The 53,335-nt window shown below is 27.8% G+C and overlaps 4 protein-coding genes across 13 annotated transcripts; 2 read left to right on the top strand and 2 right to left on the bottom strand.

Moving 5' to 3' along the window:
• Window positions 1-11,040: 11,040 nt before the first annotated feature.
• On the bottom strand, window positions 11,041-19,900 carry LOC130672514 (cytosolic 10-formyltetrahydrofolate dehydrogenase). 8 transcript variants are annotated; one of them, XM_057477163.1, is made up of 8 exons: window positions 19,677-19,900; window positions 19,410-19,467; window positions 18,685-18,829; window positions 17,446-17,680; window positions 15,563-16,239; window positions 13,836-14,253; window positions 13,062-13,720; window positions 11,041-11,870 (listed from the first exon to the last, which is right to left on the bottom strand). In XM_057477163.1, the coding sequence occupies exons 3-8, from the start codon at window positions 18,818-18,820 to the stop codon at window positions 11,293-11,295; spliced, it is 2,703 nt and encodes a 900-aa protein (XP_057333146.1). In that variant the 5' UTR covers window positions 18,821-18,829; window positions 19,410-19,467; window positions 19,677-19,900; the 3' UTR covers window positions 11,041-11,292. The 8 variants fall into 8 exon arrangements, with proteins under 8 accessions (XP_057333146.1, XP_057333144.1, XP_057333145.1 ...); XM_057477161.1 differs by having other exon boundaries at window positions 18,685-18,826; window positions 19,409-19,467; XM_057477162.1 differs by having other exon boundaries at window positions 19,410-19,470.
• A 3,994-nt stretch (window positions 19,901-23,894) lies between these two features.
• LOC130672515 (vanin-like protein 1) lies at window positions 23,895-35,450 on the top strand. Of its 3 annotated transcripts, none has more exons than XM_057477167.1 (6): window positions 23,895-24,084; window positions 26,154-26,227; window positions 26,674-26,811; window positions 27,489-27,644; window positions 29,076-29,902; window positions 32,586-35,450. In XM_057477167.1, exons 2-6 carry the CDS (start codon window positions 26,162-26,164, stop codon window positions 33,079-33,081), a joined length of 1,683 nt encoding a protein of 560 aa, XP_057333150.1. In that variant the 5' UTR covers window positions 23,895-24,084; window positions 26,154-26,161; the 3' UTR covers window positions 33,082-35,450. The 3 variants fall into 3 exon arrangements, with proteins under 3 accessions (XP_057333150.1, XP_057333149.1, XP_057333148.1); XM_057477166.1 differs by lacking the exon at window positions 23,895-24,084 and adding an exon at window positions 25,603-25,760; XM_057477165.1 differs by lacking the exon at window positions 23,895-24,084 and adding an exon at window positions 25,875-26,014.
• Window positions 35,451-36,764: 1,314 nt separating this feature from the next.
• LOC130672517 (protein Red) lies at window positions 36,765-40,647 on the bottom strand. Its single transcript, XM_057477168.1, has 3 exons — window positions 40,393-40,647; window positions 39,711-40,232; window positions 36,765-37,984 (listed from the first exon to the last, which is right to left on the bottom strand). The coding sequence occupies exons 2-3, from the start codon at window positions 40,188-40,190 to the stop codon at window positions 36,905-36,907; spliced, it is 1,560 nt and encodes a 519-aa protein (XP_057333151.1). The 5' UTR covers window positions 40,191-40,232; window positions 40,393-40,647; the 3' UTR covers window positions 36,765-36,904.
• A 3,863-nt stretch (window positions 40,648-44,510) lies between these two features.
• Window positions 44,511-52,349, top strand: LOC130670943 (NADH dehydrogenase [ubiquinone] 1 alpha subcomplex subunit 10, mitochondrial). The gene is made up of 4 exons (XM_057474585.1): window positions 44,511-44,755; window positions 47,111-47,761; window positions 49,488-49,892; window positions 51,956-52,349. The coding sequence occupies exons 1-4, from the start codon at window positions 44,675-44,677 to the stop codon at window positions 52,043-52,045; spliced, it is 1,227 nt and encodes a 408-aa protein (XP_057330568.1). The 5' UTR covers window positions 44,511-44,674; the 3' UTR covers window positions 52,046-52,349.
• Window positions 52,350-53,335: the final 986 nt, after the last annotated feature.

Consider the following 53,335-nt stretch of genomic DNA (forward strand, 5'->3'; position numbering starts at 1 on the left):
TTTACAAAAGTGATTTCCATTTGTTTAAATGAGTGTGAGCGTAGCAGAAATTAGACAAATTTAAAAGTATAAATAGAGTAAATAATTAATAAAATAAAATTTTGAAAAAATGCGCATTTAAAAAATTTTGAAACTAATAAATGCATTTTTTATAAATACTATTTTTTAAATAATTTATAATTGTAAATCTGTCTGATATCTACTACATTTACACTCATTTGATTAAAAAACGTTTTCAAAAATAAAATTTTGGAGGTACCCCATTTTGCCCCCCCCCCCCCCCTCTCTGCTATATTTTCAATGTATAGATATACTATAACGATATACTAGCAATATTAATTTGAGCCCGGATAAAAATAATCCCGGTTTGAAAAACTGGTCCTAAGATTTTTATTACAAATTAGAATCCTTACCTATTGACGCGCGCACAATAAGACCAACAATAGAGGAAACTAAAGGATTTTATCACGTAATATTGTAGAATTGATAGGTATCGAGGTCATTGGGGTTTGCGGGAAAGTAATTTAACCGAAAAAAGTACTAACTAGTATGTGTGATAATCCCTATTTTGTATATTTATATCTTGAAATGAAATATCTCGAGGGGTGAACCCAGAATATTTATATTTTGAAAAATCAATAATCGTTAAATTTAATTGGTAATTAACTTCAATAAAAAAAAAATTAAACCTTTCCCACTTAGATATATTTATATATTAGTGTCAATTTCATTACTTAAATTAAATTATATTGCTATTGGATATTTTAAGAACCTTGATGACAATGTTATTGGGTATTTCCATTGATAAAATAACACTTGTAAGTTTTCAAATTGACACTGAAAAATTATTCATTTTAAATAAATTTAAAAAGACCGCCTGTAAATTTTGAAATATAATTTTTTTTTTCTAATATTTGTAACTTAAGTTACAATTTTACTGAGGAATATAATTCTCAAAATATTACTTACAGTTGTTACCAATTAGGAGCCAAACGAAATTAGGAAAATAAATTTAAAACAATAAAATCTGATATTGTGAATTATAATCTTGGCATGGAGAATTTTCTGAAATTTATCCAACAAATTTCGTGATCTTTAAGTCAGTAGGCAACTATCAATTTTTGAATTTTTTGTTTCACCAAGAAACGAAAAGAATACACATGTAGAAAATTAAATAAATTATAGGTGCAATTTTTTAAAATGTTTTTTTTTTTTTATAATTTATCGTTTTTAAAAAAATTATGTGACGTCGGCTAATTTCAGTATCATCAAATTTCTAATTAATAATAATTATACATAATTTTTTTTTCATGATACCAGCATCGAAATTTGAAGTTTCAGTATCTCTACAGCCACTCGAAAGAAAATAATTTCAGTCCAATGCCGCCAATTAATTTTAGCAAACGTGTAAATTGTGAATGCCTTCAGTCAGCGGGCAGAAACAAACTTGTTTCGTCCCTTGGGAACAAACAAATAATTTTTTCTGCCCTTTGACTGAAGGCTTTCGCAATTTAAACTCTGATACTCGATATTTGTTCAATAGTCATTTCAGTCCATTAATTTTATTTACGTAAATGACAGTTCGGACTGTGATTAAGTTTTATAAAAATTAGTGTTAATAATAAATGAATCGTTTATTTGAGAAACCTCATAAGTCATGTTTTTTTACGAAATTGGGTTTTTTGCATTTTTGGGTTCTTTGGATGTCCCTCCATAGAAATCAATCAAAATATGCATCAAATCAGCGTTTAAAAAAAAATTAACGGGGTGACAGCAATTTCATTTAATTGAGAAACCCCATAAGTCAATGACTCAAATAAACATATGCAGTTTTAGTTTTACATAAATAATTTTTTTTTTTTATTTAAAATTCGCGCTTTTTTGGGAAATTAATTTCAAATGGTGTTTTATTGTTGACTGTTATATGACTAATTAAAATGTTTAAATTAATTATAATTTTTTGTAATTTCTGAGTTTCAGAGTTCAAATACATATTTAATACTTCATTTTATCAGTGTAATAAATGATTTGAGTGGAAACATTTAAAAAAACAATGATTTTATAACTTTTTTTTCCGTTTCGTTGAGAAACCCCATAAGTCAATCAACTTTAAATAATTTTTTTAAGTAGTTTCAGTTAAAAAATTAAATTTTTCTTGTTGGAATCTTTTTCAGAGACGCTAACATTATTGTATTCAATTATTTATTTATTATTTTAATGTCAAGTTTTTCCAAAAAAATGTTTTTTGTGTTTCCTGAAAAATTTTGTTTTCTTGACTCATGGGGTTTCTCAAATAAACGATTCAAATAATATTTATAGTTTCTGCTTAATTATAAATTGCAAATGACAATTTAATAGTTAATGACATCATTGGTCTTAAATTAACTTGTTTCTGACCGGCTGCTGACACTGAAATTTTAAGTTCCAATGCAGTTAATCATGAAAAATATAGTGTGTAACTCAGAATGACACACGATTTCAAACTGCGGGTGATGTCAGCCAACTTCACTCTGGTTTGAAATCGTTTTGTTTCATCCCTTGTCACACAATATACTATTTAAATCTATATCTTGTCCTTTTGTGCCTTTATTAAACTAATTCTTAAAATTTGTTTTAATTAATTAATACAATTCTGACAATTTAAAGTTATTACACATTTTTGAAAAGTGGGTGGGGGTCAAAAATAAAAAATAAATAAACAAAGAAAAAGAAATTTTTTAAATTTAAAAATTGAATTTTTTATTTCTTACTTAAATAATTTTTTTAAAATTTGAATATTTTCAAAAACCTTAAAATACTGAAATTATAAAATGAGTATCGTTGATTTATCCAATCACAACCTTGCCCTTCAAAAGGCAGCTAGCATTTTAAAATAAAGCAAGATGCCCTATGATGAGCCGTAATGTAATTAGAACAATTAAAGTTTACGTCACTTAACATGGATGCACTTTGATAAATTTAAACAAAACAAACTTAGTTTAAAAATTAACAATAATATTTTTTTTCAACACTTAAAAATTATTTTACGTATGTCGTTATTAAAAAATGTATTTATATATAAGTATGTACTGTTCTAAATTATGTTAATACATTAATGTTCGATTCAATACTAAGAGTAGGAACATTATGAGGCAAAATTTATATTAATCTCAACGTCTCGCTATGACCACAGGATGCTGCGGTTTTGAGATTAAAAAAATAAGAAAAACGGAAACAGGAAGGGGCGGGTAATCACCATCAGCCGAGATATTAACATTTGGGTTAGCTAAATGAGGAAAATATAATGACAAAAAAAAAATTTTAAATAAACTTTTCACTATTTTTTATCAGTTGATAAAACGAAACAATGGATTATCATAAAACTTTTTCTTAAACTCCGAAAATTATCTTTTTTATGATAATTTATTTAACTTTTTAAAAACTTAAAATTTTATTTTTATAAGCGCGTTATTATTAACATATTTTTAGTTTAAAAAAAAAATCATAAATTGAAATTAACACTGGCTACACAGTTGAAAATTTTGTGTTCTTGTGTATAAAAATTAAATGGTTAATTATTTTGTGTCAATTATGTGACACCATCAAGTGTAAATTTAATTAAAGTTGAATGTGTTATCTGATCTCAACAAGTTTTAAACCTGTATTATTGTTTGTCACAAGTATTGTGTTAAATTAACACAAAAAATTGAGTGGACCATTTGGGACATATGGTTTGTGTTTAATTTAACACAAATTTTTCAACTGTGTAGATAAAAAATTAAACAAAAATAACAACACTTAGATTGGAACCGAATGCGTACACTAAAAAATTTTGATTCCGCGGCGTGGTGTGCATAATTTGGTGTTAAAATAGGCTGGTGTGAATTAGAACGCTCACACCATCAATGGTGTAAATGAATAAATTCTTTATTTAAAACTCTCGATTATTCCGACACTGCATTGTAAAAAATTTTGGTGTAAAAATTGCCCCCGAGAACTTTACACGGCTGGGTAGTGTGAAGTAACGGTGTAACAAATTATCGGTGTAAATTATCCATTCGTGTAATTTTAACACGGTGTAATCTACTTTTTTACACCATTCGGTGTTACTCGTTATAATTTTAATTAATGAGCAACAAATGGTCATTAAACATTTTTAATAATTTTAATTTTATCTAGATACACTGTAAAAAATTTGATGTCCGCGGTGTGATGTGAATGATTTGGTGTTGAAATTTTCAAAAATTTCGGTGCGAAAGTTACACGACGCACGGTGTTCAATTTTGGACCGTATGAATTAGAACTTCACACCACCAGTTTAACACGATATTTGGTGTAATTTTCACATCAAAATTTTTACACCGAGTCATTTACACTACACTTAGTCCAAAAAAGTTTTACAGTATATAACGTTATTTTTTCACACCGTTCGGTGTTATTAGCTCAAAGAATGTCGAGTAATATAATCGGTAATTAAAAATGAATAAATGATATATAGTTTGTAACACCAGTATATTATAATCATTATTGGAGCAGATTATTGTAAAATATAAATTAAATATCTAGTGTTGAATTAATCGAGTTATAAATTAAGAAATTATACTCTCTAAACATGAATAAGTGAAATAAGTGAATATTCACTAATTCTGAGTGCCAACCGAACCACTTTTTGAAATAAGTGGTTCGGTTTGCACTTCGAATTAGTGAATATTCACTTATTTTCACTAATTCATGTTTAGAGAGTACATTTACACAATAGGTAGTGTGAGCGTTCTAATTCACACGGTCCAAAATTTAACACCATGTGTCTTGTAACTTTCATACCGGCAGTGTTGAAAATTTAAACATTAAATCATTCACACCACACCGCGTACTTAAAATTTTTTACAGCGCATCAATAATAATAATATAGTAGTGCTGCAACTTATAGATTATCATTTTTTTTTTTAGTTCTAAGAAAGAAATGTAAAGAGAATTTTATTAATTTTCAACTACAGATTATATTATCGGACAATATGTAAACTACTAACACTAAACGGTGTAAAAGAAAAACCTCATACCGTGTTAAAAGTACACTGCGTGATATTTCACACCGAGCAGACCGTGTAGTCCTCGGGTACTATTTTTACATAAAAAATTTTTTACAGTGTCCCCGTCTGCAGTCAATTAAATCATAGTAATAATTATATATTTTTGGTGTTTGAGTATTAATGTAGGCTAGTTATCACGATTTTATTTCTAAAACAAACTCGAATTGTCATGTAAGCTTATGTAAGTCCACGTTTCAGACTTGGGAGTAAATTACATACTTTTAAAAATTGATAATTAGACTGTCAATATTTATGAGAGAGCAAGATTATATTTATCAGTCAAGGTCATTAAGTAGTTAATAAAAAAAAAATTTCAATACATATGTATATATAATAAATATCAATATTGTTACCAATTTTATCGGTATTATTATACTGTGAAAAGAGCGGTGTTAAAAATGGACTCAATTTGACATCGCGTGGTGTTAAAATGAAATAACACTGGTGTAAGTGGTGTAATTTGGCGGTGTTAAAATACCGGTGTTAAATCGGTGTAAAACAAAATTCCACGCATAGAAATTAGAAAAAAAAATGTGTTACATCCCTGATTAAAAACTCCGATTGAAACCGCTGAATTCCGATTGAATCCGATTGGTTCCGATTGAAATCCGATAGACTTTCAATCAGAATTAATCGGTTTCAATCGGAGTTTTTAACTAGGGATATAAAAATTTAATGAATTTTATCTGGAGGAAATTTCAATTTTATGTTACACGTAATTTATTTAAAAATTACACAATTTTACGCCCATTATTTTAATTACCAATAATTTAATTAATTAATAAAAACACTAATTAACTGTAGTGATTGAGTAAGCAAAAATATTCACAAAGTAAAATATTTTCAACACCGAAAAATATTTTAACACCGGGAAATTTTTTTAACACCGTTAAAGAATATTTACACCTTTGTTGGTGTTATTTTAACACCGCTTTCGTTGTTGAAATTTAATACCGAAAATTTTAACACCTACACCACCTGGACTTACCCCTTTTTTTACAGTGTAGCAAAATTCCAAAACTTGTGATCAATTAAAATATTAAATATATACAATGTTCAATATATACTAACTAAATTACTATTATTATTGAATTTATTTGTTATATATTTGTCAAACGATAGGGACAATAGTATTTTAAAAATAATAATTCTTTTCCTCCCTTTATGTTTCTTTCCCTCAGGGTTTTGCTCTTTTCTTGCTATGCCTGATTCATACGATCCTGGGGAGTTGTAACTTGACTGTGAAATAGTTAAATTGAAAACATCTGGAATGAGAATACAAATGTACATCTGGCCTTGAAAAAAATTTAGAAAAAAAATAACAAAAAAAAAAAAAATAATAAATAACCGTAATAACATTTAACTTAAATAAGAATAACATTTAACGTTTAAATCTTTTTTATAGATAACACGATTTTACCGATGATCAATATCGATACTAATACAACAATCAATTAAACTAAATTAAATATCAATTAAATTTTTTTTTTATACATTATTTCTAATACACGCCGTACTTTTAAGGCTTAATTGTCTGTATAACTGATAAAAAAACCCTGTTTCTAAAAATAAGTTATCGAAAATCCCTTATTAGTAATTATCGTTATCGAGGAAAAAAACGTTTAATTAAACAATTTAATTATTAAATTATTTTTAAATAAAATTTTTTAATTACTAATATTGTTTTACACTGGGGTCAGATTCGACGCCCCACTTTTAAAGAGTATAATAATATACTCTAATGTATATATTTTAATATAATATGTTTCACACGCATTACTATCATACATATATATATATATATACATATATATATAATATCTCAAATACTGCCTTATAATAAAACCGCATTCGAAATTATTTAATATCTTAATCTGTAGAATCCACTGACAATTAACTCGGATATTTAATCGGATTATTATATTTTTATTAATTAGAGAGATACACTAATGATTTGGAATTTTTTTAACAATATACGCATTACTTTTAAAAATATAAAGACAAATATAGATACTTGTATTTAAATTGTATTGATCTATTAAAATTTTATTAATTTTTGTCTTTTAAATATAAATGAAATTTTTTATTTTGAATATTCATAAAAAAGCGGGAAACTCATTATTTTAAATAAATAATTTTACCGGATTTTAATGAAGAAAAATCACTAGAAATATATAAATAAATATATCACTTATATTTTCACATGTTTGATTTGATTGCGTGCAAATAATATTAAGAAGAATGTATGATAAAAAAAGGCGCGAAAAAAATGATGTACGTCTTAAAAAATTAACAGCACTGGTATAAGTTTGACACCCGAAATGAAACTGAAGCCTTAATTCACTGGTAGCAGTATTTGAGCGTCGGATTGAATTGACGACAACGAAAACGAACATATATATATGTATGTATATGTATGTTCAGTATGATTCAATATGTTGGACCCATGCCGTAGGGTGTCCAAGGCGGAGTGTAAAATTTTTCGGGGGAAAGGGAAACTGAAACACGTGGTGATGCCTTACACCACATCCAGAGTTTAGCTTTCGTTTCATTTGCTGAGCTTATGTGCTATTCTTTACTTTTATTTCCCATATCTGTATACATGTATGTATATATATACAATCTAACCATCGATCATATAAAGAATCCTAGTAAAGAGATTGCAAGGGATTGTACCCTACAAATCTATCGGTAGCATATATTTTTCATATGAGTTACATATAATTCTTTCTTTTCAATTAAGTCATGCAAGTAAATATGCGGATTAAATCCAGAGTGAATGATTTCTTATTTATTTCAATTGAAATTCACTCCGAGAGGAGTTTATTTTAATTTGGACAAAAATTTTGGATCAGAGGGGATGCGGATTTAAATAAAATCCCCATCACTCCGAAATCACTCCACTGAAAAAAAACTCCCTATTTACTTCGTATACTGAGTGACTTTTTTTTTAAACTCCGAAATTCCAACATTTAAAAAAAACGGGGTAAGTCCAGGTTGTGTAGGTGTTGAAATATTCGTAAAAAATTTCCCAGTGTTAAACTATTTTTCGGTATTGAAAATATTTTACTTCATTTTGATACCGCGCGGTGTTAAATCGAGTCCATTTTTAACACCGCTCTTTTAACAGTGAAGTGACGGAGTGAATTCAGATTTAAATAAAATTTTTTACAGTCTACTGTATCATTTTTTTTCTAATAACTGATGATAAATATAACAATGAAAAAAAAAATCTCAAAAACTGTCGACCCTGTGGGCCAACTCCAAAACTTCCCGCTGTTTTTGAGCTCAGAGATATATTATTATAAGTAAACTTTGAGCTCTGTGAGGTCAAAAAGCGATTGGACTGAAAAAACATACATTTCCCGGAAAAAAGTCATTTTTGTCCGACGATATCTTTGGAACAAATCAACCGGTACACACACACATGCACACGCGGCTGGACGTCCATCTGGAAATACCCAGGATAGTTTCCTAGGACCTTAAAACGTCACGATCTAATGAAAACTCGATTTTCAAAAATCGGACCGGAACCTAAATCTTCTCTTTTTTTTTTTAAATTTAAAATTTTCTCAGCGGGAAATTTAAAAAAAAGGAAATAGAAAAGTGTAAGGTCAAAGAAATGGGATCGTTTGATTGGAGTACAATCGCATGCGGTGGGAAATTTGCATTTCCTGTTCATGATAAATATGTTAAGTAGTATATGTATGTTTATAGTCCCATAATGTATTAGATGGGCGCGTTTGAGACAGTCAACAGACGAATGAGGATTGAGGGGTCCAGAATATGGTAGATGAGAGTTGTAACTCTGTTCTTTACTTGTATTGGGATGATATCGTATGGTATTATGTAGTTTAGCTTCTGAACAGATTCGGTTGCCTGAAATATTATGAAATGAAAAAGGGGCGATGTTCAAAGGAAGCACCGAAGAAGAGAGAGAATATGTTTATGGGAACAGCTGAGACCTGCACAGTGTTGCTGTGTCATAAGAGCATTTGGTTCTCTTAAATAATACATACATACATATATATATGTATGTATGTGATACATTTGTATGCTATGTAGTTAAATAAATTATCATAAATTCCTTAATCATCGATAAAATATTAAAATATTTTACCACAAATTCAAATGATAAAAAAAACTTATAAATGAAAATCATCATTACCGTATGCTAAAATTGAATAAAACTTTTTTTTATATAAATAAATATATATATATATATATATATATATATATATATATATATATTTACAAATGTAATTTAAAAAAATATTTATAAGATGTTTTTTTGAAAGGAGTTTTCTTTTTCTCGAAATCGTAGTATTCAATAATTCGACCAGAATCTTGAATGACCTGAGGTCGAGGCGATGAATAGAAATAGGCCAAAGGTGATAGATATCACTAAGATCACCAGACGTTTTTTATTCATATATATATAAATTTTTCCACTAGAATCTTTATGCTTTTGGTTAAAAAAAGGCTGCCTGTTTCAACAGATGCTGCGATAAAACGAGGAGTAAAATATCGATGCTTTACACAGTAAAATATATTTGCTTTAGATGTTTAATCTCACCTGGTACTTTAAACCCTAAACCTTAGATCGGTAGTTAAGTTTCTTTGTGCTTGCATACCTATCATAAATCAAATTATTGTTGTAACGTTGTTCTCAGGTCATTCACTCTTTTTTTAATTTTAAATTACATACTTATTATATTCATTTAAACCTAGTTGATTATTGAACTATTAATATAATCTATATAAAAATAGAATGGAATACGGCATGAGCCGGATAATGCAACTGGTAGAGCACTCGGCGCTAAACCGACATGATCTGGGTTCGATTCCCAGCTCGGACTATCCGATTATTTTTCTATTTATCTATAAACTGTTTATTGAGAAGGATCCTTCCTTATCCTTCCTAATCCCCTCCTATACTTAATATGGGAAAGTTGGAACGATTCACGTATATATTCCCGTATGTGTGTGTGTGCATGGACACACACTTTCCTGCTTTACAACATTATTTTAATGTAATTTAAAAATGTGTGTGATGTTAACCCGGGTTAGAAAAAATTATATGTGAAAAATGGCCCAATATAGGGGACGGGAGGGGGGGGGTCCCCACAATTTTATAATAAAAAAAAAAATAATTTTTTTAAATGTTTTTCAAATATTCCAAACTTACTTTTGGAAATACAATTGAATTTTTTTGTTAAACTTTTTCAAAAATCGAGTGTCCGCTGAAAAATATTAAGGACTTTTGTTTTATGATGAAAAATATTAAAAATTTTTTTTTCTTTCTGTGTATCCAATAATTATGTAAAATGTGATTTTTTTTACGTAAATTACTTATGAAAAAATTTAATTTAATCAAATTTATTCAATATCCAGAAATTTTTTTTTTTTTAATGGCAACTGAATATTTTTTCTATTCACTTTAAATATCAATAAAAAAAAAGATTTTGCGTATTTGAGTCCTCAAAAACTTAGTATCTCCTTAAGTACCCTGTTTTGCTTCTCTACCCCTTCCTCCCCTAATTATATACAATATATTTACATTTTACACAGTTTTCAGAAATTAAAAAGAAATTAAAGGGACCTTTGAATTGCCTTTTATAATGCATCTATTTACAGCTCACTAAAATGGCATATGTTTATATACAATTTATATATGATTATACATAAAAAAACCATTATATATGTTTATATATAATTTTATATGATTACATTGAACCATTTTCTACATATAATTATATGTAATTTTTTTTACCCGGGAAATTGTGTAACTTTAAATTTATCCGAATATAAGTATAGTAAAAATTAATAATTTCATTCACAATTTGATTAAACTTTTAAAAAGTTCTTAGACATTTAAAAACGATTATTTTCAGTATTTATAAACTATAACTAATTTTAATAAAATTTATAAAATAAAATTTAAGGATTGAAAAAAAATTTCCACAATAAATTTCTTATAAAATTATGTAATATTTATTATATAAAAGCCGCCATCATTTACTTTAATTTCATATATTTCGTACGTAATATTAATTAATTTTTATTTAATTACAATTAACATTGCGAGCATTAAAAATGGTAAATATTTATAATATTTTATAAATATAAAGTATAAAAATATATCTGTGATAAGGCTATATATGAATAAATTAATATAGTGATCAATTAAACTTATATATATGTAGAGATATATAATAAGTTTTTAATATTCGATAGTAACAGTCTTCGTTTTGAGATATTCATTAAGTGCTTCTTGGCCCAAATCTTTGCCAAATCCAGATTGTTTAAATCCACCAAATGGTGCAGCTACATCTGTTTTATTATAAGTATTAATAAATACAGTACCGGCATCTATTTTTTCAGCAAAACGTAAAGCTCGAGTTATATCTTTAGTGAGAACACCCGACGCAAGCCCGAATTCCGTATTATTAGCACGTGCTATCAATTTATCCATGTCCTTGGAATTAAATTTCGAGATTACCATAATTGGACCAAATGATTCTTCCTTAGCAATATACATGTCATCTTTAACATCAGTAAAAATAGTTGGTTCAAAATACCAGCCCGGTCGATTTAATCGCTTCCCGCCATAAACCAATTTTGCACCTTCTTTTACACCCATCTCAACGAATTCAATTAATTTATCTAGATGATTCTTATGATTTTGTGGTCCATGAGATGTTTTTCTGTCCAACGGATTTCCAATAGCTATTTTTTTAACTTCTTCAATAGTTCGCCTCAAAAATTCATCATGAATTTTTTCTTCTACGAAAAGCCGACCTAAAAAAAAAACAATAATTAATTGTTAAATTTTCTAATACTAATAAAAAAAATTGAATTTTTTTTAAATTAATAGTGTATTTTGAAACAAGGGATGTGCCCCGCAGAGGTGGTCCCAGATAGCAAAATGACGTCTTGATGAGTTCTGAATAAGTTCCTATTTATGATTTGGACGTCTCATTCAACATCTTAAAGAAATCTTTAAGAAGCTCTCAAGATGTCAAATGAGCCACCTAGCAAACTCAGTAAGACGTGTTTAAAAAGAGTTCTTTCTTCTGACTTCGCAAATAAGACTTCAGTATGAATTTACCATGATGTCTTAAGGAGCTACTCATTTTGACTTCATAAAGAAGTTAAAAAAAAGAATACATTTAGACGTGACAAAACTGACGTCTTATTTATGGAGTCTTCAAGAACTCAATTAAGAGTTCTTTCAAATGACACCTTTAAGAAGTCATTATAAGACTTCTTGAGGACGCCTTCAAAAAGACGTCGTAAATCAGTCATTCCGGCTTGAATGCTGTCTGGAGTGGTTGTGGTTAGATACAAGCAATGAGGATTTTCGATCATGCTTCCAGTTAATGTTCACCCTTCAGTCACTTGATTATATTTTTCGATTAAAAGTGTCGTCTGGGAAGGAAGTAGGAGTACCCGCAGCGCGTGTATTCCTGAAATACGTAAGGAAACGGCCTCCCGTAAAACGGAGGTGGACTTCGATCCCATTACATTAATTAATTTGCTAATATTTTCTCAGAACAGATGGCAGGGGAAGAAACATCTCCTCTTGGCCAAGTATGTCGACCAATACATGGAATTGTTGCTATGGGCGAATTCTCTCCGGCATAAGAGGAATCGAATGCTTAGGATTCTATGGGTATAGACTAGTGGCTGTTGGTTCCGCCCAACACGCAAAAATATTCTTGATCTGATCATTGATCAAATCTTAGAGTTACGCCAATTACGAGCTTATGTTCAATATTTTATGATTATATTATGGTAGAAAAGACGGGGCACTCGCAGCACGTGAGGAAACGGTCTCCCATAAAACGGAGGGACGTTCGATCCCGTTACATTAATTGATTTGCTAATATTTGTCCGCTTCTGGACTGAAATCATCTTGTTTCGACTGACTGTATAAACACTAAAACTTTAAATTTCGATATTGGTATCATGAAAAGTATTTTTCCATACCTGCAGCAATACAATTTTCTCCTTTATTGAAGAAAACACTGCTCATTCCAACTCTGACAGCGTGCTGTATATCAGCATCTTCAAAAATAACAAGTGGACTTTTCCCACCTAATTCCAATGATACTTTTTTTAAATTACTTTCAGCACAAGTTTTCATAATTGTCTGACCGATTTCCGTTGAACCAGTAAATCCAAGTTTTCTAATTAATGGATGCTTGACAATAGCCATTCCTGTAACTGAACCATTACCAGGTACAATATTAATAACACCAGGTGGTATTCCTGCTTTAACTGAAAGCTCGGCAAACTTAAGAGCAGTAAGTGGTGATGCTTGAGCTGGTTTCATTACAACAGTATTTCCTGCAGCCAAACAGGCAGCCATTTTCCATGAGAGCATCATCAATGGATAATTCCACGGTGTAACTAAACCGCATACACCAATTGGTTCTTTTTTAGTGAAAGTTAAATTACGATTTGGCCGAGCGTGCGATATTGGAATTGTTGATCCTTGAATTTTATCACACCATCCAGCGAAATATCTCCAGGTTTCAATAGACATTCCTACGTGAGTTTTTAAAGCAAGAGTATAAACAGCGCCTGAATCAATGCTTTCAATTGTTGCCAATTCTTCTTTATGCTGTTCCATCAAATCTGCTAATCTATTTACACAAGAATAAATATGTTTTATGTATATATATAATACTTAAAGACAGCTTGAATTATTTTATTGGCATTCATAGAACGAGTATTTAAAAAAAGAAAAAATAAACTTACTTAAAAAGTAAAGCACCACGTTCACGGGCACTTATTTTACTCCATTCTCCCTCTTCAAATGCTTTCTTGGCAGCTTTAACTGCCAGATCAACGTCCTCGGAAGTTGCACTCTCAACTTGACATATAACATGCTCATCATGTGGATCAATGCTGGGTATCGGTTTACCGTGACCATTAACAAATTGACCGTTGATAAAAAGCTGACGTGGAAACTTCAAATCAAGATTATTTGCACGTACTTCTACGGCGTCATATTTAACGTCCTTGCCAGCTCCAGAGGCTCCTCTGCCTACTGCAATAACTGATGTAGCAAACTCAATGAAAACTGGTGCCATGAACACGTCTGTGTTTTGTATCGCCACGCCAACAAGGTCTTTGACTTCTTCGACCAGTCTTACTACGTCCATACTACCAGCACCTGTGGATCCAATTGTTTTTATTTAGTTTTTTGCTACCGAGTTCCGGTGCAATGTAACCCGGGTCGGAAAATTAGATCTGTTTCTAAATAAACGATGAATTCAAATATTTTTTATTTAATTTAAGTTTTTAAATCGTATTCATTTTATATGGGACTTTGTGTGTACTCGGCGCGATACCGACATGGTCTGGGTTCGATTCCCAGTTCGGGCTATCGATATTTTGCTCAATTTATCTATAAATTGTCTTATTGAGAAGGTTATTTGTAAGTTTAGGTTTCACTATATTTAAAAATTGGTTTTTGTCTGTACTATTCCCTATCCAGGCCAATATCAGACTTGTTTTCGTATTATGTTTAGTCTGTTTTTAAACGCTTTTAGATTCAAAAAAGACTTTTTTGTTATAATTATTAGTCTGTGTTCATTTGATTTTAAGACAAAAGCAGACTATTTTTTACTATGATTTTTAGTCCACTTTAAATCGCCTTGAGATCAAAACCAGGACTTTTTACAAATATGAATAATAATAATAACTTAGATTTGTAAATTTGTTTTAATTTTCTTAATATTTGAGACATACTAATGCGCTTCCGTAATAAGGTGTCACAAGAATTTTGATGGTTTCTAATGCCAAAATATTTATCGATTTTATCCAGTAAATAATAAAAATTTCTTGACATTTTAAGAGTAATTTTATTACTTTTATTCAATATCATAAGAAAACTAAAAAATAAAGTTGTCAAACTATCATTAACTGCCGACATTTTTGAATAAAAGACACCAAGTAAATAGTAAACAAAACAAAATAAATTCTGGAACTTAAAATATTTTTTATAAATAAAAATATTACAAGTTCATGATTTAGTCTAGTTTTGTCCTTGCAAATTTTTAGAACTAAAATTTTCCAAGTTCAAGAATTAATCTAGTGTTGTCTGCTCGTAACGCGATTTTTTTTAAAACAACAGATCAAAAGAGCTTAAAATTTGTATTATAACACGCGTTTTTTGTACCGTATTAAAATTTTTGAAAGTGTGTAAAAATAAAAAATGGGCAATTTTTGTTGAATCAGTCTAGTCTACATCGTAAAAAATTTTCGGAGTGAGCGCGAATTAATTCGGAGTGAATTCGGAGCCGATGATTTTTAATCACCTCGGAGTGAAATTTACTCCTTAAGATCAAAAACAGATCAACTAGTTCAAATACAGACCAATTAATCCAAATGCAGTCCAGTTGGACTAAAATCAGATCAAATTTTTCGACCCGAGTAAATATAAATCATTTATTAAATACACAAATATATACGATACTTACCACAAGCGAAGAAATCAGTATCATTGTCGACTTCTACATTGAGAATACTCTTCCAAATTAACCGAATAGATTCGACATGTATTTTCTCTTCTTCTGTAAAATCGATGCTGGCTGCTTCACTGACCTTGCCATACTTTGACGCAAGAATCGTTTTATTTCCAATCTTAAGTTTTTCAACGTTAACGTATTTTCCATCTGCTGCGGCAATTAATAAACCATTATCATGAACAATTCCAGGCTTGCCATCAACATCAACAACATCTCCTTCGAGTTTTCCTTCATCCCACAGTTTAGATCCGTAGAAACGAACTTTTTCACCATTCAGTAGAGTCCAAGCACCGGGTGTACTATCAAGTGCGCGGATAAAATTATGAACTTGCTCGGCAGTCTTTTTATTCCAATCAATCCGCTGTAGTTCTTCTTTGTTCAATAAAGGATCATATGTTGCGCCTTCTGAAGGCTGTGGTATTTTTGGTGCCTTTCCACTCGCTACAAGATTTACCGCTTCACCCATAGCTTTAATACCTTCTGGATACAAGAAGTTATTGTATAAACTATCCAAGGTATCATTTTTATCCACGGGACAAGATTTTTGCAATAGAATCGGTCCTGTATCTAAACCATCGTCGGCCCAAAATATTGAAAATCCAGCTTCTTTGTCACCTTCGATCAGAGTCCTGAAATAATAGTTATTAATATCTATTGGCAGGATTTAATTCCCGTGATGTAGTAGCCCGAGTCGAAATATTAGACGTAAGTTGAACGTTCTTAACGTTTTAAACGTGAATTGAACGTTTTGAAAGTAAATTGAACGATTTTTTTGTATTTTGGTTCGTAAAAAATTGGTAATTCCATGAGTTATGATTTTAGTTTAATGATAACATTAATTAATTTATTTCAATATTTGTAATCACAATTTTCATAACCTTGATATCATAATATATGAAAAGATATAATAGTGTTAGATAGAAGTATGAACTGAAAAATTTTTTTTTTCAAAATACGAATTTTTTATTCAAGAGCCAGAAAGGCGGACGACAAAATTTTAGGGAATTGACGTGATTATAATCCAGGAGTACAAAATCTATGAAAAACATTTTTTGGAATGATTACGTTTTGTTATTGTAAGTCTAAATAGGTTTTCGAGTTACGTTTTCGATTTATGACTCCAATCTACGTTTTGAATAAGTTAAAAGCTGTCAAATTGAGTTTTTAATGTCCAAAACGTTCAATTTACGTTTAAAACGTTAAGAACGTTCATTTTACGTCTAATATTTCGACTCGGGAGATTATTTTAAAAATTTATAATTTCATCATATGAAAACCTGTTCTAAGAAATAAATATCAACAGTTATCTAACTGGTTTATCAGGAAATATTATCTTACTTTCATATACTGACTGACATTAAATGTTACTAACTTTCTTTTAGTTTTCACAGCAAATTTAACTATTAATATTAATTCTCTAATAAAATTTTAAATAATTTCAATCACTTAAAGTACACAGAAAAAAAATATTTCTTGGCGCAAAAATTTTTACTCACCCAAGAAAAATATTGCATTATGAAATAATGACAAAAATCTTTTTAGGACTACAATTGGTGCAATAAATTTTTTCTCGCCTAAAAAAATTATTTTATACCTCAAGAAAATGTTTTTCCGCTCCAATAAAATTTTCGTTTTCAATTCATAATAAAAAAAATTTCATGACGAATTTTCTTAGGACGAGAAAAAATTTCTTGGGTAAAAATCATTTTTTTTAGTGTAGTTATAAAATTATTTATTTTTCAATAAATATTGTCATTGTTTTATTTTTATTTTTTAATGGAAAATATATATTTTTAACAGTGGAAAATGTAATAATTTATATTTATTAAGCTTACCAACTAATAGCACTGGCTCCACGATGACGTGGAAGAATTGACGGATGATAACAAATACTTTTATGTTTCGGATGATCAATTACTTCCATAGGAATAAATTGAGTACAAAAAGGCAAAACATTAAGATCGACATCGATACTTTTATAAAGATCTAATATTTCAGGTAACGGTACACCTTTATTACGCCAAGCTTTGATTTTAAAAACTGGTGTATTATCAATTTTTGCTGTTGCAGCTGTAAATTAATTATAATTATTATTATTATTAATTGAGTTTAAATTTTTTAAAATAATTTATACTAATAAATCATGATAATTACAGTAAATTGCGGGATATAATATTGAAAATTTAAAAAATGTGTAGAAATATGACTTTAATTATTAATTGATTAACAGAATAATAAAATAATTAGTAGGGTTGTGGTTTAAAATTAAATTTTCTCAGGCGCCCCATAAAAAGCTTCTTTTTAGTGAAAAAATACGTGGGGAATTTGGTTTTTTCGTTTTAAATAAAAAAAACACGTGCCGAAGGACGATCAAAGTTCATTTTTCGATACAATCGCGTTTTTTTTAAATATCTCATGAAATATGCAGATTAAAGGAAAAAAACGTAGGGACAATTTTGTAGGAAATTAAATTCTTGACAAAAAAGGTCATATTCATTTTTTTTATAAAACGTGTATTTATGAAGATATTTTAAAAAAACTTCTTTAGATCTTATCAATTGAGCATTTGAAGGATTATGAATGTTAAAAATAACGTTTTTTCTTAAATATAGACAACTTCGAAACTCGTAACATCAATTATTAATGCTTGTTACTATAATACAGTTTCTATGTACTTAGAAAAATGTTATTTTCAAAATTTGAATCCTTAAAACGCGCAATTCATCAGATCTAAAAAGTTTTTTTAAAATATCTTCATAAATACACATTTAAAAAAAAAATAAACATGACCTTTTTTGTCAAAAATTTAATTTCCTACAAAATTGTTCCTATGATTATTTCCTTTACTCTGCATATTTCATGAGATATTTAAAAAAAACGCGATTGTATCGAAAAATGAACTTTGGTCGTCCTGAGGCACGTGTTCTTTTTACTTAAAACGAAAAAACCAAATTCCCCAGGTATTTTTTCACTAAAAAGAAGCTTTTTATGGGCGCCTGAGAAAACATAATTTTTAACGACCACCCTAATAATTAGTCATCATAAATTAATGATTTAAATAAAGCTATAATTACCTAAAGGATCTTCTCGATTAGATTTATCTGGTATTGTAAATACTCCAGTGATTTCATGTCCGTCTTGTTTTAAAAGTTTATAAACTTCTGCTGCAAAATTACTCTGACCTATAATCGCTACTTTAAGTTGCGCCATTGCAGTCTAAATAATGAAAATTAATTACAATTTATTTTTTTTCTTAATACAAAACTTATAAATTATTTTTAAAATTCAAATTTAACCATACTCATAATTAAGTTTTTAAACTACAAATAAAAATACAATTCGATAAAATCATTTCTACAGTTAATTTTTTTTTTAATTTTATCAATGATAAGTTAATAGTTTTATTTCCTTCTTCTAATTGGGTGAGTAGCTGATAACTATTTTTTAGTAGGAATTGATAAAAAAAAATTCTTAAAACTTAAATATTAAATGTTAATAAATTTAAAAATTTAAAACTTGATTATTATTTATTTTTTTACAATAAAATTAAAATTTTTTAAAAACAATTATTTTATCAAGTGTAAAAAAATATAAATATACATACATATATTAATATATTAATATGCAAACAAAAATTTATATTTTAAAAAATGTTATCACAAATGTAATCTATAGCAAAAAAAAAAAAATATGCAAAGAGATTAAATACAAATAGAATAACAAAGTAATAAAATAAATTATATACATGCACGTTATATTAGTAAATATCATGCAAACAAACTAAATTACATGACTTACCTATATTTACATTACACACTAAGTACAAATGCTTCACAATTACTCGTAAAACTTCAAAGCTGCTGTAAATAATAATACTACACAATAAAACAATCCCATTAATTTATAAAAAAAATTAATATATATAAATAAATATACACAAAGTTAGTTACTAAAAGCAGTAATAATATACCATTACTCCAAAAGTACACTTACATACATAAAATTTCTACAACAGGAATGCAAAAAAAAAAATAAATTCAAATCTCTAAATAATAAAATTATTCACCGTGTAAACAGCAAATGTGCGCTTAGTTTGTAGCAGTAGAGAACTGGCAAACATTTATAATTTAAATTTTCAAAAAATATTAAATATTTGAATGAACTAAACCGGTGCCAGACGCCGTTAGGAAACGTCTCGTTTCTATACTCTAGACTACGTGCTGTGACGAAAGTTCGTTCACGTGGATATCGATCGGGTTCCTTGTGGGAATTGAAAGTTTACTGAACTACAAGAGAGGGAAGTGGACTTTATATAAGAAATTTGTTATCTGTCGTATTAGAGGGTCAGGACCTCAAAGATTCTCCCTCCCAATTTAACGATTTGCATAATCGTGATTATTTAATTTTTTTATATGTAATAAAAATTTAAAAGAAATTTGTAAAAATATATATACATATAAATTTTTTTTTTTGAAAAAATTTTAAATGCGTAATTGGAGTTTATTATTAAAAATTATTGAATCTTTGAGTAATTTTAATTAAAATATAAAATAAAACTCGAGGTAATTACGGTACGATAATTAAAAAATAATTTAATTAATTATAGTAAATTATATTTAGAGGCCAAATTGATACTGATCAATTTATTTTTTATCTTTATTATAAAATAAATTAAATGACAGTAAATATATATATATTTTATTAAAGAAAATTTTTAAATGGAGTAAAATTATTAAAATTTTATTTATTTTTTTAAATTGTATGCGCGTTTTTAAGACAGATTTATCAAACAGAGACTGATTTAAATTATTGTTGCTGCAATCGCAAGAGCTTATCAAAATGTAAGAGTTAATGTAATTTTAAAATCGATCGTCGGTGAATATTTAATTCTTTTTAATTTTTTACAATTATGAATTAAATTTAATTATGAATAATTACATTTAAATCTTGTAATTAATTTTCTCTTAAAAATAATTTTTTTTTTTATGTAATAGTTCATTGATCTTCAGATTGATTATATCTGATTTTATTTTTAAACATTAAAACAGATCGACTTTTTATTTCAATAAGAAGACAATACAAATTTGTCATGAATTGAGTTTTATCATTTTTAGTGATTGTAAAAAATTTTATCGTAATTAATTAATTAATATAATTAAAGATATTAAAAATTTTTTCAGAAAAATATAAATAAATTTATTTGAATTTTACAAGGAGAGCCAAAAAGTGCGAACCCTAGGAATAATGTTTTGAATTTCAATTAACTTTGAAATATATTTCTTAATATTACACAGTAAAAAATTTACGGAGTCAACGCGGATTAAATCTGGAGTGAATAAGGAGCGAATGATTTTTTATTTATTTAATGCCCTCGGAGTGACATTTACTCCGAATGGGAATTTATTTTAATATTAAAACTCCGAATCGGAGTAAATGCGGATTTAAATAAAATCCGTAATCACTCAGAATTCACTCCTAATTTTTTACAGTGTAATAAATAGGGGACGAGCGGAGTACGGTGGGCAAAACGGGTTACTCCCAAAATTTTATAAAAAAAAAAAATTGAGAGATCTCGAAATTTACGAAAAATTTGACTTCAAACTCTCATAACTTTTGAACAGATGAATTTATCAAAAAATCATAAGAGACTTATTTTGTAGAGCGTTAAATTTTTTTTGTCCCATGTTTTTTAAATGGAAAATAGAAAATTATGATTTGCGGCCTCTAAATATCAATGTTAAGAGCTCATATTTTTACAGGATACTGTAAATTTTAATTAAATCCAAATTCATTCCTTCACTCGGAGTCCTGGAGTTTAAAAAAAAATCACTTCTCACACAAAGTAAAAAAAAATTTTTTTCCAGTCGTTTCGGAGTAACGAGGATTTTATTTTACATCTGCTCCACATTCACTCCGAAATTTTTTACAGTGTAAATATTAAATTAAATAAAAATATTAACAGAAAAAAGTTTTATCGATTATCTCTATAGCATAGGGAAAAAATATGAAATTATTGATATTGTAAATTTCAAACAGATCATATATTCTGGTGAACCCCAACATGAGATAATAAACTTACCGGAAATATCTGGTTAAAATTTTTATTTACTTGTGACTGGGTTATAGTTGGCTGATAAGTTGATTATTATCTCTTCATATAAGCCAGCAATAATTGCTTTTACGTGGTTTCATTTTAATTAAATCGATATATACATATATATAATGATAAATATACATTCAGATAAAACATTTGTGGAATCCAACACAATGATTTCTCTCACTCAAATCAGTTGTCTCGGAATATACACATGTATTTCAAGTATGACCTCTATTCCCGTAATTCATTATATGCAATATATGCGTTTATAAATATCTCCCTTATATGCTTTTTTATAACTCATTTATAAATAGAAATTATCGAAATGTATATTTAATTATAAAGTTTTCATAATAATTGTAATATATTGTAATTTATTCAATAAATTTGTCTTGCAGTCTTCATTTTTTGAATACACATTTGAATTTAAAAAAAAAAGCATTAAGAAGTTTTAAATATTAAGACTAAAGCTGAGGCTATGGAATTCCATATGTAGCCGGAAGTTTGTTTTAAAATTTTTCCATTGTTTTCAATCGTTGGAAATAATCGTGGTAATCTTCATCACATGTTGACCATTTGTTACTTATTGAGACTAGACCATATGTAGGAAAACCTTTTCAGTAATTCTAAGAATTGTTATGCATGGTCATGATTCATTGATGGTTTTAATGTTACACATGTGTACTATGTGACCTTTCCTTTGAAGATAAATAGAATTTTCATATCTTGTATTTCTGTCAATAATTTTTTGGAATGTGCGAGAAAACCGTTTGCTCCACAGGGTAAAAAATTTTTGGTGTGAAAATGGTCCCCGAGGATGTTACACGGACGACTCGGTGTGAATTGTCGGTGTAAAATGTCAAGCAGAGTACTTTAAAAATGGTGTAAATATTTCCTTTCACACTGTTAGGTGTAATTTACACTGTAAAAAAATGGTGTAAAAAATGGATTCAATTTAACACCGCGCGGTGTAACTTGGCGGTGTTAAAATGCCGGTGTTAAATCGGTGTAAAAATAAAATTTCACGTATAGAAATTAGAAAAAAAAATGTATTACATATACACTGTAAAAAATTTTTTGGATCCGGTGTAGTGTAAATGACTAGGTGTAAAAATTTCGGTGTGAAAATTACACCAAATATGTGTTAAATTTAGGCGGTGTGAACTAAAAATTTTTACACCGTCAAACGTGTAAATGTGTAATTTATGATAATTTTGCGTTAATAAAAATAATCGTAAAAATATTGAAGTGTTCAAAATACTATTTAATATCTAAATAAAATTAATGTAGTTATTGATTAAGTAGTTAAAAATATTAAATGATCATTTGTTGCTCGTTAATCAAAATTAACGAGTAACGCGGAATGGTGTAAAAAAAGTAGATTACACCGTGTTAAAATTACACGGATGGAAAATTTACACCGAGAGAATTTTACACCGTGATTTAACACTACACGGCTGTGTAAAGTTCTCCGGGTCCATTTTTACACCGAAATTTCTTACAGTGTAAAAAAATATAAAAATTTAATGAATATTGTCTGGAGGGAATTTCAATTTTGCTACGTACTTATTTGAATAATTATTTATGTTACACGTAATTTATTTAAAAATTACACAATTTTACGCCCACCATTCCAATCACCGATAATTTAATTAATTAATAAAAACTCTAATTAACTGCAGCGATCGATTAAGTAAAATTATTTACAAAGTAAAATATTTTAACACCGGGAAATTTTTTTAACACCGGTAAAAAATATTTACACCTTTGGCGGTGTTATTTTAACACCGCTTTTGGTGTTGAAATTTAACACCTACACCCTGGACTTATCCCGATTTTTTTTTTACAGTACAGCATTAAAAAAAATCAAAAGACAAATTTCCAATTTTTTTTTTTTTTTTAAATAAACATTAACAAAAAAAATAACATCATATATGTAATGCCATCTATTGGTAATATATAACTCTTCAACGGCAAATGAATAATTAATTAGCACTGCCTTTTTAATTATAAGTAGATAAAGAACATTGAGTAAGAGATAACTAAAAATATTTGCTGAATCATTAATTTATAATCTCTTTTATCAGTGGAGTCAATTTTCTTTTATTACTAACTTTTAATTATTTTTTTTTCTAATACTATGTACTGTGTGCTACTTTTTACTATTTGAATTTAAATACAAATATGCTAAAAGTGACACGTGTTTATAATCTCTAAACGTTATGCTACTTAAATTTTTTTAGTTTCATGTCATAATCAAGAATAAATATTTATTCAGTTATACATCGTGTCTCTATTTTAATGTGTAAACAAAATTTTCAATGAGTTTGTTATGATCTTGAGTTTTAAACTCAATGCCAAACCAAAAATAGTTAAGGTAGTAAAATATGAATCAGTAAAGAAATATTCAAGATAACAAAAAAAAAAAAAATTGAGTTTATGTTTATAAATTATATTGTGTTATATTTTTATTTGTTTATTTTTTTAGTACATAGTAGATCTTTTTTGTGTAAAATAAAATAAATTCATTAATTACTTAGAATTTATTGTATGAGTCATAATTTAAATTAATGCTCTACTAAATATTATATACGAATGAAAAAAAAAAAAAAAATATTTACAAGAGTAAAATTTACACTGTAAAAAATCAGGAGTAAATTCGGAGTAAAAATGGATTTCATTTAAACTCCGAGTTCCAGAGTTTAAAAAAAAATCACTCCGAATACGGAGTAAATAGGGAATTTTTTTTCAGTGGAGTGAATTCGGAGTGATCTGAATTTTATTTAAATTCGAATTTATTTCGATTTAGAGTTTTAATTTAAATGAACTCCCTTTCGGAGTTGATACTCTGAACCAGTTTCAATTTTGAAATAAACTCCTACTTGGAGTCAATTTTACTCACGGGTTGATCCGAATTACGGTAATTTGCGGTAATTTGCCGCATTTTAACCGGCATTTACCGTAAAATAGGCATTCATATGACAAATTTGCGGTAATTTACAGTAGCATGTGGTAATTTGCCGTAATTTGCGGCATTTTTACCGTATGCTTTTTATATTTTTACAGTTTTTACAGTGCAATACTTTATTTTACGGTAAAATACCGCAGGTTTGTTGCAATTTTACAGTAAATTACCGTTCTCTTACTGAAAATTCACTGTAAAAATATCATACATTTGCTGTTAAGTACCGTACGTTTACCGTAAAATGCCATAATTCTTCCGAATACGAAAATTACGCTAATTTACCGTAATTCAGATCCACCAGGGCTCGAAGGAATTAAATAAATAATCCGTCACCAGCTCGGCATTAACTACTAATTTAATCCGCGTTCCCTCCGCAAACTTTCACAGTCTATTAGATATAAAACTGTAACAATTTAATATTAATTAATTCCATAAATATTCAATTTTTCTTAAGATTCGATAAAAGATTTTATCAAAGTTTTAAAAATAAAACCTTAAACTTGAAAAAACCTCTCTGTTTACATATATATATATATATATATATATATATATATATATATATATATATATATATATATATATATATATATATATATAATGTCATACATATTTATATCTCGTGTAAACGATCGTATGATTGATGATGAGATTAGATAATCATAATTTATCACTTATATGTGAATTTATTTGAAACAAATAGTCGTTAGTTTAAGAACTAAAAAAAAAAAAAAACCAAAATTTGGCGCCAGGACAAAAAAAGAAATATACAGTAAAGTGAAATAATTAAATTAGCGTATGCTATTTTTGTAAACTTGTTTTGATACTTTTTATCCATATGAACAAAAATATCGCAGGCTACTTTGATTCATGCGCGGATGACGCTTTTCCCGGTAGGTCAGGATACCATCCGACGTTCGCCTCTGGATACATGCGCAAAATTTCTCGGGTCAATCTTGCTCCAAGCAAAATTTATATCCCTTATCATTCTCGTTCCACTCTCAATCGACCCTCAACTCTCTTTGCCTGTAGAAATAAACTTTTTTTTCAATCATAAATCGACTTGGATCTAAATCTCTTGGCCAATACACGTAAATATAATCAATATTTAATTTAAAATTTATTTTCTTAAATTTTCTTATTGCAAATACAATCGACAGTAATAAACGCGCATACTCGTTTCTAGTTCTATCTCCTTTTTATAAAGTTCTCTCTTGCGCGAGACAATATACCGATCAGCGGCCGCTGGATCCATACGACAGTCAGACGTCTTGGTGGCATAAATCTCGTTCTCTTAAAATTAATAACTATTAATTATTAATATTATTAATCGGCATTTTTAAAAGTATTTTCTATTTTTTGTTACTCACAATTAATCATAAATTCAAATTATTTATTATTTTCTTAACAACTAAAGTTTTTTATTTTATTTAAAATAAAACAATTAAATTTAAACTAATACGCAGTTTATTTTTTTGAATCAGTGTCGAATATGTTTGCCGGATCGACCTTTTTGTATCTCATCGGCATCTTTTATTCGGCGAGATTAACGCTGCAAGTAAGTTTATTTATTTCAAATATAAATATTTTAAATTTTATTGATATATATGAATCATTATATATGTATATTAAATGAACTTTGTTTCTTATTGCGTGATATCAAATCATTTATACGCAATTTAATGATCAAACAAAGTTCATTGACCTGAGAAATAAATTTAAAAATTTAAAAACTTAATTAATTTGAACAATAATAGATATATAATTGTTTTATATAAAGACAAAAGTAGTTAAGACACCTGGTTGTGGTTCCTGCAGGAAGTGCGGGAGGTGCATTAGAAAAGTCGATACGGAAAATTTTAGTAGGGCACTAGTACATAGCCACCTACAATATAATAGATATGAAATAGTTAATTGATTAGTATACATCTATTGATTATTATTAGTGGTAATAATAATGATACCTATGAATAAATAAATAAAAAAAAATGTATTTAATTTTAGGCTTCGTCGCCAACATCGAATTATTACATAGGTGCCGTAGTCGAGTATCATCCCGTTACTAAGGGTGATAATGGCACTGCCATTGCAAACGAAAATGCGAAAAATTTTATGACATTTTTAAAGACAGCAAGTGAAAATGTATATATTTTTAATTATTATATATATTTAATATACAGAAAAAATTAATTTTTTTTATGCAAAAAATTTTTACTTTCCCCGAGAAAATTTTTTATCACGAATGTTTGCCTGTGGACATCAAATCCGCGACTTTATAATAATTTATTATGATACTGAAGTTAGCCGACGTCTAATAGTTTTTGGATTTTCTTTAAAAATATAAATATTAAAAAAAATATATTTTGAAAAATTGCACATGTAGTTTTTTGAATTCTCTACATGTGCATTTTTTTAGTTTTTTTTTTTTCTCATAAATTTGTTGTAAAAAAAATCCTAAAATTATAAATTGTCTGTTAACTTCAGGATCATTAATTTATTTACTTTATTTACTCATCTAATTTTTTCAGTAACATTGCAAGCGTGGGTGTGTTAACATACTATTGTAATTACACATTCACAAAACCTTTGAAAGAAGGGCACATTACTGATTTACAACGTCGCGGATTTAACGTTTGCGGATGAAATTAGGGAACGGAAAATTTTTATTTACCCCAGGAATTTTTTTGCATTAAAAATTTAAAATGAATATTTTTTTGAGGCAAGAAAAAATTTATTGAGCCAAGAAATTATTTTTTTCTGTGTACAGTTGATTTTAAAATAAATTTCTTTTTTTAAATAAAATTATTAAAATATTTTAGGAAGTTGATATAATTGTTTTTCCGGAGAATGCACTTTTTAGTGGCAAATCAAATCCAATTGATGAACGAAGTAATTATTTACCACACAGTACATATTTACCTCATCCTAAAGAATCTAAAGTTCCATGTCATGACACCTCATCAAATGTTATGGAGGTAAAAAATTATTATTAATATTATTATTATCTTTATTTAAATTGATATAAAACCAATTAAATTCGGTATCGTGGGAAATGTCGATTTAAATTTGTCTTTTGCACACCTCGAACAAAGCGCTCTGTCACCAAATTTTAGAACTGAGTTTTTTTTCAGTTTCAGATATTTTTGTTACAATAATCAATTTTATATTTTAAGTTTTCTAAATAATTCATGATTTTGAAATTTTCAAATTTTTTTTTCCAAAAATTTTATTTAAAAAAAAAAAAAAAAAACTAAAAATATGCACATTTGGAAAATGAAAAAATTATAGGTGCAATTTTTTGAAATAATTTTTTTTTAAATCCATTGTTCTCAAAAAAATCAAAAATTATTAGACGTCGGCTAATTTCTGCAATAAAAATTCTTATTTTTGACATTACGGCGGAAATATTGGTGGTATAAAAAAATTTTTTTAACAAAAGTTGTAGGAAATTTAATTTTATGAAAAAAATGTCTCTTATAATTTTTTTATAGAACTAATAGGAAAGCCATAATGTCACAATTAAGATTTTCACAATTATCAAAATTTGAACCGTTCATTATGAATCTTAATTTTGGAATTGCGGTGAAAATATTGATCGTATCAAAAAAACTTTCAAGTAAAAGTTGTTCAAAATTTAATTTTATAAAAAAAATATCTCTTATAATTTCTTCATAGGACTAATATGAAAACTGTAATTTCAAAATTATGCTTTTAATAATTATCAAAAATTTGAATCATTCACTACGAATCTTAATTTTTTGGAATTACGGTGAAAATATTGGTCGTATAACAAAATCATAGAAGACGTTTTTTTTGGAAATTAAATTTTCTACAACTTTTGTTTTAAAACTTTTTTTATAAGACCAATATTTTCGCCATAATACCAAACATTCTAACCGTTCATTCGAAATTAAGGCAAAAATCTTGTCCCTACTAATAATATTTCGAAATTAATTCGATAAAAATTGCCAAATATTTTTAAACTCCCTACCAAATTTATTTTTATCAATTACGATAAATAAAAAATTATACATTAATATAAATATTTCGTAAAATATATCAATGAGCAATTTAATTTCAATTATATGCAATTAATTTATTAATTACACTCGAGCGGTCACGAAGGGACTGTTAATAATAATTATTATTACAATAACTATAATTAGCAATTAATATGTATCGGCATATAAATTTGTTACGTTAATGTTTAAAAATAAATTTCATAACGCAAGAATAGTTTTAAGACGCGTACAATGTATATTTTTCCAATAATTTATATTTAAACTAAAACTACGTATATATATATATATATATATATATATATATATATATATAAATACTGTGTACATAATACCCGAGTATTTGATGTGTAACTTTTATAATCGACTTTTTTCTCACTTCATCAGGCTGTGAAGGCCATGTCTTGTGCGGCAAAACGTCATGCTATGTACATTGTAATAAATGTACGTGAAAAAGAAAAGTGTAGCGGTGAAAATTGCTCCAAGGACGGTCACAATCTATACAATACCAATATAGTGTTTGATAGAACCGGTGCTCTAATAGCTAAATACAGAAAATGGAATTTGTTTGGCGAGCTCAGTATGAACAGAACATCTAAGCCAGATATATCAACTTTCCGCACTGATTTTGACGTTAATTTCGGCCAATTTATATGCTTCGATATACTCTTTGGTACACCAGCGGTAAAACTTGTTCGTGATAAGAAAGTAACTGATATCATTTTTTCGAGCCATTGGTTTTCTGAGCTGCCATTTTTGACGGCGAATCAAATTCAAACTGGATGGTCATTCACTCATAATGTTAATTTTCTTGGCTCGGGTTACAATGCGCCGTCAACTGGTAGCGGTGGTACCGGTATATATGCTGGAAAAGATGGTCACTTTGCACGTGTCTGGAGTGAAAAATCAGCAAATGCACTTATCGTTGCTAAAATACCTAAAATAATAAATGGCCAACGTACACAGCCAATTAATCCTAATGATGCAATGGTATTTTTCTACTCAATAACTGAAATTCCTACTATTAATCAACAAGAGTCTGTACCACAACAACATCTTAAAACTGATGATCTTTCACCCTACACTACTGAACTTTTTCAACCCACTAATGGAACACACAATTTAACTCTTTGTAATAATGATTTGTGCTGCAATTTTACTACCGAGACTGTACATCATGACAATTTGGTCAAAGGTGCTGCTAAATATTACAGGTATGCTATTCATTTTTTTTTTTTTTAATGCTAGAATTAGAAATGAGAATAATTGGCTCATTAATATAAGATCGACGTTGAATGAATGTAATCGATTGATATTACTATTATATAATTAATTGAGGTATTAATGACTTGACGTTAAATTTATTGTCCTAGATAAATTGATAATGAGTTATTGATTGTACAACAAAAGATTGAAAGAAGTATAAATTGAAAAAAAAAGTTAAATGTCGCAATTAAAAAAAATCAATATTTATAGTGATGATAAGATTTCAGATATAATTATATATGATTATGTACGAAGTTAAATATGATCATGTATAAAACTATTGTAGAGTACGAAGTTTTATATATGATCATATATAATATCATGCATGATTGAACAAGTTCATTTGGGAGATATATATAATCAATGATTATTAATCATGTATGGTAATAAATATCAATGCCTGGCCATATATGATCTTGTGGAAAAATAATTTGGATCTAACGATATTTTTAATAGATCAATGTATTGATTTTTTAAAATTTAGATCTACAATGATGTATTACAAGATCCATTGAGATCTTTTCAAATTTAAGTAAATTTTTTTGGATCGACATCAAAATCAAAATTTTGAATTCTTATAATTTGATAGTTTGACTTCTTAGCTCTGATCCATATAGATCTTTACGAATCTACGTACATTTAAAGAAAATATCGGAATAAGATCGTGGATCTAAACTATTTTTTTCACTGGAATATAAAAATTTTGATAATAGTTGATATTATAATATATATATATATGTACGGAAAGAAATTTATAGTCACAATTACTATATATTATGGGAATGGTTTTCATAACGTATGGTAACCAGTTTTTTTGAAATATCGATTATAGGAACGGCACCCATATACAATAATTGAGTTATAAAAAAATACAAAAACTAATTCAAACTATTAGTTACTTATTATCAGTTAATATTCAAAATTCTTGAGTGCCGTTTAAATATTTAAATTTTGGGCTGAAATTTTCAGCGTAGTCATGATTTTACAAATATAAACTATTGCTGTAACGAGAAAGAAAAAATTTAGAAATAAAAATCGGAATTTCGATCATTTTTGATATTGTCAAAATTCCTGAGCGACCTCTTGAAAATTTTTTGGAGAGGCTTCTTAAAACATCGTGAACCAACAAATTTTCATGCGAGATCGAAAAAAAAAAGTAGTCGGTTTTTTGCGCCACCCTAATATACATATATATACAAGTTATAGTAACCATTCCCATCTATATAGTTTTCATTACTATACGAAATGGGAATAGTTCCTATGTCATTATGGTAACCGTTACCTTCTATTATAATAATCATTACTATAATATTGTGGTAACCATTACCATAATATTATAGTAATTATTATCATATATAATGGTAATGATTTCCATAATATGATGAATTTCTAAATGTTATGGTAACCATTACCATAACAATGTGGTAATTATTACCCTGATATTATAGTGACCATTACCATAGTAGTATAGAAACGATTACCATAATTAGTACCATTATAGGAATGGTTACCATGATGTATACACGCTCTCTAAACATGAATTAGTGAAAATAAGTGAATATTCACTAATTCCAAGTGCAAACCGAACCACTGATTTTAAAAAGTGGTTCGGTTGGCACTCAAAATTAGTGAATATTCACTTATTTCACTTATTCATTTTTAGAGAGCGGAGAGAAATGTCTAGTAAATATTCCTATGCAGCATAGTAATGATTACTTTACTCTATAGTTTGTGTCACGACGCTCTTATGTGACTGCGTATACAAACTATAGAGTAATGTAACCATTACTATGCTGCCTAGGCGTATTTACTTGACACTTTTCTCTGTGTACTACTATTGTAAAAATGAATTAGTGAAATTCACTGCGAATCAGTGAATACTCACTATTTGTACAGCTATAAGTATACCACTAATTCAACCAGTGGTATACTTATAGCTGGTTTCCATTGAATATTCATTAATTTAAAGTGAATTTTACTGATTCGTTTTTAGAGGGTAGGGTTTATTCCCATACGCATTTAGTAACCGTTACAATGGGAATATAGAATCTATTCCTATGTGATTATCGGAACTATTTCCATGAGTACGGCAATCATTACTGTAATTCAGCTACTATACGATACAGGAACTATTACCATAATTGTTCCCATAGTTACGGAAACTCTTTCCAGAAATTATGGGTGTATAGTCCATAATTCCTAGCATATTATTATGGGTTGATATTTCATTAACATTCTCAGAACAGTTTCCATAATTTTCTCTCCGCATAAATATATCTATATATATCACATGATCAGATAAGGCCTTCAATAGATAAGAGTAACAAACGATGCAAAAATCAATTAATCACTTGCATTACGTATCACTTAAAATTATCATTTAAATTCTTTACTATTTGAAATGTCGTCAAAATATAAATTACTACTTTATAATATATAATTATAAGTACTACAGTTTATTGATTAGTCGACAAATATACTTGATAATTTAATTAGGAAATAAATTTAATTGCTATTCGGAAGTTAATTCAATTGAGTTCGCTAATTAAAGTGGATCTAATTATTCATTCAACATCGGTCATTATATGAATTTAATAAATTTTCCAATAACAATTTGTCAATTATAATTAGATATCGCTTTGCTGTGTTCAATGGCGTAAGATCATTTTCAAACTTCGCTACCGGAGGTGTGGAAGTTTGCAGTGTAATTTCATGCCTCGATGACAATCCAACAAGTTGTAATCAGAGATTCGACACCAATACTATTATTGTTCATCCGACCACATTTAATTCAATTGTCATTTCAAGTATCACCAAAGATTCTACAAATATAACACGTTTTCCATTGAGTATAAATACCGAACTTCACCCGCTAAATGTCACCGACTTTACATTTGTCAGTAATAAAATAAATGCAACTCACGTTAATTTAAAATATACTTTGACAAAACCGCGTAAAGATTTAATGACTTTTGCTATCTATGGAAGAAATTTAACAGCCGACGGTTTGCCTAAAACTACGTCAGCTTCATCTAAAATAATTACACCGGTTTATTTATTGTCAATTACTTTTATTATTTTAGCCGTAGGTAATAACGAAATAAATTCGTTATTAAGTTTTGTGTAAAATATTATATTATAAATAATTTAAAAATCAAATTTAAAAATAGAAATCCTGCCCAAGAATTTCCCTAAATAATTATTAAATAATTAAAGGGATTAAATTTATTAAAATATAAAATAGCTTGATAATTTAAATAAATATGTTATCTTACACAGAAAAAATAATTTATTGGCGCGAAAAAAGTTTTACTGAACACAAAAAATTTTTTTGAATTATGAATTTAAAATAAAAACTGTTTTTGGGGGAAGAAAAAATTTACTGGAATGAAAAAGTTTTTTTTGCTTGAAGAAAATTTTTATTTTCAATTCATGATGAAAAATTTTTCTTGCGGCAAGACATTATTTTTTTGTGTACCAGTCATTGTTTCGGTTTATATGAAATAATAATAATAATAATAATTGATTTATTTGCCACTAAATTTCTTAAGTACTTGAGTTATTATTGTTGTATTACGTGATATGACTGTACTGTAAACTGTAAAATCTTACGTCTATTTTTTCTCATAGTATTAAAAGTACACACAGCTATAGCTTTCGCTCTGTTTTAGACTACACGTTAATCCCATGGATAGTTTATGAAAAAATAAAAAATACCGTATTGCATTATAGGGAAAAATAAAAAAGTGCTTTATAGAGTTTTAAAAAGCTCTCAGGCTTGTAAGTCAGTTCAATAGGACCAGAGGATTTAATGAGTAAGATAATCGTCCCATGTCATTAATGCTCTATTAAAAACAAAATAAAAAATCAAATGAAGTCACTAATGCAAAAAATTAAAGGAACAGAAAAATTTTATAAATCTTTTAGTAATTTTTGAAAATTTTATTTTTTTTTCTCTACCTTACATTTAAAGAAAAAAAAAAATTTACAAAAAATTACTTTTCTTTAAATGTTCAAAAAAATTGTTTTTTTATTTTTTTTTTCATTTAATGGGTAACTGGCGCGAAATTGGAAGAAAAATCGAAAAAAAAAAATTCCAAAAAAAATTTCAACAAATTTAAAAAAAAGTCAATTTTTTTTTTGTTTTTTTACATTTGTCTGAGTAACTGATGCAAAAATAGAAAAAAAATAATTTTTTAATTTTGATGATCAATTACACAATTGAAGGAACAAAACTTCCTTTGATTATTTTGAAAAACTTTGATCAATCACCCGGTAAAAACGGTTCGATGGATCAATTTGAAAATTTGCAGGATTATTGAAGGCACATTAAGCTAAAAAAAAAACTGGCAATATTCGTCTATCCATCAATATTTACAAAGAAGCGGTTGATTTACTGGAAAACCAAAAAAGGGAATTTATTAAAGTTTTTAAAGCCGCTTTCCAATTTAGTGTGCGATCTTTGGTAGCTGAGATATCGATAATCGAAGCCAAAAAAATCCTTTTTCATTTGAAGGCTGATATCTCGACAAATTGTCGTACAGAGACAAAAAATTTGCTAACTGACCTATGATTGGCTTAGCTGAAAAAAAAATTAACTTTGCCCGTGGATCATAAAAATTTTTGTCTCGCGCTATTTCTCATGATAACCGCAGCTCTAAAAAAAATTGATTAAAAAATCTCGATACGATAATTTTTTACGAAGATACAGCCTTCAAAAAATGACTAAAAAATTTTCCTGTTCCTTTAATTTTTTGCATTAGTGTATATTTATTAATATTAATATTATATTTAAGATATATTTTTATTATTGATGTATATTTTAGTAAATCAAAATAATTCATGTTAACTAATTTGTTACCAATAATTACTATAAATTTTATCAAAATGTATTTTAATGTTCAAATTTTCAGATGATGAGTTTCAGTATCTGATCTCTGAAATATTTTAAATCAAAATATTTTTTTTATTTTTTTATATTTCTTTTTTTTGTTACTTAATAAAAAAAAATTTTTTAGTTGCTAAAGTTTTGTACTGGAATTTATTTAAAATATTATTTTAATCAGTACTACAATAAATACTAAAAATAAAAAAATTTATCGAATGTCGTTCGTATGAATATTAAAAAAAAAAGCCTTCCCAATTTTTTTTTAATGTAATTAATAAAAAAAAAAAATTATGTATGCCGATTTAAAAATAATAGTAATAATAATAATAAGTATCGTTATTATATTAATTAACAATATAAATATGAATAAAAGAGCTTGTTTAGATGTTATTACTTTTAATTATTAAAATCATCAGGTCACAATTAATACATTTAATTATAAACAAAAAAATATAATTAACAACAACGAAAAAAACAAAAAAAAATAGAATGGTTATCGCGTGAGTTACCTGTATATAGAGTTTAGTATCTTATGTAAACTGTTAAATAAATGAGTTTCAATAAAATATTAACTCTACGAGTTAATCAATATAATGATTAATATAAAATTTTTCTCTTATCGTATATTGATAATTATTGTGTCAATATCCAGTCCGACCTCTTATAAGATTCTTCCCCTCAACTTTTTAAAAAATTGGAAGATTTCCCCCAATCGGTTTCTGTAAATTTTCCGTTTAGCTCTCGTTATAAGACGAACTTAAAGTATTTAAAGGAGACCACTAGTGTGACGCCTGAAAAAAGATGATTTTTGGGAATTTTTTTAAAGAAAGCTACGGCATGGAATGTTTTAATGTTTTAAGGACATATTTGTGGATATGTCATGAATACAAGATTAAATTTTTGGATCAAAAAATTAAAAATTCACCGAGTTATTCACAATCTCCCGCTCCAAAAAAAAAGTTCCCTGCTGCAGTAATAGCGATCTTCGCAGTACCGGAAATCAAAAAAACCAAAAAGTTTATTAAACTAGAAGGTATTTTCTATACCATGACCCTCGGGCGAAGAAAAAATTTGAAATTTAGTAAAATGGCGGAGTTTTTAAAAAAAAAAATCAAATTTCGCGCGGAAATTTGATGATTTTTGGCTTGGCAAAATTACATTTTTGAATCGATCAGAAAACTGGAGGTTCGTGGTATGTAGAAATATATAAAAGAAGCTGCAATTCGAATCAAATAAATTGGATGATTTGTCTTCGAGTTATAACTGCAGCAATTTTGAAAAATGTAATTTCGAGAACCGAAAAGCGGCTGCTCTTCAGATGGCTGTAACTCAAAAAAACTATTCGAGATACGCACTTTAAATTTTACTGTTATTTCTGAAGCTATAGACTATCGAAATATGAAAATAAAATTGCTTTTTTCAAAATTTCACACTAGCGGTCCTCCTTAATGAAGATAAAATTAATTTTATTTCGGAGAAAAATTTGAATCAATGTAATTATAAAATAAACTAAAATTATGAATAAAGTTTTTAAAAGTATTTATTTTTAATGAAAAAAAAATGTTAGTTTGGAGTAAATTCTAATTAATAACGGATATAAAATAAATAATCATAGACTTCGATTCACTCCAAAAAAAATTTTCAAAATATTTCAATGTTTTTTTCATTAAAAAAAAATAATACTGTTAGGAATTTTTGGTGGCAATTCAAATTCATTTAAAATAAATTATTTTAAGATAAAGTATTACATACATATATGTATATATAGTAAAAGTATATAGTAGTAGTAAGTAAAAACTATCAAAATATGCAAAAAAAGTGATTTTTTCAAAATTTTACACTAGTGGTCCCTCTTAATAAAAATAAAAAAACAGAATTCAACTAAAAAGTGCAGTATAAATAAAAAAAATTTCAAGTACACGCATTAATAATAATTTTATTTAATTTTTTAAAAATTAAATACAACAAATCTTTTTTACACAAAACAAAATATCAAGTCTTATAGTATACAAGATTGGTATATTATCTATAAATAAATGCTAATAATACTAATTATTATTATTTAATATCTTGGAACTTTAAATTCTGGTGCCCCATCAGCACTACCACTCGCCGGTTTACGTTTGTTCATAATATTTTGAATTTTCTGCCATTCACGATCCAACTCAGCTTTTTCATTTTTTTCTTTATTATATTTCCGCGTTCTACGTCCGTCAGCCATTTTAACTCCATACTGGAACGCAGCTTTCGGCAGAGCTTCTTTATTATTCATATACTCGCTGTATTCTTCAGGTGTATCGAAGTCCCAGCGTCCAATCGGACCTTTTTTATTGCCCAAATCCATCTTAGTGTAGTCAACCTCATCATCGGAATCATCAATCGCATCTTGCATTTCATCCAGACCAGGATAACACTCAGCATATCCTTCAGGTTCAGCAGCAAATTTATTATGGATTCCAATTTTTTTAGGTGCTGATGCACCTGCTTCAGCAACTCGTGCTAATATACTGGGCAATTGGGGTGCGTTTGCTTTATCATCAATTATTTCATTTGAATCAATTGGTTTATTGAAGTATGAGCCTTTTCTCTTGTCTTTACTGGATGACGAACTGTCTTTCTTAGATCCACTTGGTACATAATCACCGATGTCACCATAAATACTGTCGTCTTGTGGTGCACGATTTTGAATTTCAGTCTCACCGATTTCCTCACCCTTTGAACGTCCGTCTTTATTTCTTTTTCCTTTCTTCCCATGTCTGCTTCCTTGACGTAAGTATGAGAGAATCTGGGCAAGTTTATTGATGACGATATCATTTGTTGTTAATGTTGGAGTTGCATCGACTGTTGGAACATCGGCTTTACTTCTTATTAGTGTCGTAGGTATATCAACTTCTGCATTTTCATCCTCTAGTTCAATAACATAGGCCATACGACCTGGGGTAAATAATTCATTTCTTTCAACGGTTTTAGACTTCATTGTTGTTATTATTTTGTGAATATTACGGCCAACTTTTGTTTTGAACTGCATTTCATCTGATTTCTTTTCTACTTCTTTTTTTTCTTTCACTTTTTCTTTAGGCTTGACTAGTTTTTCCATTTCTTGCTCTTGCTCTGTTTCCTTTGTTTCTATTTCACTTCGTACCTAAATAAATAAATAAATAAATAAATAAATGAATAAATAAATAATGGTATAAAAATTAGACTGTGTCAGAAAAAGAATTTGAAAACCGCCTGACCCTGCGGGCCAACGCCGAAACTTCCCGTTATTTTCGAGCTCTTGTTTGTTTTTTTTCTTTGGTTTTTGGAAAATTTAATTGTAATTGAAAATTGCCATGCAAGCTTATTGTATAAACTCTATAAGTCTACAATTCGCAAATTCTAGAAACAAAAATGAAAAGAAAAAAAAATTTTTTGTACAAGAATTCTAATTTTTTAAATTTTAGAGCTCAAACTTTTTTCTATCAACTTTGAAGAAATGACACTAAAGACCTTTTTTGTAGAGAATTTAATTTCCTATAAAATCATGAAATCTAAAATTCAGAAAAAAAAAATTTCCTATGTATTTTAAACGGGAAAATTTGTGTAGAAAAAATTCAAAGATGTTCATGACAGTGAACTTACAAAATTTAGACAATTCTGAACTTTTAGTTGAACATTTTTGGAACACTAGAATAATTACAAGTGTGAAAAATTTTCAACTAGTGTAGACCATTCTTGCGGGATTTTTTTTTTTTATTTTTTGAAAAAAGTAATCTGATTCAACAATTTTTAGGGTTTGAAGAACAAAAAATAAACAAAGAAATTAAATAGGAATTATCAACATTTTCGACTCTTACCAGAATTATTCAGGTGAGGCAAAAAAATGAAGGATTTGAAAATATTTATGAACATTTTTTTACTTTTATTAAAACTTTTTGGAAGTCAGTTTTTTAAACTTGTTGATTTGATCAAAAATAGTTCAAAGAATGAGTGATTGGAACTAATTATGAACTTATTATAAACTCACAAAATTGTCAATTCAAATGAATTTTGCTTAAAAAATTTCAAAAAAGAAAAAAAAAATCCCGCAAGAAAAGTCCACACTAATTGAAAACTTTTCACACTTGAAATTATTTTAAAGTTCCAAAAATGTTCAACTAAAAGTTCAGAATTGTCTAAATTTTGTAAGTTCACTGTCAGGAAGGTTTTTGGAAGATTTTTTTAACGAATTTTTTTTACACGGGTTATCCTTTATCACAGCCATTGTTGCTACTACAAAACTTTTCGGTGTTTGTCCTCATTATTAGAACTTTAATCATTAATCAGATACGGTCCATAGTTCAACATTCTACTACATTAATTTTTTTAAATAATTATATTTATATACAGTTATTTTTAAATCATACATTTAATTGTTTTTAAATTTTAAAAACAAAATTCAGTAGCATTTAATAGTAAAGCAATAAATTTATTTATTTAAATCATTTTTTAGGAAATTTTTTTTACTTTTTCCTTTTTATAAATTTTATGTATTTGATTAATGATGCATATATTTATTGGGTGAGTAATATATATAATTGCAAAAATTTAATATCGAAAATTTTGATAATTGTTATAATTTTTTTTAAATAAATAAAATCCTTACATAATAATTTTTTAATTAAAATATGCAAAATAAAATAATAAATAAATAAAATAAAATCCCGCAAGAAAAGTCTACACTAGTTCAAAATTTTTCCCTCTTCTAATTATTTTAAAGTTCCAAAAATGTCAAGTAAAAGTTTAGTTTTTAGAACAAATTTTTTTTACACGGCAGGACAAGAAATAAAAATTTCGTTTCTCTGACACGGTCTCATAAAAATATGATAAATAGACAATAAATTACATACCTTCTGGAGTAGAGCGTAATCCAATCCCTTTACCAAATGGGTGTGTTCCATGTCACCACCCAAAAACTTCGACTGTTGAATCATCAGTCTCCTTCTTTCAGCAGCATCAATACCAGATTTAACATCCGGAGCAACAGCACGATACGCACTAGCATTATTTATCGGATCTTCAGGTTGAAATTCATCAGTTGTACCATCCCGTCTTTCACGAGCACGATCCCGATATTTTTCCGCCAACTCAGCCATTTTATCTTCCTCTTGTTTTTTAAGTTTTGCATAATAACTTTTCTTCTTTCTACGTAATTCAGCACGACTACCACCACTAACTGATGGAGTTTGAGCTGTTTTTGCACTTGCGTCTCTTACTGTACCAGGTACCGATGCAGGGGTTGCTGACGGAGCTGATGCTCGTGGTGTCATCAAAAGTTTTCTGAAGTCATCGTTCGTTAGACGAACAGACATACTACCGTCATCATCCATGATGAGTTTATTTATTTTCTATGCTTCAATAGTTATCTAAATCTGTAAAATATAAATAAATATTTATTTGTTTTGCAAAGAAAAAAAAAGCGGTAATTTTTAAAAATTTAAATAATTAATTTTTAAACTGATTAAAATTAAATTTAATTGTGGGATAAATATTTAAAAAATTAATTGTTTTAAATAATTGTTTATACTTTACCTTAATTAGATATAATATTTGAGGTTAATGAATATCCACGTACAAAATATGTATATATATTCAATTGAATGTATATATAGTAGTTGAGATTAATAATTTAATCAAAGATCTGTACGTATTTTTAACAATTGTTTTATCTTTTGTATTAAATAAATTATTTATTTAAAAATTCGTAAGTAAAATTGTTCTTTACTTTAAAACGTATCAATACTCGACCGCACTTGTGGACAGTTGTGTTCTTACTGATAATTAAATTACTGCATGATTCCATGGTGATAAAAAAGAATACGTTGACTACAGATGGCGATACTGTCGTGTTAGACACTGACTGCAATAATTTGAACGTTGAATACAGCGCCAAGCAGTAGCGCTTTCTTGGCGCGAAATTTCAAAATTGAGATTTAATAATTTGGTAATTATTTACAAGTGGGGTCAACCACATTTTTGGCCATAAAAAATCGAAAAATCAATATTTTCGAATCGTTTTTTTTTTGAAATTGTTCTATTTCACGGCGGATTTAAGAATTCACCATCATAAATTCGAAATTTTTTAGATTTCGATGAGTTTTTCCGATTTTAAAGTATAAAAAATTCATGTTTTTCATCATATTCATCGAAATTTTTGTGGCAACATTTTTTTGAGCTTGCTAGTATTTTTTTTCTTAAAAAACATAAAAAACTGAATATTTTGAAAAAAAAATTTTTTATGATAGGGCAATTACAGAATTTTTTATGAATTTTAGAAAAAAAAAATTTTTTTTAAATAATCGAAAATAAGATCGATCACAATTTCGATGATAAAAAATCGAAAAATCAATATTTTCGAATGTTTTTTTTTTTTGAAATTGTTTTACTTCACGGCGGATTTGAGAATTCACTTCGAAAAAAAAAAAAAATAATAATAATTGAAATTAAAAATATTTTTATAATCGTGCACACACAAAATTTGTGAAAAAATAGCGCTAATTTTCACACGTTTTTGTGGGTGTATATTTTTATAATCGTGCACACACAAAATTTGTGAAAAAAATAGCGCTAATTTTTACACGTTTTTGTGTGGGTATATTTTAATAATCGTACACACACAAAATTTGTGAAAAAATAGCGCTAATTTTCACACATTTTTGTGTGGGTATATTTTTATAATCGTGCACACACAAAATTTGTGAAAAAATAGCGCTAATTTTCACACGTTTTTGTGGGGGTATATTTTTATAATCGTGCACACACAAAATTTGTGAAAAAAATAGCGCTAATTTTTACACGTTTTTGTATGGGTATATTTTCATAATCGCACACGCACAAAATTTGTGAAAAAAAAAAAAAAAAAAAAAAAGGAATTTGTAAATTATTCAATAAATAGTTCTGAATATATTTTTGAATTCATTTTTAATATCATACAAAACAAATAATGTATTAATTACTAAATATAATCACTCATTTAAACCGTAAAATCAATTAAATATTGGTGATATTCATTTAATGTCGCAAAAAAAACGTGTAAACGATCACAATGATCAATTATTTTCGATCGAAACATGAACTCCGCTAAATATCCACTCATATTTTCTTCTCTACGTCCATAATGTGGGATGTGCGTTCTCGCATTACGCCATGTCCGCTCAATATTTTGAGTGTGGGCACCGCTATCCGGATCAACAAAATTATACGAATGATTGACGGTGAGATGTTTAAATCCTAAAATAATTTATTTCAATTAAGCAATTATAATACAAATTTGTCAATGTCCTGAACAAAACGTTTTGAAAATTATTTGATATTTTTTTTTTTTTTTTTAGAATTGTTAAATAATAGATTTATTTGTATGACATAAGTCTTAATTAACGTAAGTAAATTGCTTCCTCAGTATATACACTGATAAAAAAGTTGACTTAATTCAAGAGCGAAAATCTCGAACTAAAAATAACTTCTTGGTTCAATAATTTTTTTCTCTTGATTCAAAAAAATCATTTTCTTCAAAATGCTATTCGTGGTTCAAAATTTTTTTCTCTTGAATAAAGTCAATTTTTTTATCAGTGTAGATGATGATTGAAATGAATGAAAATTATACCTTCATCATTGAGACAATTATAGGCTTTCCAACAATCAGACATAATTATAGAACCAGGACGTATTTTTTTTTTTATTATTTGCAAAAGCGTTTTGCTTGTTCTATCCGGTACAGCTTCAATAAAAAATGTCTTGGTTTCCCTTTCTATGCCTCCGAATAACCATTGCCCATCAATAATTCGTCCACGATGATATTTTCTTCGCCCAAACTTAGCTTCGTCAATCTCAACAGTTTTATTTCGTCCACCTATTTTTACAGCCGTGTTCTTTATTGCCCAATATTCCAATGTTTCCCGAATAAATGCACTCCAATCACTGTAAGTTCTTGATGAGATTTTTAATTCTCTCATCAAGAACTCTTGATGAGGAGGATTTAATAATAGATATAAAACAATAAATTGACAGCTAAGTTCGGGAGTTAAATGGGCATTAAAAAACCATGAGCCATCGCTCAATGATTTTTTAAAATTACACTTTTTTGTTTTTTTTTTTTTATTTTCTAAATATGAAACTTGTCGCCGACACTGCCACATCAGTTTAGTCTCGTTTAAAGTGCACAATTTATTACAAGTGTCACAGTATATTTTATTTTTAATTGCATCATGATTCATTAAAAACTTCACAGCACTATCACGATCACCAACTTCTATGAGTGCTTCACGTAAATTTAAGGAACAACCTTTGCAGGTCATTATGAACTCACAATAACACACACTATAAATAACATGATATAAACACATAAAACATTAACTTTTCTTGAAAAGAAATAAATTATTCGATAAATATCAATATATTTCAAATAATATACTTACGAATATTAAATTTATATATCTTTTTGTTATAAAGATAATTATGAATCGGATTCTTCAAAAAGTCCACTACAAGACTTGTGATTCGCAATTAACAATTATTTATTTAAAGAATGAACAAAAGGACGTTATGATTTATATATATTTATATAGAATATATAAGTAAAAAATTTGAAATTCAAAATAATACAACTAACGCCAGTCGATAAGATTAGAAACGACTATACCTACGGTTGATAAAGATGTTTGTCATACTTTAAATCTTGGTTATATTCGACCACAGAAATATATCAATTACATTTTAAAATTTTTTAAGATCGATTAAAAATTATTAAAATAAAATATTAAGACTTTTTTTATTTACTTTATTCATTTTTTTATAAGTCCGCCTCCAAATAGAACCATTTGAAAAAAAAAGAAAAAAAATATTAATTTCACAATTTTTTTATATTAAATTATTATTGTCATAAATTTATAATTTTTTGAGATTTTTAAAAAATCAATAAAAAATTCTTAAAATAAGATATGGAAAAATTTTTTTTTTTCAGTGTATTCATTTTTTTATGTACTTTTTGAAAAAAATTACTGCATTCTTCGAAAACATAAATATTAATTAAATTTCAATGAAAAACTAGTGATATAACATTTTTTTGAACTTTTAATTGTATAAAAAATATTTTTATTTTCATTTTTTAAAATCGACATATTTTTTTTCATAAATCCGCCGTGAAATAGAACAATTTCAAAAAAAAAACGATTCGAAAATATTAATTTTTCAATTTTTTATGGCCAAAAATGTGGTTGACCCCACTTCGAAACAATTACCAATAATTTTATTAAAATTTATTTGTGTCAATAATTATATTAATTAGACTAAAAAATATACTCGAAAATTTGTATTTTTATCAATAATTTATTAATTATTCTTGTTACTTCCGCGGTAAATTTGAATTTGTGCGGTAAATTTGATTGATCCCGAAGTTACTAGACAATCAACGATTTCCTGATTCTTTTCAACAAATCAATTCCAAAAAAAAAAAATAAATAAATGTGCACATGTAAAAAATTTAAAAAAGGTACAGGTGAAATTTTAAAAATATTTTTTTTTAATTTATCGTTTTTAAAAAAATTCAAAACTTATTAGACATCGGCTAACTTTAGTATCATTCTTGTAATTGGTACCACTGGAGTTAGTATTGAACCAATAAATATTGAGACAACTTTATAAGAAAAAATAAAATGAAAAGTCTAACTAGGCCTTAACTCCGGTTTTGAGTTAAGGTAGCCTCAAAAACAGCTGATAAATTTATTTATTTTTAAGCCAGTGTTATAAATACTTGCATTTTATATTATTGTAAAAATAATGTTTATTTAAATATTATAATTAGGATAGCAGATAAATAATGTTGATAAATATGACATTACCACTCCGAATAGGTCACTCAAAATTATTTCCCTCTGGACTTATTAGTGGATTATGTAAGGTTAGTGACAGTTTTTTTTTATTATTATATTGTATAATATATATTTTATAACAATTAATATATAAACTTGTCATTAATTTTATATTATTTATTACAGCTTTAATATTTCATACTAAAATATAGTTGTCTATTACGCATACTTGTTGATATATCTATATATTACTATTTTATTTTTCAACTTTTTTTAAAAATAATTGTAAAAAAAATATGAGTGTGAATTTAACTGGCAAGTGTCAATCTTTCAAATTTTACAATAAATAAATAAACATTAAGTAGATTAAAAATTTTAAAATGCGTTTGTAGACTAATGAAAAATCAGTAGGCGCATTTTTTTAAATTTTATTGTTCAAATTTATAAATTGTCTCGTCTGCTACATTCATACTCATAAAAATTTACAAATTTACTACTACTTTATTAAATGTAAAATAATTTATACTATCCATTAACTAAACTGTTATTATTATTTATGGATAATACGTTCTATTGATCACTTAATTATTATAGTTAATAGAACATATTTTTCATAGTCACTTAATTGCTATTTTTAATTATTATACTTATTAAATTTTCCCGAGTCGAAATCTTCGGCATACTTTTAACATAAATGAGCATTGAAAACCCAAATTACACTTTTTAGGACATAATAATTGTTTATGAAAGCTTGAAATAAACCAACTTAGCTCTTATTAAAAGAAACGATATAAAACGATTAGAAAAAAAAATTTTAAACACTTTTTAATGCTTTTGAATATTTTGATTACTTTTAAATCGCCCTTCTTATGGATATTTAACATTGCAAATCGTTTCGAATCGTTTCTTTTAACAAGGGAGACTTACAAAGGCTTGAACTGGACTTACTTAGACTTATGGAGGCATGAATTAGACTTACAAAGACATATCGTGAAACAAAGAAACTCTGAATTTTTGTAATCGACTCTGTTGGTCCCAGGCTGCTTCTAGGTCCTATTCCACTCCTAGGTGTCATTAATCTACTGATAAAATCGCTGGTTCACTTGCAGTATTTTTTTACTAGCTTTAGAATTTTTTAAATCGCTCCTCTGTAAGTCCCAGGCTGTCTGTGGGTGTCATCAGCCCACTGGAGAGATGACTGGACCACTTGCATTAATTCTCCAGTACGCGAACTCAACAATTTTATTTTTTTGTAGTATTCCTTGCAAGTCCTTCCTTCTGTTAAGTAGTTACGTTCGTTTTAGGATTTATGTCTATGGAGGTCTAATTTAAGCCTCTGTAAGTAAGCAGGTCCATTTCAAGCTTTTACATTGAATATGTCTTATAAAGTCTAATGTAGGTTTTCAATGCTCATTTAGATTCAAAGTATGCCGAAGATTTCGACTCGGATTAGTTTATAATTTAAAAAGTAATAATTAATGTATTAATTTTTGCATAAAATTAAACAACTTTACATTATAAATATAAATTTGCATTAAAAAACAAATAGAGTTTTAAAGTATTGAAAGATTATTCAAACATGGTGACCACATTTCTGAAAAACCTGAAAATGTCAGGAATTATAAATATACTGGAAAAATCGGGGAAAAGTCAGGGAATTTCGTCACAAAGCTGGAAATATTTTTACTTTCTTTTTTTTTTTTTGACTGAAAAAATCCGATAAATTTTTTTTCTGTCAAAACTGTTCAAAAAGTGGCGCAGCGCGAATGCGATTTTAATACCATTTTGAAAAAAAATTAGTAGAAATTGATTCCAATAGCGAAAAAATGAAGCAGTTGGAATTAAAAAGGCTGTTAGAAAAAAAAAGTCTTAGTAGAAACCAATCGTCAGGATCTTCAAGTTATTAACATGCATATTGACAAGTTAAAAAACCAAAGACATTTAAAGTATACATAAGTATTGAACTAATAAGTTTCACTATATTTATTATTCGCGTACTTGATTAATATTTTATTAATATTCTATAAAACGTTCTTATTTATGAAATTTATTCTAGTGAAAATTAAAAATTTATTTATATTTTATTATAGAGTAAGTTATATAAAATCATAGATTTAAAATAAAAAATAAAAAATTATTCATTTAATAAATAAAAAAAATCTATGAACTTTGACAAATACTAAATTAAAGTTTCATTTAACGACAATGATTGATTATTTATTGAACTGACTTATACCATTTTATTTTGAATTAAATAAATATTTCCAATGATTTAATATTACTACATATGCTCAGGGAATTTTTTAATTACTTGACTAGAATACCTGGAAAAGCCAGGGAATTTCAGTTTTTAAAATCTGTGGTCACCATGTCAAATTTATCTTAAAATTAATAAAAAAAAACAGAGCTTCTGTTTATTGTATATTAATTATAAATTATTTCAGTTAAGCCAACAAAAAAATGTGACGAAAACACAAGTCGCATTTATCAGTTCGAAAATAGCGCGACAAGGAAGACCACCTCGTCCACCACCGTTCGATTACAGGAACAAACCATATACTTTTTGGGATGTATTTTTTGACCCAATGGAAGACAGATATGATGAAAATACTAAAATTGTTGTTGTCGATGGACTGCCAGGAGTTGGAAAAGATAAATTTTCACGGCAGCTCGCTGATGAATTAGAAATGTTCTATATGCCGCCATACAACTGGGACGAATTTCTCGTTACCACGTATGGATATGACTACAGAAATCTTAATGAAAAGCTGCCAATCGACGCTCAGTACTATGATTTGAATGCTTTTCTGAAAGATCCAAATGGCCGAAACAGCGCAGCTATACAACATGGATATTATATGATGAGATTTCGTCAGTATATTTTTGCATTGCAACATATATTCTCGACTGGACAAGGCGTTATTATACAACGTTGCCCCTGGTCGGATTTCGTTTTCGCAAACGCAATGTTTGATAGCGGATATATATCTAAAGGTGGTCTTACTTACTATAACAGCGCTGTAACAAACAGCCTCTATCAACTTTTCAGGCCACATTTAGTTATATATTTGGACGCTCAAATTCAAACAATAAAGGTAATGGTTTAAATATAAAACTAATGGTACTTTTTATCTCAGACAATAAGGTCCCATTAAAATGGCCGCGGGAATGTCTTGGATTTAAATATTTGTCATTGATTTATTAAGGAACTTTATCATGGCAAAATTATAACCGTCGCTTGAGTTTAGTCTCATTACCCGTTGACATGATAGTACCCTTTAAAAAAACCCATATGGAAATTCAGTCTAGATTCTTATGTGGGTTCCCACATGGCGTTTTCGGATAAATTCCCATATGGTTTACTAAAGAAATCCAGCATAGATTTCGATATAGATTCTCACATGGGTTCCTATGGGAATCCATACCATGCCGAATCCATATGGGAATCTAGTATGGATTCCCATGTGGATTGTTACGATGATTTCCCATGGGAATCTGCACCATATCAAACTTTATATGGGAATCTAGTATGGATTTCCATGTGGATTTTTACGATGATTTCCCATGGGAATCTGCACCATGTTAAACTTTATGTGTGAATCTAATATGGATTTCCATGTGGATTTTTACGATGATTTTCCATGGGAATCAACATCATGCCAAATCCAGTGTGGATTACCATGTGGATTTTTACGATGATTCCCCATGGGAATCTGCACCATGTCAAAATCCATATGAGAATCTTGTATAGATTAGGAATTGAAAAAATTAACAAAAAGCCTCATGTTATTGATACAAACAAATTGATGAAAAAAAAACAATTGCGGCTAATAGAATATTAATCTGTTCTTTTATTTATATACGCGTATCAATAGATGATAGACATAGAAATCCAGATACCTCGGATTCTATAGAAATTACTTACTTACATGAAAACGCAGATTCCTATTCGAATTTTCTACAAAGAAATCCATATACCCTAGTTCTTATGACAAGTTTCTACATGAGAATCTAGATACCCACAGCTTCCTGTGTCGGTTTCCTTTTCCTACATAAAAATCCAGGTACTCTGGATTCTATAGAAATTATTTATATAGAAACCCAGATTCCTATTCGAATTTTCTACAAAGAAAGCCATATATATTCTAGTCCCTATACGGGAATCTCGGTACCCACAGTTTCCTATATGAAGTTCCTACATGGGAATCCTACAATTTCCTATGTAAATTTTCCATATAGGAATCCAGATACCCATGGATTCTTATATAAATCCATACACTTCTACATTAATTCCTATGGATTCTTACATAAATCCATACTTTCCTACATGGATTTCTATGGTTTCCCATCCAATCCCCCATGGATTTTTTTGATAGGGTAGAGTATATATTTTCACCAACATTTTCCCAAAGTAAATACTTTTTTTTTTACTCATGCGGGATAAGTTCTGTCTTAGTGCACGCAATTCTGTACAGTATGTTGCCATTTCCCATTGAGATAAATTAGCGCAGGTTAATTTAAAGCTAAGTACGTTCCCATTAGTCTTACTGATTTATTTGTTGACGTACTTGAGATACAACTATCATAATTAAAATTTCTCTGCGTCAATCTACGCATAGTAGATAAATTATTGGCTAATAAACCTAAGGATAGATCTGAATATATCATTCGGTAATTAACAGAGTACTTGAGAAATCTTTCTAGAGATGAAAATTACGGATAAACTATAAGACATTAATTAGTTAATGTTAATTAAATTAATTAATTAATTAATTAAAGTTAATTAATAAAATAATAATAATTTATAAATAATTATTGCAGGATCGTATCCAAAGAAATGGAACACCAGAAGAAAAAAAATCTAAAGCTTTCACTACTAAATATTTAAGCGACCTCGATAAACATTACAAGAGTAGATATTTACCATCGATTTCAAAGCATGCTAATTTATTAGTCTATGATTGGACTGATGAAGGTGATATGGACACAATTGTTGACGAAATTGAACATCTAAAATTCGAAGGTTACGACAGAGATACAGAAAAAATGGATGATTGGAAATTTTCAACTTTGGATGAACAAAGAGGAGCGAGAGATTTGTTTTGCAATGAAGGTGAACAATTGATGTATTCAACACTTGTCATGCGTTATGATATTCCGGAAATGCTTATATCAGGACAGGATTGTGCTAAACAAGTTAAAGTATTAGAAGATACACAAGAAAATGTTAGTATTGTTTTTTTTTTTTACATCTGTTAACAGATAATGTTTAAGGCCATTCTCAGACACTGCCCCCCCCTCCTCACTTTTTAAAATCATTTTAAAATTTTATTAATTAATGAAAATAAAATTAAAGCATTAATTAAAAAAACAGGGTGGCCACGAACCAGGAATATCGGGAATTATCAGGGAATTTAATGCAACCGGGAAATATCATGGAAATGTCAGGGAATTTCGAAAAGTATCCGGGAATTAAATTGTAACAGTTCAAAATTTAAAAAAATTTTAAGTATACACTAGTTATAAAAATTTAGGGATATTAAAAAAATTTCAAATTTTAAAGTGATATTCAACAGATTGTAACTTGAAGGAAAATGGTCATACGACAAAAACAAAAAAGGCAAATTGTAGCTTCAAGTGTCTAGTTTTCTGATCTGGTCTTTGAATTTTTTTATTATGCAAGGTTCAGGAGTAATCCTAAGAAAACTATCGAAAAAGAAATTTACCAAATTTTTGCTCGTCTTAAAAACGGTCTTCGAGCTTCAATAAATTTTTTTCGATAATTATCATTGATTTTTGATTGCTTCCTTTCTTTTAAAATTTAAAGACCCAGATCAGAAAACTAGACACTTGAAGCTACAGTTTGACTTTTTGTTTTTATTGTACGACCATTTTCCTTTGAGTTACAAACTGTTGAAAATTACTAAAAAATTTGAAATTTTTTTAATATCCCTTAATTTTTGTAACCAGTGTATTTTGAATTTATTTAAATTATAAAATTTCTTATTAAATATTTTAACTTATACATTTTTACCTTCGAATAATCAAAAGTAGGCAATATTAATTTATTTTTTCTGGTTTCTCGCATGATTTAATTATCAAATTTAATTATTAAAAATGAAAATATAATAAAAACTTTAAATATCTAAATGATACGAACAAAATTTCTAAATCAGGGAAAAATGTGAAAAACTTTACCGGGAAATATCAGAGAATTTTTAAATCATTTCTTTGTGGCCACCCTAAAAAAGGACAATTTCGCAGAGCTGCTAATTTAAAAAAAAAATTACTTGCAGTTGATATCAACTGGGAGTTAAGCGAAATTTGGAAAATAAATTTCAGTAAAATTTTTATGACAGTTTTATTATCCAAATTCTGTAGGCTAAAATTTATTCACCAAATCTCGTTTAACTCTTAATTGATAACAACTGTAAGAAATTTTTTTCAATTCTACATTCAATGAAATTGTCTTTTTTTAATTGATTAGGAAAATTTTAGTACCGTTATGACAACCGAAGGTCATTGAATATTTAAAAAAAATGGGGATCCGGGTCAAAAAAAATAACTTGATTTTGACTTTTCTGACTTGCTTTTGACTCCATTAACTTTATTTTGACTGCTATAATTCTTTTGACTTGAATATGACTTTTTTAACTTAGAAATTTGAGTCAACTAAGTCAAATCCAAGACAACAAGACTTTAATTTGACTTGGTTGGCGTAAATAGGTATTAAGTAAGACAACTTAGTCAAAAACAAGTCAAAACTGAATGAATTTTCGTATCTTAAAATATGAAAACACATTTGGTTTTGACTTAGTTGTCTTACTTAGTACCCATTTACGCCAACCAAGTCAAATTAAAGTCAGTTTATCTTGAATTTGACTTAAACTTCTAAGTTAAAAAAGTCATATTCAAGTCAAAAGAATTATAACAGTCAAAATCAAGTTAATTAAGTCAAAAGCAAGTCAAATAAGTCTGAAAAGTCAAAATCAAGTTATTTTTTTGACCCGGGGACACTGTCCTCGAATGCCTTTATCAGATATTTTCAGCTGAGCTTATCTCGGAAACAAAATTTCTAAATACAAACTACGGACTGCATATTGATGCACTCCTGTCTAATCTAGCGAAATGCGTTTTAATTTTTTGGTAATATTCGTTTGTTTAAGAGAAAAACTCAGGAAAAATTTCTGATTACTGTATTAGTGCAACAAAGAGACCTTTCGCCCACTTGGGTGCGAGAGGGAAAAAAGTGTGAACACATGTTAACAAAATACAATTTGTTTTTTCAGATGGGAGGTGTTCAATACGAACCGGGCTTCGACCCGAAATTGGATAAAGGAGTTATTTTTAAAACTAAAAGCGAACATAAGTTAAGATAAGCCAATACAGATTGATTTATACAAAGCGATATCACCGAAGCTGTTTATATAGTTTTCTCTCGATATTAATTAGTCTTTAAGACTTAGTTGTGAAGTAAATCATTGTAAAATTCATTAAATCCTTCGAGAGAATAAGTATATTTTTTTTTAATTGAATTTATTACCTTTAGTAAAATTACCAATTATTCATATTATCAGTAAAGCCGTTTTACTGAATTCAATTTTTATTCAAATAATTTATGTACTCAACAGTGAAACGGCTTCAACAATTTAACTGGGATTAAATATAAAAGTATAATAATTCCATGGTTTTTTTTTATTGTCACCTGTAATAAAAAAAAAAAAATAATTTGGAGTCATGCTGTAAAAAATTTTTGGTGTAAAAATGGTCCCCGCGGACTTTACACGGTTTCCTTGGTGTAAATTGACGGTGTGAAAGATCAAGAGGTGTACTTTTAACACGGTGTGAGTGTTATCTTTCACACCGTTCGGTGTTGTTGGCTCAAAACTCATACATTGTCCGATCATATGATCTGTAGTTAAAAATGACCCAGTAACTGTTTTTAATATTAAAATTAATTAATTTAACTTTAACTTTAAAAATTATCAACTAACTTTCTTTAATAATAATTAAAAAAAAGTACAATGAATAACTGAAGCAATAAAAAAATATAATGTCAAGTATTTTCAATTGAAAAAATTACTCATTACAAGTTAAATTGTATTCATTAATCAAATGTTAATTAATTACACACTAGCAGTATTTATCTATAAACATTTGCCATTGATATTTGTACGACCTTTATACACTGTAAAAAATTTTTGGACTCGGTGTAGTGTAAATGACTCGGTGTAAAAATTTTGGTGTGAAAATTACACCAAATATCGTGGTAAATTTAGGCAGTGTGAATTAAAAATTTTTACACCGTCAAGCCTGTAAATGTGTAATTTATGATAATTTTGCGTTAAGAAAAATAATCGTAAAAATATTGAAGTATTCAAAATACTATTTAATATCTAAATAAAATTAATGTGGTCATTGATTAAGTAGTTAAAAATATTCAATGATCGTTTGTTGCTCATTAATCAAAATTATAACGAGCAACACTGAATGGTGTAAAAAAAGTAGATTACAACGTGTTAAAATTACTCGGATGGATAATTTACACCGAGGATTTTTTACACCGTTATTTCACACTACACGGCCGAGTAAAGTTCTCGGGGGCATTTTTACACCAAAATTTTTTACAGTGTAAGGTGTTTTATGGTTCGAAGTTGATAAATTAACGA

The sequence above is a fragment of the Microplitis mediator genome, chromosome 7, assembly GCF_029852145.1.
Source record: "Microplitis mediator isolate UGA2020A chromosome 7, iyMicMedi2.1, whole genome shotgun sequence".
In the NCBI taxonomy this organism is placed as follows: Eukaryota; Metazoa; Arthropoda; class Insecta; order Hymenoptera; family Braconidae; genus Microplitis; species Microplitis mediator.

Coding starts and splice junctions, on each gene's coding strand:
- LOC130672514 (XM_057477157.1), bottom strand. CDS start 19,730: ATGTTTGCCAGTTCTCTACTGCTACAAACTAAGCGCACATTTGCTGTT. Junction 16,240..17,445: donor GGAGCCAGTGCTATTAGTTG/GTAAGCTTAATA, acceptor CTATTATTTCAG/GACTCTGATCGAAGGTGACA. Junction 14,254..15,562: donor TACTGATTTCTTCGCTTGTG/GTAAGTATCGTA, acceptor TTGGATCCACAG/GTGCTGGTAGTATGGACGTA.
- LOC130672515 (XM_057477165.1), top strand. Junction 26,812..27,488: donor TAAAGACAGCAAGTGAAAAT/GTATATATTTTT, acceptor AAAATATTTTAG/GAAGTTGATATAATTGTTTT. Junction 27,645..29,075: donor CCTCATCAAATGTTATGGAG/GTAAAAAATTAT, acceptor TCACTTCATCAG/GCTGTGAAGGCCATGTCTTG.
- LOC130672517 (XM_057477168.1), bottom strand. CDS start 40,190: ATGGATGATGACGGTAGTATGTCTGTTCGTCTAACGAACGATGACTTC. Junction 37,985..39,710: donor ATTACGCTCTACTCCAGAAG/GTATGTAATTTA, acceptor TTATTTATTTAG/GTACGAAGTGAAATAGAAAC.
- LOC130670943 (XM_057474585.1), top strand. CDS start 44,675: ATGTTGATAAATATGACATTACCACTCCGAATAGGTCACTCAAAATTA. Junction 47,762..49,487: donor CTCAAATTCAAACAATAAAG/GTAATGGTTTAA, acceptor TAATTATTGCAG/GATCGTATCCAAAGAAATGG. Junction 49,893..51,955: donor TAGAAGATACACAAGAAAAT/GTTAGTATTGTT, acceptor TTGTTTTTTCAG/ATGGGAGGTGTTCAATACGA.